At 45.0% G+C, this 66,799-nt stretch overlaps 1 protein-coding gene across 2 annotated transcripts; it reads right to left on the bottom strand.

Annotated features, from left to right (window-relative positions):
• Positions 1–6,082: 6,082 nt before the first annotated feature.
• On the bottom strand, positions 6,083–29,702 carry FRG1 (FSHD region gene 1). 2 transcript variants are annotated; one of them, XM_040420542.1, is made up of 10 exons: positions 29,599–29,702; positions 28,255–28,338; positions 27,706–27,773; positions 26,405–26,527; positions 23,822–23,879; positions 23,626–23,740; positions 21,411–21,515; positions 14,806–14,897; positions 8,432–8,542; positions 6,083–6,219 (listed from the first exon to the last, which is right to left on the bottom strand). In XM_040420542.1, exons 2-10 carry the CDS (start codon positions 28,314–28,316, stop codon positions 6,183–6,185), a joined length of 771 nt encoding a protein of 256 aa, XP_040276476.1. In that variant the 5' UTR covers positions 28,317–28,338; positions 29,599–29,702; the 3' UTR covers positions 6,083–6,182. The 2 variants fall into 2 exon arrangements, with proteins under 2 accessions (XP_040276476.1, XP_040276475.1); XM_040420541.1 differs by having other exon boundaries at positions 29,548–29,611.
• Positions 29,703–66,799: the final 37,097 nt, after the last annotated feature.

Genomic DNA, 66,799 nt, shown 5'->3' with positions numbered 1-66,799 from the left:
AGATCATTTGTCTGGGCTACAAACTGGAGTTCTCTTTTCCTCCTACAGAAAGGTTCCTGATAAACAAAAGACTGAAGGAGGAAGATCATCGGCTTCTGGAGTCTTAGATTTTCTTATTGCTGGAAAAAGAGGTAGTTATCCCGGAGGGGAAGGGGTTTTACTCCCCAGTTTTCCTGGTGAAGAAGCCAAACGGCTCTTTCAGTGCTATTATCAATCTAAAGTACCTCAACAAGCACATCAGATACAAAAAAAAGCTTCCTTCAAACCATCTATCTACGGGATGTCAAAATCTTGTCGGACAACAGAGCCGCGGTGGCATATATAAACAAACAAGGCAGAACAAGAAGCCGGAATCTATGTTAGACAGCATCCCAAATATTCTCCTGGGCTCAGGTTCATATAACTTTTATTTCAGCAGTCCAATTGAAAGGGGAAGAGAATTGTCTGACGGATTTCTTGAGCAGAAAAAAGTTTAAATCAGGAGAATGGAGCTTGAACAAATCTATATTCACTGAGATCTGCAAAAAAATGAAAATCTCTAGTCCTGGATATCTTTGCCTCCAGAGTAAACCAACAAGTGGATCAGTTTTATTCCCTCTCATACAAGGACAATCCGGTGAGAGTGGATGCCTTTTCGGGTCCCTGGCCTGCAGGGATGGTGTATGCCTTCCCACTAATCTCCCAAAGGTAGTGAAAGAAAGATGTCAGCTAATCCTAATAGCTCCATACTGGCCAAAAAGAACATGGTTTCCTCTACTGCTGAGCCTCTCAAAAGGAAGATTTTGGATACTGCCACAGATCCCGGATCTTCCTCTTCAGGGTTCTGCCTGACACCCAGAGGTTTGCCAGTTAAAGCTGACAGCCTGGAAGTTGAACGGTCAACTCAGATCCAAGAGGCTATCTGAGGCTCTGGGGAGCAGTAGGAAACGGATTACATTAAAAAATGTATATTGGAACATTGGCTGCTATAGACAATGTAGCCAGTCCTACTTTACACCAGTTTGATAAATGACCCCCCTAAGGGTTTTTCTACAATCATAAAACCTTCATAAGGGCTCATGCACATGGCCGTTGTGCGCCCATTCCGTGCATTGGGGACCGCAATTTGTGGTCCCCAATGCACGGGCTACAGCCGTGCAGCGGCCAGGACAGATCCAGACCCATTCAACTTGATGCATGCTTCCCCAACGCATCTCACGGATTGCGGACCCATTCAAGTGAATGGTCCGTGATGCGGGATGCACACAGCCGGGGCCCGTGTATTGTGGACACGCTGTATGCAGGTGTATTATGTGGCAGTGCACACATCACCGCTGAGGTGCACCAAAAACTGCAGGTGTCCAGCCTATACAGTCACCTCCAGTTATTCCACCAGACAAGAACATTTTGGGGCGTCATATCCTCTGTGCAGCAGTTGCCCATAGCAACCAGTCTGCAGCTCAGAGAACGTGAACGGGTCAGATTGGTTGCCAAGGGCAACTGCTAACAGTCATCTCCTACCTGCCGCAGTGAGCGCCCCACACGCAGCCATCTGGAGCTGTCGCCGTCTCTCCTCGTGTCCCGGTGTAAGCGCGGCGGTCACCGGCAAGACAGCGCGGAGGAGGGAGAGGAAAGCAGACACAGCACACACCGGGCCATCCTCCGTTATCGCCTCTTGGCCATTCACCTTACTGCCAGGCAGCATGACCACAGCGCCCCCTGCAGGTAGGTGCTTACGGATATCCCTCAGTATTTCCCGCAGCTGGTACTGTGATGCCAGGAGTACCAGCGATTCCAGGCGGCACAGGAAGAATACCAGTCCGGTTGTGGGGAGGCTGTGGATGGTCTGGGCCCGGTTTCTCCCCCTTGCAGTGGTTGTCATGTTTCGGGGTTCCATGCTGCAAGGCCCCCTGTTTAAAGATATCTCCTCCGTTCACCAGCTCAGCCGGGAAGAGCTCCCGCAGAAAGTTCTTCAGCAGATGCAGGCTCTCCACCCAGTCCCACAGTTCCCCGACCACCAGGACTTGCTGAGGTCCTCCGAAGTACTCCAGCACCTCCCTGAAGCGGCTCTCTGTGCAGTCTCTTGCCATGCCGGCCTTAATCATCCTAGCGGCATCCTGACCTTACAGTCCCGTACACACGATCCACTGCCCGCAGAGCAGAGCTTAAAGAGACAGAGCAGTGGAGAGTCTAGGTGCAAATGGCGACAAGACAACAAAGTCTTGTCGCCATTTTGCAATTCTAAGTCGTATTGGCGACCAATTTGGTCGCCATCTGGAGCCCTGTTATGGTCCCTTACCTGGATGACCTCCTCTTGAGGCCCCAGCAAATACATTTTCAGTGGCAGATTTTAGAACAGGGGTCAGCAACTTTGGTACTCCAGCTGTTGTGGAACTACAATTCCCAGCATTCTACATTCATTTCTATGAGAGTTCTGACAAAAGCAGAGCAAGTATGCATGCTGGGAGTTGTAGTTTCACAACACCTGGAGTGCCGGAGGTTGCCTACCCCTGTTTTAGAACATCCCCTAGAGCCAGGCAGCCATGTGAATACACACAATGATATAGTTACTGTAATAATTACAATAAAAATTATTATTCTACTACTATTCCAATTTAGTTATCCCTTGGATATGTTCTATGTGCTGACCCAGCACATGTACATTGTGTAACAATGTTGCTTACTGAACTGAATGCCATGTTTCAGTTAGGTCATGAATACATTACACAGGATTGTAAGTCTACGGTGTATATTACGGTCAACTGCCTGATAGAAGAGAGTATGTATGCAGAGTTTTAAATATATGAATATGTGTATGATTTCCTATTATATAAACATGTAAATCAAATAAAAATTTAAGATTTTCTGACATTCCTGCAGTTTTAGATTTTTTTGCAAAATACAGTGGACATGGGTCTTAGTTCCAGCACCCTTAGAGGACAGGTTTCTGGGCTGTCAATTTTTAGGATTCCAAATTGTCAGAGCATAAGCTTGTTTTTAGAAAGTTTGTTGGCATCTTTGAAACCGAGAATCACTAATCTGGTTTCCTCATGGAACCTTAGTTGGGATTTTTAAAACTCTCTCTGGTCGCCCTTTGACCCAATTGACAATATTTCTATACAATTCCCCATTTTTTAGTTGCTGTTTTTTCAGCCCATAGAATCAGTGAGATCCAAGCCATTTCTACAGTCCTGTGAAGAAGACTCCTTTTTAAGTTAGACCCCTCCTTTTTGCCAGGTCGCAGAACATTGACATTCCTTCGGTGTGTGACAATTGGTCCTAACAAGGGGAAGAGAGGAAGTAATTCACAGCTAGAACTAAAGGTTCATTCTACTAGAGCAGTGTTCCTCAACTCCAGTCCTCAGAGCCCACCAGCCGATCATGATTTGAGAATATCCCACTGAATAGACACACGTGGTAAGTCCTGATGCACTGACACTAATTATATCACCTGCTTAATACTAAGGAAACCCTGAAAACATGGACAGGAGATGGGCCCTGAGGACCAGAGTTGAGGAACACTGTACTAGAGCTTTGGCACTGGCTTGGGCCGAGAGAGCCTCAACGTCAATGAAACAAATTTGTTGTGTGGCCACCATGAAAAGAATGCATACATTTGCTAAACACCATAGATTACATGTAAGGAGCAATAAGAATTTGGCATTTTGTCACAAAGTCCTTCAGGCTGTAGTCCCACCCTAGTTGTGTCTCTGGTATATCTCAGGTGCCTTCATGGAAACCACTTGGGGAAAAGTATAATTGCACTTATTGGTAATTAACTTTCCTGGGAGTCTCCATGTTGGCACGCATAGTTTCCCTTCCCTTCATTTGCATGTGCAAATTCTCATATAAGGGTTTATATTTTGTTTTAGTGTAGTTATGAAAGTATTATCTGCCTTTAATGTCTTCTGGGATATTTCTAAAGTCATATCCTTTGATTACTTGAATGTCAATATGTTTCTGCTGAACATACAGTCTCTTACTGAAGGTGGGGAGGGGAAATGTAACCTTTCTGCGTGATTTTCTTGTCCCCGATAGGGATGCCGTCATGGAGACTTCTAGGAAACCTAATTACTGGTTAGTGTAAATTCACTTTTCCTAACCCTAATAAATAAAAGACTAAAATGATGAAATGTTAGGTTTTAGACACCAGTTCATAAACACTCTTCTCATCTCTACTATATCTTTAATAAACCTGAATATACCAATTTAGTTTAGGCTTGCTCATTTTATTCTAATACTTATTCCCAAACCCCAAGGCCTCTTTCACACGGGCGTTGCGGGAAAAGGTGCGGGTGCGTTGCGGGAACATGCGCGATTTTTCCCGCGCGAGTGCAAAACATTGTAATGCGTTTTGCACGCGCGTGAGAAAAATCGTCATGTTTGGTACCCAAACCGGAACTTCACAGAAGTTCTGGCTTGGGATCGGTGTTCTGTAGATTGTATTATTTTCCCTTATAACGTGGTTATAAGGGAAAATAATAGCATTCTGAATACAGAATGCATAGTACAATAGGGCTGGAGGGGTTAAAATAATAATAATAATAATAATTTAACTCAGCTTAATCCACTTGATCGCGCAGCCCGGCTTCTCTTCTGTCTTCTTCTTTGCTGTGTGCAGGAAAAAGACCTGTGGTGACGTCACTACGGTCATCACATGGTCCGTCACATGATCTTTTACCATGGTGATGGATCATGTGATGACCGGAGTGACGTCACCACAGGTTCTTTTCCTGCACACAGCAAAGAAGGAGACAGAAGAGATGCCGGGCTGCGCGATCAAGTGGATTAAGGTGAGTACTATTGTACTATGCATTCTGTATTCAGAATGCTATTATTTTCCCTTATAACCATGTTATAAGGGAAAATAATAATGATTGGGTCTCCATCCGCACTTGCTTGCGATTTTCACACAGCCCCATTCACTTCTATGAGGCCCGCGTTGCGTGAAAAACGCACAAAATAGAGCTTGCTGCGATTTTCACGCAACGCACAAGTGATGCGTGAAAATCACCGCTCATGTGAACAACCCCATAGAAATGAATGGGTCCGGATTCAGTGCAGGTGCAATGCGTTCAACTCACGCATTGCACCCGCGTGGAAAACTCGCCCGTGTGAAAGGGGCCTAATAGTCCTACCACTTTACAAATCGCTAGTCAGACCACACATGGAGTACTGTGTACAGTTCTGGGCTCCTGTGAACAAGGCAGACATAGCAGAGCTGGAGAAGGTCCAGAGGAGGGCAACTAATGTAATAACTGGAATGGGGCAACTACAGTACCCTGAAAGATTATCAAAATTAGGGTTATTCACTTTAGAAAAAAGACGACTGAGGGGAGATTTAGATAATATGTATAAATATATCAGGGGTCCGTACAGAGATGTCTCCCATAATCTATTTATCCCCAGGACTGTGACTGACGAGGGGACATCCTCTGCGTCTGGAGGAAAGAAGGTTTGTACACAAACATAGAAAAGGATTCTTTACGGTAAGAGCAGTGAGAATATGGAGCTCTCTGCCTGAGGAGGTGGTGATGGTGAGTACAATAAAGGAATTCAAGAGGGGCCTGGATGTATTTCTGGAGTGTAATAATATTACAGGCTATAGCTACTAGAGAGGGGTCGTTGATCCAGGGAGATATTCTGATTGCCTGATTGGAGACGGGAAGGAATTTTTTACTCCCCTTAAGTGGGGAAAATTGGCTTCTACCTCACAGGGTTTTTTTGCCTTCCTTTGGATCAACTTGCAGGATAACAGGCCGAACTGGATGGACAAATGTCTTTTTTCAGCCTTATGTACTATGTTACTAATAAATAAGAGTATAACCATCCTTGGGGGACATGCTTCTGCCGAAAATTTGCAGGCTATAAACGTAGTACCAAAGTGAATTGGATTTTAACTACAGGAATCCAGACATTACTTTACACATGGTGTGGATCTGTGGAAAATTTCATGAATTAAATCCACACCATTTGGTGCAGATTTTGCTGCTGTGGAATTTCATCAAGTAGACTATGGATATTCTGCGGTCTGCTTGTAACATGTACACATTCGGTTGTGGTAAGGTAAGACGTCTGTCCAGTACCACAAGTCATTATAAACTCATTTAAAAAAAAAATCTTTAATGCAACATATTTTTACTTTGAAACACAATACTGAAAAAATACTACTGATTCTCTCCATCCCCAGCATTGACAGGTCTTCACTTGCAGTATCTATCTGCTTTCAGTTTTGCTCTCCTGTAAAAAAAAAAAAAAAAAACACATTAATATTGGGCTGATAAAACATCAGTATTTACAGATTTCTGCATTCTATTTGTAATAATCTTTTACACAGGTAGCCCTTTTTATGGTTATGTCCCTGATATTCCCGCCATAGTGATTTCACTGCCTACCACAATCTGCTGTCACTATGGACACATGTTCACACTCCTAAATGAATCCATAAGGTTTTATTCAACTGACATATCTATCGTGTGTCTGCTTGAAGTAGTTATCCTTTGTATAAAGCTCTGTATTACATAGTATTCCACAACAATATAGCCTGGAAGTAGTACTCTGCCGGGCAACCTGTTAGGCCTCTGACTGCCGTGGTAACACATTGCCAACCCATGATCACGTTGGTGCCCCCTCCCTCTGTCAACCATGTTGATGCTACACTTGCAGTGTAATACACCTGAGCTTCCGCTGCAATCTCGAGGGGACATTAAGTGGTGCCCACAGATATATCCATCATGATGTGGAAACTAGTACCCAATCGTGACGAATATATGTGGGGTTTTCCAGGAATTTTATATTGATGACCTATCCTAAGGCACTCCTATCAATCAGCTTTCGAACATGCTGTGGTTCTGCACAAAGCCCATGTGATCAATGGACCTGACGTCACAGTCCAAGGTCAAGGCAGCAGCCCCTTTCACCAGATGATCAATGGGGTGCCTGCAGTTGGACCCCCACCAATTTTATATTAATGACCTATCCTGAGGAAAGGTCATTAAAACTTAAAAGGGGTTATCCACCCCCTATAATGCTCCCTGCCCCCATATAATGCCCCTCACACAGGATAACCCCTTTAATTGCCCCTTTTAAAAATTGTATCATCTTTCCATTCAGACATATATGGAATGGATCACAATATAACTACACTACTATTTGATATTAACATTCACATATGAAGATTTCATCCAACAGAAGACCGGATAGAAGTATTAAATAAGCTAGAAGGGAAATTGTAGAGGGGAATAGTAATGGACTACTTAAAGCTAACAAGAGATAAATCATTAGGACTTGGTAAAGTCAGACAGGCATGTAATAGAGGAGCTCTGAAGTGTGAGCCTGCCATCACCACTGTAATTATTTCTCCAATTAGATAGCTCTGGCCGACACTCTCCACAATACCGCTATAGCGTTACGGATGGCAGGTAATATCAAGTCATGTCACAATAAGTGTACCTCTGCCATCATTAATTAAAAATCATTATTCAGAGTTTTTTTTTCCTGAGCAGACAAGTGGAAAAGTTATGTAAAGGCTTTCCAGCTTTTTAACAAATTTTGGCATGGACCAGGGTTGTCAGGTGTGGTGCTGCAGCGGTAACGTGTCCTCCAAGTGTCATGCCACCTCTGGGACCCGCACCAAGAATGAAGCGGGGAAAGGTGGTGGAGGGCACACTGCGCAGTCGCCGTCCATTCATTTCTATGGGGCGGCTAAATATAGCCGAGCGGTGGCTCGGCTATTTCCATCGGTCCCAGAGAAACTAATGGGAGCAGGGGCCATGCATGTGCGGTGTGCTCCCATTCACTTGTATGGGGAAAGCGCTTGGTGGTGGCTGGGGTCACCACTCTACCCACTCTATTCTCGGCGTACGTGTGGGTCCCAGAGGTCCTAGCGCAGTGATGGTGAACCTTTTAGAGACTGAGTGCCCAAACTTCAACCCAAAGCCCACTTATTTATCGCAAAGTGCCAACACAGTAATTTAACCTGAATTCTACAGTCAAACATAGTATATCTTCCATGTACTCTATCATTTAGCTATAATATCCTGCCTACACTCAGTGCGCTGCCTGTGCTGTTCATAGCGAGCCCTGCGCTGATGAAGGGCAGGTAAAATCTAAGTCATATTAGTGTGCCATAGACTTTTTCCAGGGTGCGGGTGCCATAGGTTCGCCAACACTGTCCTAGCGGTATGCCCCCATTGTCTGTAATGGGAATACCCCTTTAAGTTCATAATAAAAAATATACAGTATTTTACTTCTGCACAGGTTAATATTTCCACTTGCTGTCAGTGAATGGGAACATTGCTTACAAGCAGTGGCTGAAAATCTGTCCTGATCGTGTCCACTTGATTAAAAAACAAAAAAGTAAGCTCAAAACATCTCCTAAAGCTAAAATACGTAATAAAAGGCTGTTTATATTTTCACAGTGGCAAAAAAATTTTGCTATCCCAAAATTCACCTGTCCAGAAGTGCTTCATGGAAAGACCCTTCGTTTCTGGCTTTTTTGAGTTCCTTGTGGTCTTCTTTGCTTACTTTAAGTTTACGGTCCTGAAAACTTTGAAATTTTTTGCTGCAAAATAATCAAAAAGAACATAAAATAAATCTAACAGCATTTACAAGTACAGCCTCCTCTCTGTCCTTCTAAGTGCATAATCAGACCAGCACCGTATTCAGGCCACTAACAACTGACTGCACATGGATGGTGTCTGTGAGCTGTGCATTATTTTTTATCGCGCGCCCACTGACTTGGGTGAAAATCAGGACCAATGGTCCATGCAGAAAGTTGGAGCTGTTAAATGGACCATTGATTATAAAGGCCCAGTGTTCAGTCCACGTGCTGTCTGTTCCACACTTGGACTGCAAATGGATGTGAACATTGCTGGTATGAGAGAGATTTTCTGTAATTTTTCAGATAATGAAGTTCTCTGAGATTTTTATATTGATGGCCTATTCTTAAGACAGGTAATCAATATCTCATCATGGGGGTCCACTATTGGTACCTGCACCGATCAGCTGTTCTGCAGTAGCTCCGTCCACCTCACAATGGTCAAGTCAGTGCTCAGCTGTTTTCAGAGCTCCCATAGTGGTGAATGGAGGGTGGCCGTGCATGCGCAGCTCCTCTCACTTCACTTCAGTGGTCATGTTCTGGAGATAGGTGCGTGTCCCACCTCTGGAAATGGCTCCTATCTGACATTGATGGCATATCCTAGCAATATGCCATCAGCGTCCTAGATGGTAACACCCCTTTAAATAGATACAAACACTCCAGTATTTTTACGCTCAGGGGTAGGGGCACTGTGGCTGACCCCCGATGGGGTAGGGGCACTGTGGCTGACCCCCGATGGGGGCCGTCATTGATGGAAGGTATGTGTCACCGAGATTCATGGCCTTGGTGAGGTAAGAGCCGGTAGTTTTAAGTGTCAGCGGCAGCTAGTGCTGATTGACACTGTTTTGTTGTTAGTGTGGCTGTAAAGCCGATCCGGGCCGGCTCTTACTGGGAGTAGCCAAAGTGCTGGGTGGGTGGCTGCTTCCCACGTTCCAGGCCGGGTTTTTTTTTTGGCCTATATAAAACCCAGCCAGCAGTCTCAGCTGGGTTTGGTTTATCCTCCATCTGACAGAGAAGCTAGGGAGTCTCTTTTTTTTTGGGACCTGTGAATTTGTGCCATGCTAAAGGACTGAGAGCCGCATGCCGGGGAAACAGGCCCCTAAAGCCTACTGTGGACTGCAGATGGAAAACTGCTAACCAGGTGAAGATTTTGTTCTATGGACATTGCATGGTGTGAACAAACACCAAGACTGTGAACGGTCATTTTGTTTTTCCTTATGTGTGAACAAACACCGAACTGTTTAACCACCTCAGCCCCCATAGCTTAAACACCCTTAATGACCAGGCCACTTTTTACACTTCTGCACTACACTACTTTCACCGTTTATTGCTCGGTCATGCAACTTACCACCCAAATGAATTTTACCTCCTTTTCTTCTCACTAATAGAGCTTTCATTTGGTGGTATTTCATTGCTGCTGACATTTTTACTTTTTTTGTTATTAATCGAAATTTAACGATTTTTTGGCAAAAAAATGACATTTTTCACTTTCAGTTGTAAAATTTTGCAAAAAAAAAACGAGATCCATATATAAATTTTTCTCTAAATTTATTGTTCTACATGTCTTTGATCAAAAAAAATGTTTGGGTAAAAAAAAAAATGGTTTGGGTAAAAGTTATAGCGTTTACAAACTATGGTACAAAAATGTGAATTTCCGCTTTTTGAAGCAGCTCTGACTTTCTGAGCACCTGTCATGTTTCCTGAGGTTCTACAATGCCCAGACAGTACAAACACCCCACAAATGACCCCATTTCGGAAAGTAGACACCCCAAGGTATTTCGTGAGGGGCATGGCGAGTTCCTAGAATTTTTTATTTTTTGTCACAAGTTAGCGGAAAATGATGATTTTTTTATTTTATTTTTTTTCTTACAAAGTCTCATATTCCACTAACTTGTGACAAAAAATAAAAACTTCCATGAACTCACTATGCCCATCACGAAATACCTGGGGGTGTCTTCTTTCCAAAATGGGGTCACTTGTGGGGTAGTTATACTGCCCTGGCATTTTAGGGGCCCAAATGCGTGAGAAGTAGTTTGAAATCAAAATCTGTAAAAAATGGCCGGTGAAATCCGAAAGGTGCTCTTTGGAATGTGGGCCCCTTTGCCCACCTAGGCTGCAAAAAAGTGTCACACATCTGGTATCCCCGTACTCAGGAGAAGTTGGGCAATGTGTTTTGGGGTGTCATTTTACATATACCTATGCTGGGTGAGATAAATATCTCGGTCAAATGCCAACTTTGTATAAAAAAAATGGGAAAAGTTGTCTTTTGCCAAGATATTTCTCTCACCCAGCATGGGTATATGTAAAAAGACACCCCAAAACACACTGCCCAACTTCTCCTGAGTACGGGGATACCAGATGTGTGACACTTTTTTGCAGCCTAGGTGGGCAAAGGGGCTCACATTCCAAAGAGCACCTTTCGGATTTCACCGGCCATTTTTTTTACAGATTTTGATTTCAAACCACTTCTCACGCATTCGGCCCCTAAAATGCCAGGGCAGTATAACTACCCCACAAGTGACCCCATTTTGGAAAGAAGACACCCCAAGGTATTTCGTGATGGGCATAGTGAGTTCATGGAAGTTTTTATTTTTTGTCACAAGTTAGTGGAATATGAGACTTTGTAAGAAAAAAAAAAAAATCATCATTTTCCGCTAACTTGTGACAAAAAATAAAAAATTCTAGGAACTCGCCATGCCCCTCACGGAATACCTTGGGGTGTCTTCTTTCCAAAATGGGGTCACTTGTGGGGTAGTTATACTGCCCTGGCATTCTAGGGGCCCTAATGTGTGGTAAGTAGGTAAATGACCTGTGAAATCCGAAATCCGAAAGGTGCTCTTTAGAATGTGGGCCCCTTTGCCCACCTAGGCTGCACAAAAGTGTCACACGTGGTATCGCCGTATTCAGGAGAAGTTAGGCAATGTGTTTTGGGGTGTCTTTTTACATATACTCATGCTGGGTGAGAGAAATATCTCGGCAAAAGACAACTTTTCCCATTTTTTATACAAAGTTGGCATTTGACCAAGATATTTATCTCACCCAGCATGGGTATATGTAAAATGACACCCCAAAACACATTCCCCAACTTCTCCTGAGTACGGCGATACCAGATGTGTGACACTTTTTTTGCAGCCTAGGTGTGCAAAGGGGCCCACATTCCTTTTATGAGGGCATTTTTAGACATTTGGATACCAGACTTCTTCTCACGCTTTAGGGCCCCTAAAAAGCCAGGGCAGTATAAATACCCCACATGTGACCCCATTTTGGAAAGAAGACACCCCAAGGTATTCAATGAGGGGCATGTCGAGTTCATAGAATTTTTTTTTTTTTGGCACAAGTTAGCGGAAATTGATTTTTTTATTTTTTTTTCTCACAAAGTCTCCCTTTCCGCTAACTTGGGACAAAAATTTCAATCTTTCATGGACTCAATATGCCCCTCAGCGAATACCTTGGGGTGTCTTCTTTCCGAAATGGGGTCACATGTGGGGTATTTATACTGCCCTGGCATTCTAGGGGCCCTAAAGCGTGAGAAGAAGTCTGGAATATAAATGTCTAAAAATTTTTACGCATTTGGATTCCGTGAGGGGTATGGTGAGTTCATGTGAGATTTTATTTTTTGACACAAGTTAGTGGAATATGAGACTTTGTAAGAAAAAAAAAAAAAAAATTCCGCTAACTTGGGCCAAAAAAATGTCTGAATGGAGCCTTACAGGGGGGTGATCAATGACAGGGGGGTGATCAGGGAGTCTATATGGGGTGATCACCCCCGTCATTGATCACCCCCCTGTAAGGCTCCATTTAGACGTCCGTATGAGTTTTGCGGATCCGATCCATGTATCAGTGGATCCGTAAAAATCATACGGACATCTGAATGGAGCCTTACAGGGGGATGATCAATGAAAGGGGGGTGATCAGGGAGTCTATATGGGGTGATCAGGGGTTCATAAGGGGTTAATAAGTGACAGGGGGGGGGGGGGGTGTAGTGTAGTGTAGTGTAGTGGTGTTTGGTGCTACTTTACTGAGCTACCTGTGTCCTCTGGTGGTCGATCCAAACAAAAGGGACCACCAGAGGACCAGGTAGCAGGTATATTAGACGCTGTTATCAAAACAGCGTCTAATATACCTGTTAGGGGTTAAAAAAAAAAAATCGCATCTCCAGCCTTTCAGCGTTCACAGGAAATCTCGCGTCTCACGAGATGACGCATATATGCGTGACTCTGCGCAGAGCTGCCGCCTCCGGAACGCGATCCTGCGTTAGGCGGTCCGGAGGCGGTTAAAGGATAACTGTCATATATATTTTTTTTTGGAGTATTGGATTGTGGCGATTAATATCACCTTGGTGGCCCTATTTAAACTTTTCACTGTGTATTCAATTACAACTTAATTTCACACCTGTGCTTAAAATAGGGTTGCTAGGCATGGTCCGTCTATCTGTTGAAGGACGGAGGAAGCAGAAGCAGGCAGCGTGCAAGGTCACATTACTGACAGCCAGGGGCTGTAAGTAAATGATTAAAGCCAGGTCCTCCCCAGCAGCTGATAACAGTGCCTGGGCTGTGTGCACTTCTCCCTGTCCCTGCGCTTGGCAGACGCTCCCTCACGCAGCAGAGCTGGAGAATGCAGAGTTGAAGCAGCGCAGACCAGGGAAGGGAGATCTGCTGTCTGCTCAGTGTATAAATGAAAGCAACATGTGGTAAGAGGACCCCTTTGTGCTCCAGGAGATTAACCCTTTAGGGGGGAGGGCTCTGGTTACTGACACTTTTGGGGGGCTATTGTTACTGGCTAGTGAGGGCAGGCGGGATTAGCCTCAGGGTGAGGGCAGTGGCGGCCATCTTAACCGAATAGTGAAATTGCAGTTTTATGCAGACTGGTTGCTAAGGGCTGAATCTTATTAAATATGGGGTAAGTCAGTCTAATAGTAACGGATTCTGGAATATCATGTTATTAGTAACTACATATATGAAAATTGAAATTAGGGTCTAAATGTGACAGTTATCCTTTAAGTTAAAGACTTTGTGATTGCCTCTATACTGCGTCCGCTAGCCTGTCTACCAGAGCAAAACCCACTATATATATATATACATACACACACACACATACACAATAGAATAATCCAAGATCAAGGATTTTGTGCAAGTCACCTGACATTCCACAAATCTTATTTATATCCTGTTTATAATCTGTAGTTTGGTGAGAAAATCATGCAAACGAGTGTCATCATTATCATTAATGTTACATATACAAGGGAATGATTTAGAAGCAGCGTTTTTATTTCCCTGCCTCACAGAGAGAAAATCAGCTATAATCCTCCATGTAATGCTGCAAGCAATGAAATAACGTACTACACAAAATAAATAGGGAGCGCGGACTCCCAAGGTGATCTACTCTGCAGGTTATCTTGGAGCCATTTGTATAAAGCTTCTGAGGGACATTACTGCACGTGACACCAGTGCTTATTCACTAGGAGTGATGGGACCGACCCACAGCATGGTTGCCAAGATAAGGAGATCTTCTAGAGCATTTCTTCTAGTTCGGTGTTCCATTTTCTTACATAAATCTCAGCATTTTCGCAATAGAGTCATTACCAGAACTGCTCCCATTTATACAACCTTTCATCAGCAGAACGAGAGATGCAACAATTCGCTAACAGAATATAGACTGCCATAAGCAGTACTTGATTTTGGCCTAGGACATTTTATTGAACTGTATTAGCGGGACTTCTCCTCTAATACTTGTGTACTGCAGTTTATTATGCCTGCCATCATAATGCCCTATCAGGGCCTAACGGGTGTACTAAGATGGCAGACAGGGGGGCCACTGCTGTCACAGCAAGCCAATGTCACCCCACAATCACATTACAGGGGGCTGATGGCGTTAAAAGGGAGCTCCCCACCTCTGTCAACCACAGCAACATCTATTGGCAAGTTACAATGTCAGCCATTGCAGCAGGATGGCAGCTTTATTTTTCAGCGGAAGCCACTCCTGATGGTGTGGGCTCAGCTCCTGAATATGTTGGGAGCAATTTATCATTCCCCCGCGCCACTTTTCTGGCATAAAAAAGTTGCAATCCTCCTGTTTGTCATTTTGTAACTGGCACATGTGATTTTGTCGCCAGTGGCATTTCTACGCCACCCTCGCCACTTTCCGAAAACTGGGAGTAGCAAGGGGGAGCCAGCTGTATTTTAAGCATTATTTGGAAAGCTTCTAAAAAGGCATGAGTTTTATCTTACACATAATTGAGTTCACACTGTTTAACATTGCCCCGATCTTCATCAGCCAAGTCGTCTTTTCGCGTCGATTCTCTTTCTGTACTGCATCGGACCTGTAATAAGGGAAGAACATAAAGAGACCTTTTATAAGAAGAAGACACTTATTTGCACCTGACTTGCTGCAAACTAGTTTTACTAAATTTCTCTCAAAGCGGCTACCGTAATCTTCTGTACAATCTTATTAGAGTGGTTTTCCGGGCTCCCATTATTTGTGACCTATCCTCAGGATCTGAAACCAGTCACCCTCACCAATCAGCTGTTCCTTGCAGGTGCCAAGGCTACCACAGGTGCTCAAACTGTAGTGGCCGTGGCAGGTTTCTACCGCTCAGCTCCCGTTCAAGTGTATGGGCTAATGGGGGATCCTATCCATCAGTGGCCTCCATTCACCTGCGCAGTGTGCAGTCCATCCCTGGTATAAGTGAATGGTGCCATTTTTGGTAACTTGAAATCTGTCATTGTATTTCAGACCATATTAACGGCAGGGAAAGTGCAGGCAACTGAAAGCCGGAATTAGTACTTACCGGTAATTTATTTTCCATGAGATCACCACGACGGCCATACAAGGAGATTGACCCCTGACCTCTGTAGGGGCAGGAAGCAGAGAAAGGTTTAAATGCTCCCCTCCCACCACCAAACACCAGTGCTTCCAAAATATCAGAGTAAAGGGTGGTGGATACACACGTGAAAAAAATAAATAAACAGGAGAAGATATTTCATCATATCAACCCCCGGGTAAACAATAGGGAGTCAAATACGGGCCGTCGTGGTGATCTCATGGAAAATGAATTACCGGTAAGTACTAATTCCGGCTTTCCATATCAATCACCACGACGGCCATACAAGGAGGTATATCAAATATGAATCTATGGGTGGGACACAGACTGACGAACCTTTTGTCCGAAGGCCATATCAGTCTTTTTAAAAAGATCCAACCTATAATGTTTGGCAAAAGTATGGATACTGGACCAAGTGGCTGCCCTACAGATCTCCTCTAGGGAGACACCCGCTCTTTCTGCCTGAGAAGAAGACATTGCCCTGGTAGAGTGGGCTCTGATATTGCCAGGGCAAGAAAGATTCTGTAAGGAATAACAGGAGGTGATGGTAGCTTTGATCCATCTGGCAATGGAGGACTTGGAAACTTTCTGATCCTTGTTTCTTCCTCCAAACTGGATAAAGAGGCAATCTGGCTTTCTAAAGTCTTTAGTGGTCTCTAAATAATCCAGTACTGCCCGTCTGACATCAAGTGAATGAAGGGTAGATTCCCAATCATTAGATGGGTTGTTAAACAAGGAAGGGAGGGTGATCTCCTGGTCCTTATGAAATTTCGAGACTACCTTCGGTAGAAAACACGGGTCTAGTTTTAGGACTATCCTGTCATCCAGGACCTGTAGGTAAAGCTCTCTAATTGAAAGGGCCTGTAGTTCACTTATTCTCCTGGCTGAGGTGATGGCAACCAGGAATGCAGTTTTGTAGGATTTGTGCTTCAAAGAGCAGTCACTCAGAGGTACAAATGGAGGATGTGATAGCCCCTTAAGGACGATGTCTAGATCCCAGGAAGGTACATGAGACTTTAGGGTCGGACGTAGCCTTGTTGTTGCCTTCATGAAGCGTTTTATCCACCTATGGCTTGCCAGCTCGGTGTCGTAAAAGCAACTAAGGGCTGATACTTGTACCCTGAGTGTGGATGGTCTTAATCCCATGTCGAAACCTCTTTGTAGAAAGTCCAGAATCATTTGGATGTTTGGGGCTGAGGTATTCGGTGAAGGCGAACCTGACCATGAGCAGAAACGCTTCCAGATCTTTAGGTAAATTGAAAAGGTCACCTTCTTTTTGGAAGCCTTTAGGGTTGAAATTACCGCATCTGATAGACCCTGACGCTTTAGGATCTGGGTCTCAGGATCCAGGCTGCTAGGTTGAGGAAGTCCGGGTCCGGGTGTAGGATCGGACCTTGGTGAAGGATGTCTCGTCTTTTTGGCAGAATCCAAGGACCTTCGCTGGCAAGGTTCCACAGGATTGGGAACCAGCTCCTCTTTGGCCAGTAGGGTGTCACCAGTATGACTGAAGTACTGTCCTGTATGATCTTCTGTACCACCCTCGGTATTAATGGAAGAGGAGGGAAAGCGTAATGGAGACCTCTGTTCCATCTGAAAGAGAAGGCGTCCAGAAAACTCGGGCTGTCTCTGGGATGTAGGGAACAGAAAACTGGTAACTTTGAGTTTGCTCGAGTGGCAAAGATCTATTGTAGGTCTCCCCCACTTGTCTACTATCATCAGGAAGACCTCCTCGTTTAAGGACCATTCCGAGTGATCTATTCTTGCCCGGCTTAGGTAGTCTGCTTCCACATTTAGAGACCCCTTCAGGTGGACTGCAGATACTGACCGGACGTTCGCTTCGGCCCAGGCGAATATTTTTGCCGACAATTCCAGCAGGCTGCACGAACCTGTGCCTCCCTGATGGTTTAAATACCTTATCACTGTCGTATTGTCTGACAGGACTCTTACATGATGGCCTTGAAGATGAACCTTTGCTTGTCTTAGAGTCTTCCAGACTGCCATCAATTCTCGAAGGTTTGATGACTGGAGGCTGAAAGATCTGGGCCAGACTCCCTGGTAATAAACTTCTCCGACCTTTGCTCCCCAACCGTACTGGCTTGCATCTGTGGTGATCTGGGCATAGGAATTTCTTGACCACTGCCCCCCCCTGGAGATTTTTAGCCTGTCCTTCCACCAAAGAAGGGAGGTCTTTATCCTCTGAGGGATGATCACCCTTTGGTCTAAGGAAGATTCTCTTCTGTCCCAAACCCTGAGGATCCACACCTGTAGGGTTTGAAAATGGATCTGACACCACTGAACGGACGGTATGCAGGATGTGAGGATCCCCAGTAGACTCATTGAGTCTCTGATGGAACAGATATTCTTTGAGTTGAAGATGGAGATCTTCCTTTGGATGTCCTGTATCTTGCTCTGAGGTAAGCAGGTTATCTGTTTCTGGGAATCCAGAATAACCCCCAGGAACTGGATCTTTGTTGTCGGATCTAACTGAGATTTTTTTATGTTGATCAACCAGCCCAGACTTTCTAGGGTTTGACGGAAGAAACTTAGATCTCTCAGCAGGAGAAGAGCGGAACTGTTTGAAATCAGAAAGTCGTCTAAGTACGGAAAAACTGTCAGACCTTTCTTTCTTAGATAAGCCACTACCTCGATCATTAGCTTTGTAAAAACTCGAGGGGCTGATGATATGCCGAAGGGGAGAGAGGTGAATTGGTAATGAAGGTCGTGATGGTCTCTGACCGCGAACCTTAAGAACCGTTGAGAGCTGGGATGTATTGGTACATGATAGTAGGCGTCGGTCAGATCGACTAAGCACATTACTGAATTGCTTTGGAGCAAAGGGACTATAGATCTTAGGGTCTCCATCCTGAATTTTTGATAAGTAATGTATCTGTTCAGGCGCTTTAAGTTTATTATTGTGCGGTAGGATCCCTCCTTCTTCTTCACTAGGAAGGGGTTGGAATAGAAACCCCCTCCCTGTTCGGATAGAGGTACTTTCACCACTACCCCTTTTGCGAGTAATTCCCGGATGCCCACGTAAATGGGATGATTGAAGTCTGGGACCGCAACCTTGGTGACTAAAAACCTCTTTGGGGGAGGGTCCGAGAATTGTATTCTGTAACCCGACCTTACAATCCTCAGAGCCCAGGAGTTTGAGGATATTTCCTCCCAGCGGGGAAAAAACATCCTCAATCTCCCCCCCACCCTGATGTCACTGGTTTCCATTTCCTTTTTGGGGGGCAGAAGCGGGAGCCCTACCTCTCCCCCCTTTGGGGTAACTGAAACGGCCCGACTTGCCCTTACCAGTGTATTGACTACCTTGGTTGGAAGGGGCATGAAAGGGATACTTCCTTTTATAGACCTTCTCCTCCGGAAAACCCTTCTTTTTATCGGAGGCCCTCTCTAGGATCTTCTCTAGTTCAGGTCCGAAGACATATTCTCCAGAGAAAGGAATGCAACATAATCTGGATTTTGACACTTTGTCCCCCGACCAGCACTTCACCCACAAGGCACGGCGAGCTGCATTGGACAGATCCGCATCCTTTGCTGAAAAGCGTACTGACTCCGCGGAAGCGTCTGCCAAAAAAGCTGTAGCGGATTTTAACAGGGGAATGGCGCTCATAATCTCATTTGTAGAGGAATCGTTGGAGGCCCTATTCTCTAACTCAGAGAGCCAGATGAACATAGATCTGGCCACTGAGGTGGCTGCTATGTTCGACTTAAGCGTGAGCATGGCCGCTTCCCAGGATCTTCTCAGCAGGCCGTCAGCCTTTCTATCCAGTGGATCTCTGAGCTGAGAAGCATCCTCAAATGGTAGGCTGTTTTTTTTATTGACCCTAGCTACCTGGGCGTCAATCTTAGGGATGGTATTAAATGTTCTAGCTTCTTCCTGATCAAAGAGAAGCCGGTTTTGGAAAGATCTGGCGACACCTAGCCGTTTTTCCGGATCTGCCCATTCATCCAAAATCATCCCCTTGATGTTATCGTTAATAGGGAAGACTCTGGATTTCTTTACCCTGAGACCTCCAAACATTTCATCTTGTACTAATGGCGTAGAATGAACCTCCTCTACTCCCATAGTAGCTCTGACGGCTTTTAAAAGCTCGGGCATATCCTCAGAGGAGAAATAAAATTTCCTTCTGTTTTCTGAAAAATCCAGTTCAGAGAGCTTATCTTCATCCGCCATATGTTTAGAGGAGGAAGCTGAACCCCCATAAACCTCAGAGTCAGATGAAACATCATCGTCCGATTTGTGGCGTTTAGCAGGGGGCTCCGAAACAACAGGTTTCTCTGTTTGAAGAGAGGAAAAAGCTGCAAAGGAGGATTTAATCTCTTCCTGCATCATGGACTTAATCTCGTCCATGAGGGACGGTTGTTCCTCCCGGACAATCTTAGCAATGCAATCCCTGCACAGTTTCTTAGGGTAGTCATCAGGAAGTCGTTTGAGGCATGAAATACACTTCAATGACTTCTTGGGTTTTCTCAGAGTATCTTTTGCAGTCTGGAAAAGCCAAGAGAGAACCCCATTAATAATGTGCCCCGGTGAGAGAGGAAGAAAAAAAACTCTCCCCTATGGGGAACTTACGGACGGTAGAGTAGAGGCCTCGGTATGTTCAGAAGCAGACATCCTGAAGTACAGCCGAAATCAGGTAAGTACTCACCGCAGGACGCTGCAGCAGGAGAATCCATTTGAATTCTCCCGCCTCCTGAAGCCGGCCCCCTCCGTCCGCGTCACTTCCGGAAACGTCTGGCTACCCGGAAGTGACGAATTTGTATAGCGCCGCACGGCGCTGGGCGCACAAGCCGGCATTCCGTGCTCCGGGAGCAGGCCCCAGATGAACCGGAGGCGAGTCTCTAACGCAGGTACGCGACTCCATTCCACTTCTGGACCTTCATCTCCACGGCGGCTGCCTGCGGAGACCTTTCTCCGCCCCTGTCCTCTGTAGGGACAGGAAACACTGGTGTTTGGTGGTGGTAGGGGAGCATTTAAACCTTTCTCTGCTTCCTGCCCCTACAGAGGTCAGGGGTCAATCTCCTTGTATGGCCGTCGTGGTGATGATATGGAAACCTCATCTACATCTAATATAATAAAGAGCTGATTACTCCTGCTATCTTGTATTCTTCATTGGTTAAGTCCTCATGTGTCACCAGTTCACAAGTGCTCCCAGACAGGAGAAAGGGTTACAGGCTCAGACAGTTACCTCTGAAATTGGGCCCATCACCTCTCCTGTTTTCAATTCTGGAATATACTTTCATATGACTACCGTATGTTGTGCCAGTCCTCTTTTATTAACGCTAGACGTTTATGAATGAATTCCCAGCAGTCTGCCATAAAGGTCCAACTGGGTGTTACCAGTTGGGGAGTTGTCCCTGCACAGTCTCACACTATCCAATCAGTGCTGCCAGTAGCAGACTGTGCAGGAACACCCCCCCAACTGGTAACACATGGTTGGACCTTTATTGCAGGCTGCTGGCAATTCATTCATAAACGTCTATTAGGAATAATAGAGGAATGGCACAACAGAGCCATATTAAAAGATGCTCCAGAATAGTTTTTCTATAGTGAAAGTGACATGTCAGGATAGGTGCCAGGTGCTCTTTGAGCACATTTAGGCTACTTTCACATCTGCGTTTTCGCTGGATACGGCAGGGATCAGCAAAAACAAATCCGTTCAATAATACAACTGTCTGCATCCGTTCAGAATGGATCTGGTTGTATTATCTCTAAAATGAACAAGACGGATCCAGCACTAAAACCATTGTAAGTCAATGGCTGCGGATCCGGCATTTAGGTGCACCCCGTTCCGGTTTGTTCAGTTTTGTCCCCTATGATAATGATGGGGGACAAATCTGAAGCGTTTTCCTCCGGTATTGAGATCCTATGATGGATCTCAAAACCGGAAAGGAAAACGCAGATGTGAAAGTAGCCGTATACACTTCATTTCACACAATACACCTGGCTAGAAAGGTGGTGCAATTCACGAGGTATAACTAAAGGGCAGGCAGCCTAAATACCTTTATCATCTCCGCTTCACCGGCCGTCTTACTGTGTGCTACTAAGTCTCCTTCTTCATTGCAGCCAACAAAACAGCTGTTCGACGCCAGCAGAGCCGTCTTCCCCTGAAAGTGATCAGAGAACCCTGTGTAAGTAGAAAATACACCAGTGCACAATTCTGGAAAGTGCAATGGACTGTGAAGAGAATATATACTGCTGATCAATAACACCGATGGAATGGATTTAAGAAAAATATAACGTCTGCCATGGAATACATTTTATTGTCTAAATTGGTTCAAAATTCTGTGCGGACTAATTTCTCAATCATAACACAGAATGTTGTGTGAAAGAAGAGTCTGCTGACAGACATGGGTCGGGGCCAGGAAGTATATAAAGTATATATTACCATCTATCTATATATTTTAATCAATGGAGTACAGTAAAAATGACCTCTGAACGCTGCAGGTGCTGCTCCCCCAGCAGAGGGGCTGGGTTCATACATTGAGCCTGCAGGCCTGACCGTAATGCACTGGCTCCCCCAGCAGAGGGGCTGAGTTCATACATTGAGCCTACAGGCCTGACCGTAATGTACTGGCTCCCCCAGCAGAGGGGCTGGGTTCATACATTGAGCCTGCAGGCCTGTCCGTAATGCACTGGCTCCCCCAGCAGAGGGGCTGAGTTCATACATTGAGCCTGCAGGCCTGACCGTAATGCACTGGCTCCCCCAGTATACAAATTTCATTTTTGATAAATAGCCCCCTGCTCCTACCCATGCCTGTCATCAGTTGGCATTGACAACACTACTGACAGACTTCCTTTAACCCATTCAGTCCCAGAAGGTTTTTTGTTTTAGTTTTTCACGCCCTGGCTTTCAGGGGCAATGACTTTTTATTTTTCCCGTTTACATAGCCGGATGAGGGATTGTTTTTTTTTTGTTGCTCTTTCTAATTCCACCATTTAATAATGCACACGATGTAGTGGGGAGCTGGAAAAAAAATGCAATTCCGCAACAGTTTTATGGGTTTACCTAGACGGTAAAACTGACCTGTTACTTTCATTCTCCAGGTCAGTATGATTACAGCGATACCAAATCTAGATCGTTTTTTTTTTTTTTTTTCATTTTAAAACTGAAAAAAAAAAAACTTTGATAAATGTTTTTTTTTCTTCTTTTCATGGCCATAGTCTGACCCCCATAACTTTTTTGTAGTTAAGTGTACGGAGATCATTTATTGTGGGACAATCTGTACTTTTAATTGACCGCATTCTTTTTGATCACTTTTCATTAAAAAAAAATTTGGGAGGTGATGCGACCAGAGTCCAAAAACAATGAATCGGCCATTTTGACTTTTTTTTCCATTTTGCCGTTTGGGAAAACAATTTTTATATTTTAATACTATGGCATTTTCGCATGCAGCAATACCCATGGATATGCATTATTATTATTTTTGACCATTTGGGGAAAGGGAGGTAATTTGAATTTTTTAATTGTTTAAAACATTGAAGTGTATGAGAGTTTCAATGTATTCCTATGGAGTCCTGCTACAGGCATGGGCTGCACAGGAACTAATGTGCGGCATCTTCAGTTGCATCCGGCTCCCCAATCTCTGCCAGGGGGAGCCAGAGCACAAAAGGGTAATATCGATCACGGACTTTGGTCGCAGGTGTCTGGTGCATGAAGCAGCAGGCACCTGGCGGTTATAGTGCCTGCTGCACGCACAAGCGGGCGCCATGTTTAAAGTCCTGGCCAGCGCCGTACTGGTACAGCACTGGTTGGGGAAGGGATTAGGTAAATACCTCTCTAAAATAATAATTCTGCAAAACCTTTACTTAAAACTCAGCGTTGTGCCATTCCTCCATTACACCTACCAGAATTTTATTGAATAAACTGACAACTAAATGCTGCCAGTAGGGGGCGCGTTCCTGAACAGTTTGCCATCGTCCAATCAGTGCTGGCATTCCTCTTTAACAAGTGAAATGATAACAACCAGTTGTCAATATATATATTCATACATGTCTAGGAGGAATAACAGAGGAATGGCACATTACTTCTTTGAAAAGATGCTCCGGAATTACTACTTCTTAGGGAATACAAGTATTTTGTAAAACAGGAAACCTGACGATCCTCTTACAGCTATGACTATACCACTATAAACATACATCAGCACAAAAGTGTGCGCCTAAAAACGATGGGAAGCTGGAGATTTTAAACGATCATAGGCATTTATTAGAGCTTACGTCTTGAAACACAGGCTCCCATTGCTCCCTAGCGCCAATTGCATCTGCACGACCCACGACCAGGCCCTCCGAGTTTATTCCCAGGTACTTCCCATATCCAGACTTCAGTGCAATCCTTCAAAAGAATGAGGTAAATAGATGAAATGTGTCATATAGCAGTTTTATGTACGTAGTAACAGGAGCCCCCTGTAATTACCTGGAGTCTGAGAGTTTAATAGCTGTGAACTGCTCTGGTGGAGCTGGACCCTCATCATCTGGAAGGAGAGGTAGAAACATTTCTTCAGGTAATGACTGGAATTGTAACAGGGATACGTCTATGTGATCCCACAAGCGGACAGGAGCCGCTTTACAATGTACATACCATAGGGAACTGCATAAACAGTAATCTCCTAATATACAATATATCCTTAGGCCCGTTTCACATCAATGTTATGCCGATCCGTCTGGCTGTGAACAGCCTGCTGGATCCGTCACTGCCGGGCGCTACCGGAATTCTGTCCGGCCCCATTAACTATAATGGGTACCAGCGGAGATCTGGCCACAACCCAGGAAATACAGTATGCAATAAATTGGCTGGATGAAAAAAGCTGCATGCAGTGGTTTTCGTCTAGCGGATTTTTGGCATGTTTGCCGGGTTGCGTCCGGATCTCCATCGGTCCCCATTATAGCCTGGGAGTGCTGGATACAGACATTTCTGGTGATGTCTAACTCAGATGGGCCAACTGAGCGGTCGATTGTCGAGAAGGAAGTGGTCTTTCCCAACAGTCGACTGCTCCTTCAGTGAATGAGAAGGAGCATTTACATGTAGTGATCTCCTTCACTCTATGAGGATGGGGCAATCACTATTGCGATCCCTCGTCCTCATACAGATCGCTGTTTAGACCCCACGATCGGCTGTCCAAAAGCCATGATCGGTGGTGCCAGCATGAGCGACAGGATCACCCGATGAAGGAGCTTTTCACTCGTTCATCAGGTAATCGACGGCACATTTAGAGGGCCAGATGATCAGGAACGGTCTAAATCCACCTTTACATAATAAAGTGTTTCAGCTCCATCTTGAAAAGGTCATGAACTGAGGGGAGTATAGATGAAAAGCTGTAGTGCTCGGGCGGCACTGCCAGGCTTTGTATGCTATGATCTGACAAGGACAGAGCCTGTAGTCATCCTGTCTATGCAGTTGTTATATCTGAACCTTATTATATGTATGATCATCATTATTAGGGATTTATATAGTGCCTTGACATTCTGTGGCCCTGTACAATGAAGCTTACAATCTATAGGGTAAAGGATAGAAATCTACAATAAGCATATTAGGGCGGATAATAGAGCGGCACTGATCGGGAACATGCAGTAATGGTTTCTGTTGTATAAGGATGAACAATCGTTACTACGATCGTTCGTCTCCATACAGTTTTACACTTTTAGGTGCCATATCATATATTCAGTCCCCCGACAAATGAGTCTTTTGTCGGCAGATTAGTGGCACTTTTACACTGGGGGACATCTATCAACCTATTTACACCACTACTTGCTTTTTAAGCAAAAAGGGACACACTTAGCAGGAGGGGACGAGGCTTTGCGTGGTTACAGCTGATGTCTGTGTCAGCCCCTAGCTGGTGTACACTTCAGTATCTGGTGCACGGACTGTCAGAGATACGACTAATGCATCTGCCTCTTAATAAATTAGGTGCAACTCTCTCTAGCGCACATGGATCAGGAATGGCGCGTAGGAACGCCAGTCCTGATAAATGTCCCTCTATGTAATGTTTTCTTATTATGAACATTCCCAATAGAAACTATTTCAACAAATTTATAATGGGTTATCCTATGAGTAATGTAAAAAATTAAAATCGGATAAGATATAGCACATGCCAATCTCTTTCTAACAAAGCTAGAACCAGCCCTGTACCTCACATGGATCCAGAGATCTCCCCATTCATTGCTCTGCTATATTTATATCAAGCTGACAGCTCAGGGGAGTGTCTTTGCTGCAGCTCAGGGGGCGTGTCCATGCTCTCCCTATCACGGCTCAGGGGGCGTGTCCATGCTCTCCCTATCACGGCTCAGGGGGCGTGTCCATGCTCTCCCTATCACGGCTCAGGGGGCGTGTCCATGCTCTCCCTATCACGGCTCAGGGGGCGTGTCCATGCTCTCCCCATCACGGCTCAGGGGGCAGTGGAAGGATGAAAGTGAGCATGTGCGGCCTTCTCAGTGAGCAGGTCAAAGAAACAAGAAAGAAAACAGCAGGTGGCGCTATACAGATACATTTTATTGAATAACTCAGTGGCTATGCTAAATTTTTAATTACATGCAATTACAAAAGCATTCAGATCCATGTGCTGGTTTGAAAAACTGTTAAATATTTTTCATGGGACAACCCCTTTAACTTGTCCACCATCGCTTATACCCCTGGCAAACTGCTGAAATTGTTGAAGGAGGTTATTGAAGACCATACAGAAAACACATGCCACCCATTAACTTGAATGGGTGAACATGTCATAAGTGGCCAAGCTGAGTCCACCCGAGCAAAAGCCACTCTTTCTTAGCAACTTTCAACTCTGGCGGTGGAGAGACCCCTTGCACGATGCCCATTTGCCCCAGTAGAGCCCATGGAATATGATGGTCTAACCAAGACAACTGCCTTAACCTTGTTTGACTTTGTTTAAAATATGACGAGTACAACAGGTTCACAGACCTCGAGATGGACACTAACCTATTCACTGAGAGCCATGTGGACCGCCATGTTTGTGGGGGAATGCCAACTATTCGACAAACTCACCCTTGTGTGGGGCTCCAATAGTAAACAGGCCAGTGTCCAGGGCATGGATGTAAGTTCCTTTGTCCATTTCAACAGCCACCGTCCCTGAAATGTCACCAAGGCATCTGACCACCCACCAGTTTCCTGAAATAAGCAGATGTTTAATTATAATGTAAAACATTACTGAAAAAAAAGCATAGTTTTAGGCTATAGACTGCCATAGATAAGCGGGTATTCCCCAAAGGAATAAATGGGAGCTGTAGGGCACCTTCACACACGGCAGATTTTGTGGCAGAAAGTTCCCCAACTGAAAATCAGTTTCATTCATTTGAATAAGCGGCTAGCACACGGATTTCTGCAGGCTCCATTAAGGCGAATGGAAAGCTCCCATAGAAACAGCAGATCATCTCGCTAAAAGTCTCACTGCACTTCTATCTACAGGCGCCTAAACCTGACCCATCATACCACTCAGATGTTCTCAGAGACTGGTGACAATGTGGAAAAGTATATACAATGTCTGTCACAGCAGCAGAGGATGTGATGGGGGCTGTCAATGTTCTCATGTGTCTCTTGGGGCTCATGGACCTCAGTGTGATATCGGTTTATACCCCAGATAGCACACTGAGCCATACACGTCAATGGGGCCATGCACACACCTGCTTTTATCATGTATCTGTGCCCAATCTGAGAACCTCACCAAAGCCCTCTCTAATGGAGCGAGGAAATGATGGCACGCACGTGGACGCCACGAGTTTCTCACTGATCTCTTTTTTGGTTTTGTACGGCCTTAGGACTTATGCACACGAACATTGTTTGGCTCCGCACTTCTCGAGACCCAGATGTTGACCCTTCACTTCGATGCGGACAGCACATGGAGTGCTCTGTTTCGTGGATCCACAAAAAAAATGAAAAAAATAGAACATGTCCAATTCTTGTCCGTTTTGCTATGGGCGACCCTTTCCTTTCCGCAAATTGCTGAATGCACACGGGCGTCATCGGTGTTTTGTCGTGTGCATGAGCTCTAAGGGTCCATTCACACGTCCGCAACTGTTTTGCCATCCGCAAATTGTGGATCCGCACTTGGCCGGCACTATAATAGAAATGTTTTTTCTTGTCCGTGTTCTATTTTTATGTGGGGCCGCGGAATGGAAACGCGGATGCGGACAGCACACAGTGTGCTGTCGGCATCTTTTGCGGCCCCCGTTGAAAATGAATGGGTCCGCAATCGTTCTGCAAAATTGTGGATCGGATGCGGACGTGTGACTGGACCCTTATGCAGAGATTCCATTGATCTGATTACGCAGGACGGTCACCACACTCACCCACAATATCCAAGCTATCTTCTTTCGATTCCTCTCTCTTCCTCTTACTGCTTTTATGTTTTTTCTTGCTGGAAGGAAAGGAGTAGTTTAGCGGTAGGTATAGTGCAGGGTTCAGGTCCGCAGGTACTGTGGGGTCCCTTCAGCCCTGATGAGAAGTTTTACAAAACACAAGGAGACCCGCCACTTCTACAATGGGGAATGTAAAGGGATTTCAGCTCCTGAAGATGCTTTGTAAAGCAGCAGCCGTATATGAGCCACCTTACAGCACAGAAAGAAGAATTAGCGGCTGCGTTACCTGTCCCTGCGGCAGGACTGTCCTAGGGGGCGCCCTAGTAGCAGAGGCATTTATTAGGGGCTCTCCTGCAGCAGTAAGACTGGGAATTGCTGGCTTAGAGCTGATTACAGATACTCCCCCTGACCTGCTGACACCTGTAGTGCCACATGGCCTTGGCTACTATAGAATAGATGACGTTTATTTGTTTCCTAAACTCCATTTTCTCTGTAAAACCAGAGTTTTTCCTCCTGTGCTGGACTCGCTCAGCTTCTCACCTTTTATCCTTCACTCCCTTCAGCACCAGCTTGGTGGATTTCACACGAGAATATTCAGCCATGGTGCCAGGAACGATGTCCTAACTGGTGGAGAAAAGAGGGACAATATAATAGATATGTCTGTGTATAATACAGTCTGGATAGTTTGTGGGCTGATTCTGCTGACTGCCCCATACACATGCATCCTCAGCCTGTGCCGATAGAGGAGAACGCCCCTACACACCTGACTATGAGAAATCACTATGCTGCAGGAGATGCGGTCGTGTGCATCAGGCCTTGGACATGACCTATGTCTGATACAAACTGTCCAGTCACTTATGGGTTTGCCATAAACCTGCCATTACGGTGCACTGGAGAAGTGATTCACCAGCCATTACTGTGCACTGGAGAAGTGATTCACCAGCCATTACTGTGCACTGGAGAAGTGATTCACCAGCCATTACTGTGCACTGGAGAAGTGATTCACCAGCCATTACTGTGCACTGGAGAAGTGATTCACCAGCCATTACTGTGCACTGGAGAAGTGATTCACCAGCCATTACTGTGCACTGGAGAAGTGATTCACCAGCCATTACTGTGCACTGGAGAAGTGATTCACCAGCCATTACTGTGCACTGGAGAAGTGATTCACCAGCCATTACTGTGCACTGGAGAAGTGATTCACCAGCCATTACTGTGCACTGGAGAAGTGATTCACCAGCCATTACTGTGCACTGGATTAGTGATTCACCAGCCATTACGGTGCACTGGATTAGTGATTCACCAGCCATTACGGTGCACAGGATTAGTGATTCACCAGCCATTACGGTGCACTGGATTAGTGATTCACCAGCCATTACGGTGCACAGGATTAGTGATTCACCAGCCATTACGGTGCACAGGATTAGTGATTCACCAGCCATTACGGTGCACTGGAAAACTGATTCACCAGCCATTACGGTGCACTAGAGAAGTGATTCACCAGCCATTACGGTGCACTAGAGAAGTGAGTCACCAGCCATTACAGTGCACTAGAGAAGTGAGTCACCAGCCATTACGGTGCACTAGAGAAGTGATTCACCAGCTATTACTGTGAACTGGAGAAGTGATTCACGTTTGTTATATATAAAGAAACAATCCATCTGTAATACCACTATAATAATAGGTGACACGTCGATTACCCCATTGTAACTGATGGAGCTTTCACTACCACAATAATGGCTCTGATGAGCACCGCACAGGGACACCATAGGGCAGGTATCATTGCTTCCGGCCCTGCTGTGTATAGGTCCCGTATCAATCATCAGTACGTACATAACACAACGACAGACCCCGCTCTGCTACACCGCACACAGCACCACTCACTTTTTTCCGGAACTGCTGCTGCTGCTACCTCATCACAACACGACGCAGCGGAAGTTTCCCCTGGAAAACAGCTCTCAACAGGGCCAACCATGATACAACCCTGGAACTAACAAGACGGTGCATGGTAATACTGCAGTTTAGGAGCGCCCTCTAGTGGCACTCATAGTAACCTGCTGGCTGGAAAGACCTAATGGTTCATCATTCACTACTCACTCCGCCTGGAGCAACAAGAAGTGATATCTGTATATATATTATTTATAGAACTCATTCTGCTGTACTATGCATGGTATATATGGAATTTCGAGCTCAGGCACAAGACCCTATTTTTCATCTGTGTGCTATCCAGTATCCACTTTTTTCTGCAGATGGGAGTAGTTGTACTCATTATGGCATTTCTCTCCATGTCGCGCCCTGGGCCGTGCAGTCATAGGAAGGATGCGCCTTTTCTTCATTCTTTTTGGTCCACACCCTGGTTTTGGGGCCCCTGCCTGACCTTAGGTGGGGTGCACTTGGTGCAGATGAGTTTTGAGGTGCAAAGCATGGTCACTAAATGATGTTACAGCAATGCAGGTGTAGGTGCACACAATGATAAGAGTTTACTGATAAAATAAAAATAATTATTACTTTATTATAAATATATTCCCAAATACCTTTCATTAGTTATAATGGCTTGCTTGGTCTAGGGAGCAATCATTAGGAGAAATAAAATGGCCGCCATCCTATTAGTACACACAACACCTGTCCTATTCACATAGCAGGACAAGTTACTTCAGATCACTGAGGTAAAGATCTGCCTCATCCTCCTCTCTGCTCTGCTTGTCAGGGATTAAGATCCTGAATACAGTTTAATATGATCTTCAGCTGAATTTCTGTAGGAATGGAGTTCATGAGGAGACATGAAGGGCAGAGATGAGGTGGGGATTTGGCTAATGAGCAGCAGCACTTGTATGCAGTCTCCATTACCACAGTCTGTCTTGTCCATCCTCTATGTACTTAAAGGGTTTCTGTCAGCAGGAAAATGGTTATTAACCTGGCTGACATTAGTGATGTACTAATGTCAGCTGAACATAACTATATTAGTGCCATCTTACTACGTGCCGCCATTATTGAGATTTTTTTTTTTTTTATAATATGCAAATTACCCTCTTGGTGCAGGGGGGGCGTTGCGCTGAATACTAAACGGGACGGCGCAGGCGCAAGATTTCCATGGCAGACAGGGCCAGTAAGAGGAGATCAGCGCTGCCTGGTCCTGTCAATCATGTGTAGCAGGGGCGTGGCCAGAGGTGGGAGAACGGAGCCTCTAGAACAGTGATGGTGAACCTTTTAGAGACCGAGTGCCCAAACTGCAACCCAAAACCCACTTATTTATCGCAAAGTGCCAGCACGACAATTTAACCTGAATAGCAATATAATATATCTTCCATGTACTTTATCATTTAGCTATGTCTGCCTACATTCAGTGCGCTGCCTGTGCTCGTGCTGTTCATAGTGTTCCCTGTGCTGATGAATGGCAGTCTAAGGTGTATTGGTACACCATAGACTTTTTACAGGGCGCGGGTGCCCACAGAGAGGGCTCTGAGTGCCCCCTCTGGCACCTGTGCCATAGGTTCGCCACCACTGCTCTAGGTGCAGGAGCAACGTCCCCACCCCCGCTCCTTGAGGCTCATTTGCATATTACAAAAGTTATTTTTTTCTCAATAACGGTGGCACACATTGAGATGGCACTAATATACTTATGTTCAGCTGACATTAGTACATCACTAATGTCAGCCTGGTTAATAACCATTTTCCTGCTGACAGAAACCCTCTAATGTTTCCTCACAAACTCCGTTCATACAGAGATGTAGCTAAAGATCATCTGTATTCATGATCATAATCCCTGACGAGCAGAGAGGAGGATGAGGCAGCTTTTTTCCTCAGTGTTCTGAAATAACTTGTCCTCCTGTGTGATTAGGACAGGTTTTGTGTGTACTAATTAGGCAGCAGCCATTTTTTCTTTCTTCTGATGATTGCTCCCTAGATAAAACAAGCCATTATAACTAATGAAAGGTATTTGTGAATATATTTATAAAAAGATAACATTTAGGTCTTTTAATTTTCTTAATTCCTGGCGAACCCCTTAGTCTTGTGCATGTGCAGTCCCTTAGGCTGTGTATGGGAGGCAAATGTCACCACCAGTTCTGTTAGAAGGTCTGACAGACGTCCTTCTCTACCTCTTGCATGACGTTCTTTGTTTTGGTTTCACTTTGTCATCTCCTTTCCTTCTCCCAGGTGTCACCTATTTAGACTAATCGTCTCCCTTTATATTCCCTCCCATACTGCCTCACTTTGCGGTTTATACTACTTCCTGAATGAAGTGTTCACTGCTGGAGGCTGCTGCTGCTGTTTTCTCAGATAAGTCTTTTCATGTATTGTGTTTCCTTGCTGGCTTGATTCTAAGTGACCCTGACTCCGTCCGTATTAAGTGCAGGGAGCCGGTGGTCGTGTCCCCTCACTATTATAGGGTTTTCAGGTGTCACACAGTCTTAGGTACGTGGACATGCAATCGTCTACCATTGAGACCCTTGCATGGGCATAGCAGTCAGGGAGAGCTCTTAGGGTTTTATAGGGCTCACCTATATGCTCCTTAGTTTGGGATCAAGCCAGTCGGACGTTTATTCATAAGTTCCAGCTATTTGCAACATCATCCGTGACCTTATAAACCGCCGTAACCGTCTTAAGCATGGATCCGGTTTCAGCCTTGATTGACCGCATGCAAGGTCTTTCGCTGGAGGTAGCAGATCTCTGTAAAACTGTGTCTCAGTTTCAGGTGACCGGTTCTGCTGGCGTTCATAGAGTTTGTTCCAAGCCTAAGATCTCGCTTCCGGATACGTTCTCCGGGGGTAGTGAGAATTTTGTTCGCTTTAGAGAGGGTTGCAAACTCCATTTTCGCCTACTTCCCCATTCCTCTGGTGATGAGGAGCAGAGGGTGGGGATCATCATCTCGCTGCTCAGGAATAACGCTCAGTCTTGGGCCTTTTTGCTGCCGGTGGGGGCACGGCCCCTTCGATTGGTAGATTAATTTTTTGTAGCCCTGGGGCAGATATATGATGACCCGGATCGTATTGCTCTGTCTGAATCTAAACTGCGTCTTTTATGCCAGGGTAAAAAGTCCGCAGAGATATATTGTTCTGAATTTCAGAGATGGGCAGCTGATACTGGTTGGAATGATGCTGCACTCCGAAGTCAATTTTGCCATGTCTTTCGGAAAGATTGAAAGATGAATTTGCTTTTCATGAGAGACCAGCCTCGTTAGAATCTGCCATGTCTCTAGCTGTTCGTATTGACAGGCATCTTAGAGAGAGAGAGAGGAGACTACTCCTTCCTGTCATATTCAGCCCAAGGACAGTGGGGCTGTCTCATTCACTGCGCAGGGGTCTCAGTCTCTCTCAATCCCCTCTGAGCAGGAGGCCATGCAGCTGGGTTTGCTTGCCTCTGATAGTAGAGGATTCAGCTCTCAGAGGAGGGTTTGTTTCTGTTGTGGGGGTATAAATCATTTGGCTAATGTTTGCTCCTCTAGGAGATTCATGGAGTTTTCTGAGGGTAATAAAAAAAAAAAAAGAAAGAAAAAACCCTCTAAAAACTTTCCATTTGCTACTATTGGCAAGGTTGATGTGGAAATTGAAGGTTTGGCGTTTGCTTGTAGTTCCCATTTTCTCCTATCTGCCAGGGTGGCGCTAGACAGCAAGAACATTGTTTGTGAGATTTTTGTAGATAGTGGAGCAGCTGTCAATCTCATTGATAATCAATTTGCAATAACGCATGGTTTCCAGGTATGCACTTTGGAAAAGGATATACCTGTTTTTGCTATCGATTCCGCTCCACTTTCTCAAAGATCGTTAAAGGGCTTAGTTCACAATATCCGTTTGACTGTGGGTGACGCTCATGTTGAGGATATGTCATGTTTCGTCCTAAGCGGATTACCTACTCCTCTAGTGTTGGGGCTACCCTGGCTCACTAAACATAACCCCACCATTGATTGGCAAGCAAGGCAAATAAATGGTTGGGGTGAGTTTTGCAGAGAGAATTGCCTCACGGCGTCTCTTTCAGAGGTTTCTACCAAGACTGTACCATCTTTTCTCTCTGAATTTTCGGATGTGTTTTCCGAGAGTGGTGTCCAGGAGTTGCCCCCTCACCGGGAGTACGACTGCCCTATTAATCTCATCCCAGGCGCCAAACTGCCAAAATCACGTTTATACAATCTCTCCCAACCTGAAAGAGTCGCTATGCGTACTTATATCTCTGAGAGTCTGAGAAAGAGACACATCCGACCCTCGAAGTCACCTGTTGCCGCTGGGTATTTTTTTGTTAAGAAAAAAGATGGTTCTTTAAGACCTTGTCTGGATTTCAGGGAGCTTAAAGGGATTCTCTCACCAGTTTTCAACCCTGTCAGCTAAACATATGCTGATGTTCAGGGCCTCATCACGATTCCTATTGTGTGCTTATAAATGTCATCTGTGGGCTTATTTAGCTAAAAAACAGCTTTTACTAACCTGTCAGTCAAACAAATAAGGTGCCCAAGGGGATGTGAAGCGATGCCAGGCGCACCCACCGCCGTTCGCGCCCAAAGCCACCTTTCTGGACTTCTGCGCCGCCTCCTAATCCTCTGTGCCGCCTCTCGCTCTCCCTCCCTCCCCCCTCCTCCTGCTGTAAGATCTCGCGCATACAGGGGTAGAGCGAAGTGCCGGCGCATGCGCACTTCGCTGGAAGAAGCCAAATGGAGAAGTCCGCACGGGCGCATCAGACAGAGGCCTGTGCGCACGCGCGAGATCTTACAGCAGGAGGAGGGGGGAGGGAGGGAGAGCGAGAGGCGATTCATGAATCAAATCTTCGGTTCATTCGCTGAGCTGACAATAAGCAAGTGACCCGAAGCTTAGGTTGCGCAATGCGCATGCGCGGATGCTTCGATTCACTTGCTGACTCGCTGAGTTGGCTCTTGGTCTGAGTCAGGAAGTTTATTCTTTAAAACCCTGTGTGTAATTATATACCCCACTGTAGGAAAAAACAAGCATCCAGGGAGGGAGGGGGGGGGGGGAATTTAACACTGGGGTAAATAATATAATTAACCACTTCCCATCTGGGCCCTTTGCCCCCTTCCTGACCAGGCCAAATTTTGCAAAACTGACATATCTCACTTTATGTGGTAATAACTTTGGAACACCTTTATTTATCCAAGTCATTCAGAGATTGTTTTCTCGTGACACATTGTACTTCATGATAGTCATAAATTTGAGTCAAAATATTTCACCTTTATTTATGAAAAAATCACAAATTTACCCAAAAATTTGAAAAATTCGCAATTTTCTAAATTTCAATTTCTCTGCTTTTAAAACAGAAAGTGATACCTCATAAAATATTTATTATTTAACATTCCCCATATGTCTACTTTATGTTGGCATCATTTTGGAAATGTCATTTTATTTTTTTAGGACGTTAGAAGGCTTAGAAGTTTAGAAGCAATCCTTCAAATTTTTAAGAAAATTGCCAAAACCCACTTTATAAGGACCAGTTCAGGTCTGAAGTCACTTTGTGGGGCCTACATAGTGGATACCCCCATAAATGACCCCATTGTAGAAACTACACCCCTCAAGGTATTCAAAACCGATTTTACAAACTTTGTTAACCCTTTAGGCGTTCCACAAGAATTAAAGGAAAATGGAGTTCAAATTTTTAAATTTCACTTTTTTGGCAGATTTTCCATTTTAATCAATTTTTTTCTTTAACACATCGATGGTTAACAGCCAAACAAAACTCAATATTTATTACCCAGATTCTGCAGTTTACAGAAACACCCCACATGTGGTCGTAAACTGCTGTATGGGCACACGGCAGGGCACAGAAGAAAAGGAACTCCACATGGTTTTTAGATGCCATGTTCCATTTGAAGCCCCCTGATGCACCCTTACAGTAGAAACTCCCAAGAAGTGACCCCATTTTGGAAACTAGAGGATAAGGTGCCAGTTTTATTAGTACTATTTTTGGGTACATATGATTTTTTGATCATTCATTATAACACTTTATGGGGCAAGGTGACCAAAAAATTGGTTGTTTTAGCACAGTTTCTATTTATTTATTTTTACAGCGTTCACCTGAGGGGTTCAGTCAAGTGACATTTTTATAGAGCAGATTGTTACGGACGTGGCGATACCTAATATGTATACTTTTTCTCATTTATTAAAGTTTTACACAATAATAGCATTTTTGAAACCAAAAAATTATGTTTTAATGTGTCCATGTTCTGAGAGCTATAGTTTTTTTATTTTTTGAGAGATTTTCTTATGTAGGGGCTCATTTTTTGCGGGATGAGGTGACGGTTTTATTGGTACTATTTTGTGGGACATACGCGTTTTTGATCACTTGGTGTTGCACCTTTTGTGATGCAAGGTGACAAAAATTGCTTGTTTTGACACAGTTTTTTTTATTTATTTTTTACGGTGTTCACCCGAGGGGTTAGGTCATGTGATATTTTTATAGAGCTGGTTTTTACGGACGCGGCAATACTAAATATGTCTATTTTATTTTATTTTTTCTATTTTTTTTTTTTTTTTTTTTTATTCCTTACTTGGGTTTTTTTTTTTTTTTACATGTGAAACTTTTTTTTATTTTATTTTTTCAACCCTTTATTTTATTTTTATTTTATTTTACACTTTTCGTCCCCCATAAGGTCATACAAGACCTCTGGGGGACATTTACTTCACTTTTTATTTTTTTTTACACTGTTGATTTCTCCTGTAACTGGGGCTGACATAGTAGCCCCAGTTACAGGAGAAATACACCCCTATAGAGGCTGTACAGCAGCAATCCTGCGCTGTACAGCCTCATAGCAGGGCTGATCGAGGTCTGTGAGAGACCTCACACAGCCCCTGCACAGTCCGGTCACGGCGGTCACATGACCGCCGGGCCGGAACAGGAAGCGCACAGCGCTTCCTGCTCTGCAGACACAGCGCTCGGTGAGCGCTGTGTCTGCAGCGATTGTGAAGGCAGGGACACCTGGGCACTGTCCCTGCCTTGTCTTAGGGTTGCCCTGCTGTCACTGACAGCGGGCAACCCGATCAGCAGCTGCACGATAAGCGTGCAGCTGCTATTTCTGACAGGACGTTTTAAAACGTGCTGTCAGAAATAGACGTCCACCCATAGGACGTTTATATCCTATGGGCGGACGTGAGGCGGTTAAAATGGAGGGTTAAATGTGTAAATGTATTTAAAAAAAATACATCTCTCTCAATAGTTCTATAGCTACTGAATGAGACAGAAGAAGATGCCTTTAACATATATATCTCCTTGAGAAGCCAATTTCACCCTAAAGGGTTAATTCAACCTGTAATCTAAACTCTGTCCTGTCACTTCTCTTATCTCTCTGCTCTGCTGTCAGTAAACCTTTCCGGGATATATTGTCTCACATGCGGGTGTCAGGGAGCCGCTATCTAATAGCGGGAGACTCCCTGAACCTCCGGGAGACTTGAGATCCCTGTTAAGTGCAGTCGAGACTTTATAACAGAGAAGAATATTTTTCAGACAGTCTCTTATAACTTTCATAGGTCTTATTCAATTTTGTACACCTGGCCTTTAATTGATCTTCATTATAGCCTGATCCATGTGCTGCATCCATACATTGTTTAGGCCTCTTTCACACTTGCGTTGTTGGGATCCGGCATGCACTTCCGTTGCCGGAGGTGCCTGCCGGATCCGTAACAACGCAAGTGTACTGAAAGCATTTGAAGACGGAACCGTCTTCCAAATGCGTTCAGTGTTACTATGGCACCCAGGACGCTATTAAAGTCCTGGTTGCCATAGTAGGAGCGGGGAGCGGGGGAGCGGTATACTTACAGTCCGTGCGGCTCCCCGGGCGCTCCAGAATGACGTCAGAGCGCCCCATGCGCATGGATGACGTGATCCATGTGATCACATGATCCATGCGCTTGGGGCGCCCTGACGTCACTCTGGAGCGCCCGGGGAGCCGCACGGACGGTAAGTATGCTGCTCCCCTGCTCCCCGCTACACTTACCATGGCTGTCAGGACTTTAGCGTCCCGGCAGCCATGGTAACTATTCAGAAAAAGCTAAACGTCGGGTCCGGCAATGCGCCGAAACGACGTTTAGCTTAAGGCCGGATCCGGATCAATGCCTTTCAATGGGCATTGATCCCGGATCCGGCCTTGCGGCAAGTCTTCAGGATTTTTGGCCGGAGCAAAAAGCGCAGCATGCTGCGGTATTTTCTCCGGCCAAAAAACGTTCCGTACCGGAACTGAAGACATCCTGATGCATCCTGAACGGATTACTCTCCATTCAGAATGCATTAGGATAATCCTGATCAGTATTCTTCCGGCATAGAGCCCCGACGACGGAACTCTATGCCGGAAGACAATAACGCAAGTGTGAAAGAGCCCTTAGTCTTTTCCCACAAACTAGATAAGTTATTACATATCTCAATTTTGTTACTTAGGAGGGCCTCTTTCATTTTTAATGAGGGCTTGGGCCTTTTAGGGTATTTTCACACTTGCGGCAGGACGGATCCGACAGGCTGTTCACCATGTCGGATCCGTCCTGCGGCTGTTTCGCCGTGCCCCCGGGCCGCCGCTCCGTCCCCATTGACTATAATGGGGATGGGGGCGGAGCTCCGGCGCAGCACGGCGGTGCACGGCTTAAGGCCGCCGGACTAAAATTACTGCATGTCAGGTTTTTTAGTCCGGCGGCTTTCTCCGTGCACCGCCGTGCTGCGCCGGAGCTCCGCCCCCATCCCCATTATAGTCAATGGGGACGGAGCGGGGGCACGGCGAACAGCCACAGGACGGATCCGACATGCTAAACAGCATGTCGGATCCGTCCTGCCGCAAGTGTGAAACTAGCCTTAGCTGTGTCTGCCATTTCCATTTGTAACACAGCAGATACCTCTAGTGGTAGTTCAGTCTTTTATTAGCTTACAATGTTGGCCGGGGGCCAGAAAGGCAGTCACATGACCTCCTACTGCAGGTGGTGTTTTGAGTTAAGCCTTGCAATGTATCAATATGATGGGCTCTGCCCAGTAACTTGATAGCAGGCAGATATTTGCCTCAGAAAAACAGGGCTGAATGCAGTTTCTTGCCTGTATGAAAACTACAATTGCTAGAAGCTTCTGCGATCCTCAGTGAATGCAGTGCGGAGCAGGATATGATGAAAAAGTCTTACACAAGCGGTGCAATTACCCTTCACTGCAGCAAGCAGGAGACTAATGATGATGTCTTATTACTTGGAGGGGGGGGGGGGGATATTCTATCCTTAGCAAGAGAAGGAGAGTATTAAGGTAATTCTTTTACTGTCGTATTTCGAAAGTCAGCTATATACAATCACACACCTGTGTAGAGCAACCTCTATGCGCACGGAAGTGACTTGTTGAATTTGACTTTCTCCACTAACCGCTTACGCATCAGACACCCAGGCGTTATTCAAGTAGCCTTTTAACCACCTCAGCCCCCAGTGCTTAAACACCCAAGCAAGTTATAAGAACTTCTAAAGCGCAGGCAGAAGAAAAACTAGCTCAGTCTATGAAAAAAGGGGATAAGACATTCTTCAGATATATAAATGAAAAAAGGAAATTAAAACAAGGAATAACTAAATTAAAAACAAAGGACGGAAGGTATGTAGAAGAGAATAAAGGGCTAGCCGACTGCCTTAATGAATACTTCTGTTCAGTTTTTACAAAAGAAAAAGGAGAAGGACCTCCACTAGAAAGAATGACTATTAAATCGTTTGATGCATGTATCTTTACAGAGGAAGATGTTCTAAGTTTGCTGTCTAAGGTGAAGACAGATAAGTCACAGGGGCCTGATGAGATACACCCAAAATTATTAAAAGAGCTTAGTGGTGAGCTGGCAAAACCGTTAACAGATTTATTTAACCAATCATTAGTAACAGGAGTCGTCCCGGAAGATTGGAAATTGGCAAATGTCGTGCCCATTCACAAGAAAGGTAGTAGGGAGGAATCGAGCAACTATAGACCAGTGAGTCTGACATCAATAGTAGGCAAATTAATGGAAACCCTATTAAAGGATAGGATTGTGGAACATCTAAAATCCCATGGATTGCAAGAGGAAAAACAACATGGGTTTACTTCAGGGAGATCATGTCAAACAAATCTTATAGATTTTTTTGACTGGGTGAATAAAATAATAGACGGTGGAGGTGCAGTAGACATCGCATATCTAGATTTTAGTAAGGCTTTTGACACTGTCCCACATAGAAGACTTATCAATAAACTGCAGTCATTGAGCATGGACTCCCATATTGTTGAGTGGATTAGGCAGTGGCTGAGTGACAGACAACAGAGGGTTGTAGTCAATGGAGAACATTCAAAACAAGGTAATGTTACCAGTGGGGTTCCACAGGGATCTGTACTGGGACCGATTTTGTTTAATATCTTCATAAGTGATATTGCAAAAGGCCTCGCTGGTAAGGTTTGTCTTTTTGCTGATGACACAAAGATATGTAACAGGGTTGATGTTCCTGGAGGGAAACGCCAAATGGAAAAGGATTTAGGAAAACTAGAAGAATGGTCAGAACTCTGGAAACTGAAATTTAATGTGGATAAGTGCAAGATAATGCACCTGGGGCGTAAAAACCCAAGGGCAGAATATAGAATATTTGACACAGTCCTGACCTCAGTATCTGAGGAAAGGGATTTAGGAGTAATTATTTCAGAAGACTTAAAGGTGGGAAGACAATGTAATAGAGCAGCACGAAATGCCAGCAGAATGCTTGGATGTATAGGGAGAGGTATAAGCAGTAGAAAGAGTGAAGTGCTTATGCCGCTGTACAGAACACTGGTGAGACCTCACTTGGAGTATTGTGCGCAGTACTGGAGGCCATATCTCCAGAAGGATATAGATACTCTAGAGAGAGTTCAGAGAAGAGCTACTAAACTAGTACATGGATTGCAGGATAAAACTTACCAGGAAAGGTTAAAGGACCTTAATATGTATAGCTTGGAAGAAAGAAGAGACAGAGGGGATATGATAGAAACTTTTAAATACATAAAGGGAATCAACTCGGTAAAGGAAGAGAGCATATTTAAAAGAAGAAAAACTACCACAAGAGGACACAGTTTTAAATTAGAGGGGCAAAGGTTTAAAAGTAATATAAGGAAGTATTACTTTACTGAGAGAGTAGTGGATGCATGGAATAGCCTTCCTGCAGAAGTGGTAGCTGCAAATACAGTGAAGGGGTTTAAGCATGCATGGGATAGGCATAAGGCCATCCTTCATATAAGATAGGGCCGGGGGCTATCCATAGTATTCAGTATATTGGGCAGACTAGATGGGCCAAATGGTTCTTATCTGCCGACACATTCTATGTTTCTATGTTTCTATAAGACCAGGCCACTTTTTACACTTCTGACCTACACTACTTTTACCGTTTATTGCTCGGTCATGCAACTTACCACCCAAATGAATTTTACCTCCTTTTCTTCTCACTAATAGAGCTTTCATTTGGTGGTATTTCATTGCTGCTGACATTTTTACTTTTTTTGTTATTAATCGAAATTTAACGATTTATTTGCAAAAAAATGACATTTTTCACTTTCAGTTGTAAAATTTTGCAAAAAAAACGAGATCCATATATAAATTTTGCTCTAAATTTATTGTTCTACATGTCTTTGATAAAAAAAAATGTTTGGGTAAAAAAAAAATGGTTTGGGTAAAAGTTATAGCGTTTACAAACTATGGTACAAAAATTTGAATTTCCGCTTTTTGAAGCAGCTCTGACTTTCTGAGCACCTGTCATGTTTCCTGAGGTTCTACAATGGCCAGACAGTACAAACACCCCACAAATGACCCCATTTCGGAAAGTAGACACCCTAAGGTATTCACTGATGGGCATAGTGAGTTCATAGAACTTTTTATTTTTTGTTACAAGTTAGCGGAAAATGATGATTTTTATTTTATTTATTTTCTTTCTTACAAAGTCTCATATTCCACTAACTTGTGACAAAAAATAAAAACTTCCATGAACTCACTATGCCCATAAGCGAATACCTTGGGGTGTCTTCTTTCCAAAATGGGGTCACTTGTGGGGTAGTTATACTGCCCTGGCATTCTAGGGGCCCAAATGTGTGGTAAGTAGTTTGAAATCAAATTCTGTAAAAAATGGCTGCTGAAATCCGAAAGGTGCTCTTTGGAATGTGGGCCCCTTTGCCCACCTAGGCTGCAAAAAAGTGTCACACATCTGGTATCTCCGTACTCAGGAGAAGTTGGGGAATGTGTTTTGGGGTGTCTTTTTACATATACCCATGCTGGGTGTGATAAATATCTTGGTCAAATGCCAACTTTGTATAAAAAAATGGGAAAAGTTGTCTTTTGCCAAGATATTTCTCTCACCCAGCATGGGTATATGTAAAATGACACCCCAAAACACATTCCCCAACTTCTCCTGAATACGGAGATACCAGATGTGTGACACTTTTTTGCAGCCTAGGTGGGCAAAGGGGCCCATATTCCAAAGAGCACCTTTCGGATTTCACTGGTCATTTTTTACAGAATTTGATTTCAAACTCCTTACCACACATTTGGGCCCCTAGAATGCCAGGGCAGTATAACTACCCCACAAGTGACCCCATTTTGGAAAGAAGACACCCCAAGGTATTCGCTGATGGGCATAGTGAGTTCATGGAAGTTTTTATTTTTTGTCACAAGTTAGTGGAATATGAGACTTTGTAAGGAAAAAAAATAAAATAAAAAATCATCATTTTCCACTAACTTGTGACAAAAAATAAAAAATTCTAGGAACTTGCCATGCCCCTCACGGAGTACCTTGGGGTGTCTTCTTTCCAAAATGGGGTCACTTGTGGGGTAGTTATACTGCCCTGGCATTTTCCAGGGGCCCTAATGTGTTGTAAGTAGGTAAATAACCTGTGAAATCCGAAAGGTGCTCTTTGGAATGTGGGCCCCTTTGCCCACCTTGGCAGCAAAAAAGTGTCACACATGTGGTATCGCCGTATTCAGGAGAAGTTGGGGAATGTGTTTTGTGGTGTCATTTTACATATACCCATGCTGGGTGAGATAAATATCTTGGTCAAATGCCAACTTTGTATAAAAAAATGGGAAAAGTTGTCTTTTGCCAAGATATTTCTCTCACCCAGCATGGGTATATGTAAAATGACACCCCAAAACACATTGCCCAACTTCTCCTGAGTACGGCGATACCAGATGTGTGACACTTTTTTGCAGCCTAGATGCGCAAAGGGGCCCACATTCCTTTTATGAGGGCATTTTTAGACATTTGGATCCCAGACTTCTTCTCACGCTTTAGGGCCCCTAGAATGCCAGGGCAGTATAAATACCCCACATGTGACCCCATTTTGGAAAGAAGACACCCCAAGGTATTCAATGAGGGGCATGGCGAGTTCATAGAAATTTTATTTTTTTGGCACAAGTTAGCGGAAATTGATTTTATTTATTTTTTTCTCACAAAGTCTCCCTTTCCGCTAACTTGGGACAAAAATTTCAATCTTTCATGGACTCAATAAGCCCCTCAGCGAATACCTTGGGGTGTCTTCTTTCCAAAATGGTGTTATTTGTGGGGTGTTTGTACTGCCCTGGCATTTGAGGGTCTCCGCAATCATTACATGTATGCCCAGCATTAGGAGTTTCTGCTATTCTCCTTATATTGAGCATACGGGTAATGAGATTTTTTTTTTCCGTTCAGCCTCTGGGCTGAAAGAAAAAAATGAACGGCACAGATTTCTTCATTCGCATCGATCAATGTGGATGAAAAAATCTCTGCCAAAAAAAGAAAAAGGAGGGGAAAGGCGTCTGCCAGGACATAGGAGCTCCGCCCAACATCCATACCCACTTCAGCTCGTATGCCCTGGCAAACCAGATTTCTCCATTCACATCAATCGATGTGGATGAATAAATCATTACCGGGATTTTTTTTTTTATATATACAAAGTGTTTGCCAAAGTATATGAACACCGCCACCTCCTCAGCTCATATGCCTCGACAAACGTATCTTTTACTGCAGAGGAGAAATCTCGTCTTGCAGCGCCGCATACACCGACTTGCGTGTAATCTGACAGCAGCGCAATGCTTCTGTCCGAATGCACATCAGTGCTGCAGCTGGTCGATCGGTTGGTCCACCTGAAAGGTAAAAAAAACAAAACAAAAAAGAAAAAAACAGGCCGCAAAGCAATAACTTTATTAACTGTTGAACAGAACATAGAAACTTTTTTTAAACTTTTTTAACTGAACGTTTAACTTTTTTACTTACCGGTAAATACTCACGGAATACCTTGGGGTGTCTTCTTTCCGAAATGGGGTCACATGTGGGGTATTTATACTGCCCTGGCATTCTAGGGGCCCTAAAGCGTGAGAAGAAGTCTGGAATATAAATGTCTAAAAATTTTTACGCATTTGGATTCCGTGAGGGGTATGGTGAGTTCATGTGAGATTTTATTTTTTGACACAAGTTAGTGGAATATGAGACTTTGTAAGAAAAAAAAAATAATTTTCACTAACTTGGGCCAAAAAAAGTCTGAAAGGAGCCTTACAGGGGGGTGATCAATGACAGGGGGGTGATCAATGACAGGGGGGTGATCAGGGAGTCTATATGGGGTGATCACCACAGTCATTGATCACGCCCCTGTAAGGCTCCATTCAGATGTCCGTATGCGTTTTGCGGATCCGATCCATCTATCAGTGGATCCGTAAAAATCATGCGGACATCTGAATGGAGCTTTACAGGGGTGTGATCAATGACAGGGGGGTAATCAATGACAGGGGGGTGATCAGGGAGTCTATATGGGGTGATCACCACAGTCATTGATCACGCCCCTGTAAGGCTTTATTCAGACGTCCGTATGCGTTTTGCGGATCCGATCCATCTATCAGTGGATCCGTAAAAATCATGCGGACATCTGAATGGATCTTACAGGGGGGTAATCAATGACAGGGGGGTGATCAGGGAGTCTATATGGGGTGATCACCACAGTCATTGATCACGCCCCTGTAAGGCTTTATTCAGACGTCCGTATGCGTTTTGCGGATCCGATCCATCTATCAGTGGATCCGTAAAAATCATGCGGACATCTGAATGGAGATTGACAGGGGGGTAATCAATGACAGGGGGGTGATCAGGGAGTCTATATGGGGTGATCAGGGGTGATCAAGGGTGATCAAGGGTGAATAAGGGGTTAATAAGTGACAGGGGGGGGGGGTGTAGTGTAGTGGTGCTTGGTGCAACATATTACTGAGCTGCCTGTGTCCTCTGGTGGTCGATCCAAACAAAGGGGACCACCAGAGGACCAGGTAGCAGGTATATTAGACGCTGTTATCAAAACAGCGTCTAATATACCTGTTAAGGATTAAAAAAATCACATCTCCAGCCTGCCAGCGAACGATCGCCGCTGGCAGGCTGGAGATCAACTCTCTTACCTTCCGATCCTGTGAACGCGCGCGCCTGTGTGCGCACGTTCACAGGAAATCTCGCGTCTCGCGAGAGGACGCGCCGGCGCGTCCACCCAGAAGAGCAGGGCCGCCGCAAAGACGCAATCCTGCGTACGGCGGTCCTGAGGAGGTTAATACGGAGATTGTATTACAAGATGTTGCAGGGTAATCCAGATGGTAAAAGAATTATGCCAACAATAAACTCCTAGCTCAGAAAATGGATGCTGCTACTTAGAAGCTGAGCACACTATGAGCAAGGCATCACTGGCAAAACAGGGAGTGGCTAGGCTAAACTAACTAGAACCTTAAAACGGGGGGGGGGGGGGGGAGAGGAGCATACCAATACACAATGCAAGATACTGGAACAGAACAGCAGTGGTGGCTGCGGCAGGCTGGACCACCACATCAGAGCCACGATTGTCCCAGACCACTTTATGGTGTCGCTGCATATGTTGTAGCAGGGCAGTGATGCCAACATTGGCCCCCTGGCAAAGCCTCACCTTCAGCCCACAGATTTGACATATGGCCATGTTCACGAGTCTTGACAAAAAACTGCCACACCGCCGAGCAGCTGATTTCCCCCTCAACACTCCGCACTGACTGCTAGTGCCGCTGCTTGCGTTAACCCATGCACCACTTCTTTCCGGGCAGCTAGGCTGCTGCCAAGCGGGTGGTCTACCCCAGGCCCATTTCGCTGCCGACCTCCCACTGCTGCCACCCTGTTGACTTCCAGCCATGCTACCACGTTGCTGGTTCAGCCGCTGCCTCGTGGGCAAGCTGCCACCCTCTTCTCTCCCGATGATGATGAAACCCCTTCTTCACCCTGCTCCCAAGTGCGATCAGCTTCATAATCATCGAGTAATGTCTGCAAGTCACTGGTGTCCTTCTCAACGCTCTCTGGGTCAGGAGCCTGACCGCTCGCAACACCACCTCCCACACCACTCTCCTCATTACTACATGCCCGCCTAGTGGAGGAAGCCGCGGATGTCTCCTTCAAATATTGACCAGGCATTAGCTGCTGACTGTCCTCGAGTAGCTTGTCCTCGCTGAATAGTAGAGCTGAGCCCACAGCAGATAATAATTCTGTGGCTGAGGGAACAGAAAAGGACAGAGGCAGTTTGAGGACAGGTGAGGGCACAGGGCCTGATCCCGGGCCATGACAACTAAAGGTTGTGTCTGACGATCCCACCGACTGTTGGCTGGGGGTGTCCAATGTCACTTGGGATGAATTGGATGACCGAGTTAATCAATCAATAACCGCTGGGTTGCTGGTCAAGACATGACCAGTAGATGACACTGGGAGCTCAGGCCTCTCGCTGCGACTCCTGCTGCCAAGGCCCCTTAATCTGTTGCAACCTCTGCCTGTGCCAGAAACAGTTATGCCTCTGCCACTCCTTGTGCATGTCCTGGCACTTCTCTGTCTGACATACTTTTAGCTGAACTAAAATAATTAAAAGCAAATAAAAACAACCCTAAAAGCTCAGAATATATTTCTCTTTTTGGACAGAAATATGCAATGAGTAGGAAAGGGGTACGCTGACGCCAAATTATGCAATGGGTCAGGATATGGATATAATAGTCTATAGCAGGGGTACTCAACTAGTTTTATTAAAGGTCCACATACCTGGGTCTGCAGTCAGGTGAAGGTCCGAGCTGAACGCCAACAGTAAAGATGCCATGCGATCATGTGATCCATGCGCGTGGGGCGCTCTGAAGTTATAGTGGAGCGCCCTGGGTAAGTCCCAGAATTAGTAATGGCCACATTAGTGGCCAGTAAGAATAGTGTCCCCATTAGTGCCCCCAGTAAGAGTAATGCCCCCATTAGTGCCCCCTTCTCTGCTTTTACAAAAAAAAAAAAAATTAGCATTCACCTGGCTGCGGTTAACATTCGCTGCTGACTGCAAGCTCAGGACCGGTGCTCCAACGTGATGACGTCTTGTAGGTCCTGTCCTGAGCTTCTAGTCAGCAGGGAGTGTTCTCCAAAGCGTAAGCAAATGGAGGTGGAGGTACCGTAATTTTATTTATTTTTTTACTAGCACAAGTAGCGGTGGAGGTAAAGGCTGTACTAATGGGCGTTCCATGATGGAAGCGCTCATTAGTAAGGGTACTTTCACACTTGCAGCAGGACGGATCCGACAGGCTGCTCACTCTGTCAGATCCATCTTGCCACTACTTCGCCGTGCCGCTGCTCTCTGCCCATCGACTATAATGGGGATGGGGGCAGAGCTACGGCGCAGCACGGTGAGAGGGCGCCAGACTAAAAGTACTACATGTCCGACTTTTCGTCTGGCGGCCTCACGCCGTGCACTGCCATGCTGCGCTGTAGCTCCACTCCCGCTATAGTCAATGGGGAGTGGCAGTCCGGTGAAATAGCGGCAGGACGGATCTGACAGGGAGAACAGCCTGTCGGATCCGTCCTGCCGCAAGTGTGAAAGTACCTTAACAGTCCTTACAGGAAAATTCTGGCACCGGCAAGGGAACTAAAATACCAGCCTTGCTGGTGAACTACTGGCCGGGTGGCAACCCAAGCCACAGAACAGACATATGATAGTTTTGTTCCGCATCCAATTACCATTATTGGGGGATTGGATGCGGACCCCCTTTATAACAATGGGGCCACAAGAGATGCAGACAGCACACTGTGTGCTGTCTGCATCTTTTTCCGCTCCATTAAAACTAAGGGGTCCGCATCCAATGCCCCAGGTTACCTTTAATTTTAAAGAAGATGGCCCAGGAGAGATGGGAACACGACACTGACTGGAGTCCTTTCCTGCAGTCAGTGACGTGTCCCCGCCTCTCTGTAGCCCTCTCCACGCGCCCCTTCCTTCCCAAATGTGACATTTATTTCATTGGTGGCAGTGGTGATGTCCCTCCCCTCTCCAGCAGCACGTAAGTGTCCTTTGGAGCTTGAAGCTCCCTTACGTGCTGCCGCTGCTGCAGGGGAGGAGGGACCTGTGAGTGCACTGAGGGAGAAAGCTCCCTCCACGTGCAGGTGCCGGATGAAAGCGCTGGTGCCTGCATGTGGAGGGAGCCGTCTCTCACTCCGCCCCTGGGGCAGGAAGAAGTGCGCCGGTACCAGAGTGTGCAGGAGAGGAGGAGCGCTACATGTGGAGGGAGCCCTGTCTCACTGCGCTCTGGGACAGGAGAAAGTGCGCCGGTAAGCTCCTCCTCCTGCACGGTACAGTGTGCAGGAGAGGAGGAGCGCTCTGAAGGATGGCCGGGGTCCGGACAACTTGCGGCCACGGTCCGTATTTGGACCGCGGTCCGCCAGTTGAGTACCCCTGTTCTATAGTTTTGTTTGTGACGCCAATTGCAGCATGCACAGGTTACTATCACAGGGCCCTTTAAAGGTGTTATAACTCACGCCCTAGGTTAGGAATGCCAGAGTGGTGTAATGTCTCTATATGGTGGTAATAATGGTGTCAACGGTGTCTCCTACCTGCGTACGGCTGGACTCCTGGCTCACTAGCAATAAATTGAGTATAGTGCTAGTAGGAGTAATAGAGGGATTTTGCAGCAGAAATTGAGATCCAGACCTTTGGTAAAGTTCAAACTTGTCTTTACTGATTGTAACTTTCATCCAAGCAAGATACAGCTTTTTGTCTTTGGTCCCAGCAGGTATTGGCAATGGTTGGCAGGAATTTATCTTCTGCTCTATCAACCTGGAGCTTGCAGGGAAGGACGTCTGCTTTATAGCTCTATACTGTGGCAGGAATTTGGCTTCTGCACTCTCTATCTTCTGCTGTATGGGGACTGACTAGCTGAGGAGGAATATGGCTTCTCCTGGGTCTCTGGACTTTACTCACAGTTATCTTCTCAGGGTATGCTTTCTTCCTGGACCTGGAGTTTGTCTGCTTGCTTCATCCAGCTGAGGCTGCAGGGCTCAGGCTGGGGATTTGATCAATGTCTCAGCCGAGACAAGATCCTGGCTTTCTTCTCTATCTCGGGGAGCTCCTAACACGCACACCCTACCCCTAGCAGGGGGTGGGCTACACTCAACCAAACTTCCTTTTCCACCCAAGGTGTAGGATGTGGGAACAGTCCACACCTCCACAGAGGGGGAGCTAAGCTAGAATGAACCATTCCAGCCTAGATGTACTAAACTGTAACTAATTCCTTACCAATCCATGGAATATTACAAGGAAATTTACATTTAATAAAGTTTTAGATGCACATTTGTGGAGACATGAGCAAAATCATATCAGATGACAATGTAAAGGCTCTTAACAGATGGTTGCAGGGTAGAGGCGTATAGTAGCACAACTCTGGGGTGTTATAAATAGGCTACTAACCACTTTTAGCACAAATACAAGTAAACATGAACTGCCTATATATTTCTAGTTTTGGACTGAAATAGGCCACTAAATTATTATAGCAGAAATAAAAACAAATGTGACCTGCGTATATATTTCTCGTATTCGACTGAAAAAGGCCAATAAACGCTTTTAGCGTAAATAACTTGAAAAGTTAACTGCGTATATTTTTCTCTTATTGTACTGAACTGGCAATAAATGGTTTGAACGCAAATAACACCAAATGTCAACTGTGTGTATGAAATAACTGCAGAAGTGACCTGTTGAACTGAAATAGGCCACTATACGCTTTCAACAGAAATTACTGCAACAGTGCAGTGGGTATATATTTTTCATGCATTACTGAAATATGGCCTTATACTCTTTCACCAGAAATAACTGCAACAGTGCAGTGGGTATATACTTTTCTTGTATTACTGAAATAAGGCCATTATACGCTTTCACCAAAAATAACTGCAACAGTGCAGTGGGTATATATTTCTCTTTTTTTACTGAAATACTGCCCTATACGCCTTCACCAGAAATTACTGCAACAGTGCAGTGGGTATATATTTTTCTTGTATTACTGAAATACGGCCTTATACTCTTTCACCAGAAACTACTGCAAGAGTGCAGTGGGTATATATATTTCTTGTATTACTGAAATACGGCCTTATACTCTTTCACCATAAATTACTGCAACAGTGCAGTGGGTATATATTTTTCTTGTATTACTGAAATAATGAAAATTTATTCACCGAAATGTTTGTTTCCTGGAGTCCGTAGGCAGCACATAACGAAAGGGTTAAGTCCCCTAGGTACAACCAGGATAGAGACACATTAGAAAGCAATAAACTTAATGAATCCTTCAATTAGCTGGCTAATTGGTAACACACGACACCAGAACCCTGTACTTGTATGCAGCAATAAATTTAATAAGGGGGCGGGGGGAAGCTGCAGGAAACAAAAATTTTGGTGAGTAAATTTTCATTTTCCTGATCGTCCTTGGCAGCACATAACGAAAGGCACTTGATAAGCAGTACTCATTGGGGGGGGGGGGGGGCGCAGCTGCTAATATGTCTAGCCTGTAGTGCCTCATGAATGTAGAAACAGAAGACCACGTAGCCGCCTTACAGATTTAGTCAAGAGAAACCTGTGCCAATTCTGCCCAGGATGAAGCTGTAGTTCTTGTAGAGTGCGATTTTAATCCAATGGGGCAATCTAGGTCAGCAGCCATATAAGATTCTTCAATTGAGCGTTTGATCCACCTTGCTAGTGTTGCTTTGCTATCTCTCTTTCCTTTGTTTGGCCCTTGAATCTGAAAAATAATCCTTCTGATTTTCTGAAGGAGGCAGTAGCTTAAAGATATGCCAGAAAAGCTCTTTTAACATCCAATAGATGCCAATCAACTTGTTCTTGAGGATCTGAGTTAAGAACTGGAAGGGAAATTTCTTGGTTAATGTTCACCACTGATGCTACTTTCGGGAGAAAACCTAGCATAGTTTGGAGAACAATACAGTCACCAACATTTCTAAAATATCATTTCTTTACATGAAAGAGCTTGCAGTTCACTAACACGTCTGGCCGAAGTGATATCGACCAGAAAAAGGGCCTTCATAAAAACATGCTTCAGAGAAGAGGATTTAATTGGTTCAAAGGGTTCTTTTAACATAGCTGACAGCACCACAGATAAGTCCCAGGAAGGAACAGGCAGACTAACCGGTAGTCTTAGATTTTTCAAGTCTTTAAAAAAGGTACGTATTATTTGATTACTTGAAAACTTCCCTTGTAACTGTGCATTGATCGCAGTGAACTGTACTTTCAAGGTGTTTGTTTTTAAACCTTTACTAAAGCCTTCCTGAAAGAATTGCAGAACAGAATTCAAATCTTCAGGGAGTGAAGAAGTTTTTTGGCACCAACTCTTAAATGTTTTTCAAACTCTATTGTATATTTTTATAGTTGTGGGTTTACGGGCTGCTAGCATGGTATTGACCAGCTCTAAGGAAAAGCCAAGTGATGTCAAAGACTGCCGCTCAGCCTCCAGGCCGCAAGTTGTAGGCTGTTGGGATTGTGGTGAAGAAAACCTCTCTGGATAAGCAAGTCTGGTCGAGGAGGAATCTTCCAAACTCTCCCCTTGGAGAGGGATAGAGCTAGAGAGAACCATGTCCTTCGAGGCCAGAAAGGAAGAACTGCTATCACCTCTGCATGATCTTCTCGTATCTTCTTGAGGACTTTTGGTATAGGGGGAATCGGAGGAAATTCATAAATCAGGCTCTTCTTACAACTGATTGACAGACCGTCTATCGATAATGCTTGACTAGACCGATGAATGGAGCAGAATTGGTTGAGTTTCTTGTTCTCCTCCGTTGCCATGGCATCGAGAGAAGGTTTCCCCCAGCGAGATACAATGCTGTTGAAGACTGCAGGATTTAAACTCCATTCCCCTGGATGTAGAGGGGTATGGCTAAGTAGATCTGCAGACTGATTCAGAATTCCCCTTATGTGAATAGCTGAGATGTATTTCGTGAACTTCTCTGCCCAATTCATCAGGATAGCACACTCCCTGGAGAGACTGACTCCTTGTGCCTCCCTGCTTGTTGATATAATAAACAGTCGGTAGATTGTCTGACTGAATCATTATCTTGAACCCTGAAAGATATGTTTGAAAATGAAGAAGGGCTAGCCTCCCTGCTCTCAATTCCCTCCAATTGGAGGACATTATTGCTTCTTCTTTTGCACCCATATATTGTCTACATGAGTACCCCAGCCCCAGGAGGAGGCATCTGATATGAGAATTTTTGGGCAGTGGGGACTCAGATCCCTGCCTTGTTTTAGGTGATGTGATGAAATCCACCACTTTAGATCCTGTCGAGTTGAGGATGATATCACCATCTTTTTGTTCAAGGAGCTATAATTTTTGTTCCAGCTGGTCAGTATATTGTACTGCAAACTTCTGATGTGAGCTTTGGCCCAAGGAACCCCTTCTATAGATGAAGTCAGGAGACCTAACACCCTCATTGCGTGACGGATAGAGACCTTGTAATTGGACAGAAGTTGATGCACTCCTCTGTGAACAGAAGATATTCTTTGCAGAGATAGTCTGATTGTCATCTGATGAGAATTCAAAACGTAACCTAGAAACTTTATCTGTTGTGACGATACTAGAGAAGATTTTTCTTTGTTTATCACAAATCCATGAGACTGGAGCACTTGTATAGCGGACTGTAGATAGAGGCTCAGTTGTTGGCTGGAACTTGCTATTAAAAGTCAATCGTCCAGATATGGAATACACATTATTCCTTTCAACCTCAGCGCTGCTGTTAGGACTATTGACACTTTCGTGAAAACCCTTGGAGCGGAAGTTATGCCAAAGGGAAGGCATGTAAACTGGAGATGTGCAATGCCAGTTACAGTCTGAACTGCCACCCTCAAGAATTTCCTGTGGCTGGGGTGAATTGGAATATGTAGATAGGCATCTGCCAGGTCTATCGACACCATGTAATCCTCCTTCTTCAAAACCATTAAAACTGATTTTTATGGACTCCATTTTGAATTTCTTCTTCACTAAGAACTTGTTCAAAAATGTTCAATCGATAATTAGCCTCCATTTTTTTCCTGGTTTGGGTACAGGGAATACTTTGGAATATACCCCCTTGAATTGTTCTTCTGGGGGCACTGGTTCTAGCGCTCCCTCCTGGATAAACTCCTGAAGAAGATGGAAGAGAACATGATCTTTGTAATGATTTAGCTAAAACCGATCTGGAGGAAAGTGTGCAAACTCTAGAACGTAGCCGTTTTTACCATGGTGAGAATAGCTTCAATCCTGCGCCAATTTTTGGCTTTATGCTGGCGTCATAGTTCTGAGGATTTTTGGTTAGGCTTCTTTTTATATTCAGACCTCTCTTGCTTGCCCCGAAATCTCCTTTGTCTAGAAAAGTGCTGTCTATTTCTGAACCTAGGAGATTTTCTCCTTTGACAACGAAAAGGCCTAAAAGACAATCTCTTTTTTGACTCTGGAAAAACTGAACCTTTCCCTTCATTCAAGGACTCAGGAAATTGTTCAAGCTGAGGTCCAAACAGTGATGTTGGCTGAAAAGGGAGATTGTAAAAATGATATTTGGACAACACATCTCCTGACCACTGTTTAATCCAGAGCTCTCTTCTTGCAGCATTAGTGAGGCTCATGGAATTTGCTGAGGATTTTATAATATCAAGAGGGGCATCACACAAGAAATCTGAAGCCGCTTTCATTACCGGTAAACTTTTTAAAATCTCCTCTCTAGCCACTCCATCTTCTAGGTCATGGTACAGCTGAGACAACCAGATTCTTAATGCCCTGCTACGGGTACAGAAGATAGGCCAGCTACACAGGCTGCTGAAGTAGAAGCACAATCTCTTTTTAGTAAGGTTTACATTTTCCTGTCCATGGGATCTTTAATAAGGGATGCTTCATCCGCAGGAAATATCGCCTTTTTGGACAGACGGGCGACTGCTAAATCAAATTTAGGAACTGAAACCCATTGTGCCGAAAATTTTTCATCTAATTTATAAATGGATTTTAGCCTAGACCCTGGGTTAGATTTTTTTGTCAGGTCTATCCCAGTCCTGTTTGATCCATTCGTTAAGGACCGGATGCCCTGAAAACACATTCCCTTTAGTTTTGGGAAAATAAAAAAGTTTATCTGACTTAGATTTCCCTGAAGTGACCTTATCAGACTCTAATGTCTGTTTTACTGCTTTTAGTAGGTCATGTAATTTGTCTTTACGAAAAATAAAATATTCATCAGAATCGTAAGCAGACTTATCAGAATTGATTTCACCCTCAGACAGGAATTCGTCCTCAGATCTGTAGAGGCAGAGATTTGTTTGCATGCCTAGGCCTTTTGTTTACTGACTTGATTTCATCAAACACAGAAGTAAGTTGTTCCTTAAACCACACAAGAAAGTTCATATTTCCAGACTGGATAGACTTAGTAGGAGACAAGCAATCAGTTCAGGCATTAGTGGATAAGGCTGTTCACACTTTTGACATAAACGATGCCTAAATTTTCTTTTCTTTTTGCTGGATTTCTCTTGTGAGGCAGACATCTGTTAGTTAAAAACACAACAGAGTCAATTAGGAAAAAATACACAGCCACATCCCTGATATATGCAAGGATACATATTACAGTAAATAACATGAATGGGCCCAGGCCACAGGCTGAACCGCAATACCCCAAGTCAGTATTGGGATTTTTTTTATATTTTTTTTAGTAAAACAGCCCAAACCATAACCTCTGAATGGTTAAACCAAACATAGGAGCTTTGCCCTCAGCAGAGGCAGTATGCAATCAAATCCAGCAAAAAGAGGCTTTTAAATACAGCATAAATCTACACTCACCTAAAGAATTATTAGGAACACCTGTCACGGATGGTGTACAGGGAAACAAGACAATACAATGTAATCTATGAGTCACTGGATCCACAACTAAGGAACAAAAGGGAGACCCCTGCATGAGACCTGCCACTCTCCCTGACTGCTCAGCCTATGCGAACACCCCAAAGGTGGATGGGCGCATATCCACGTACCTCGACTATCTTACAGCTGAAGACCCTACAATAGTGAGGGGACAAGACCACCGGCCCCCTACACAGACACGGAGGGAGCCAGGGTCACCTGGATCCAGCAAACAGAAAATCACAAATACATAAACAGTACTTATCTTGCAGACGACTGGGAACTAGGAAAGGCATGCACACACACTCCAGGAAGTTGTATAAGCCGCAACCTAATGCATCATGGGGAGGAACTTAAAGGGAAGCAATCAGTCCAACTGCATGACAGCTGAGATAGGCTAACGAGATGAGGAACTGAAATCAAAACAAAGAAACTCAAGGAGGAGGTTCTGGACAGCTCCTGTCAGAGCTTCTCAGCTGTCTGGTTGTGACAGTACCCCTCCCTCTACGAGTGGACTCCGGACACTCAGAGCCCACCTTCTCAGGATGGGACCTATGGAAAGCCCTGATGAGACGAGTGGCCTTAATGTCCGTCACTGGGACCCACATCCTCTCCTCAGGACCATAACCCTCCCAATGAACGAGGTACTGGAGGGAACCGCGGACAAGACGAGAATCCACAATCCTAGAGACCTGACATTCAAGATTTCCATCAACCATAATCGGAGGAGGAGGCAAAGGCGAGGGTACAATAGGTTGAACATAAGGTTTCAATAAGGACTTATGAAAAACATTATGGATCTTCCAAGTCTGAGGAAGATCAAGACGGTAGGCAACAGGATTGATGACATACAGGATCTTGTAAGGCCCAATAAACCTAGGACCCAACTTCCAGGAGGGAACCTTCAATTTGATATTCTTGGTAGACAACCACACCAGATCACCAACATTCAGGTCCGGACCAGGCACACGTCTCTTATCCGCCACACGCTTATATCTCTCACTCATGCTCTTTAGATTATCCTGAATCTTTTGCCAAATAGATGACAAAGACGAGGAGAATCTGTCCTCATCAGGTAAACCAGAAGACCCCTCTCCCGAGAGTCCCAAACTGCGGATGAAACCCATATGCACCAAAAAATGGTGACTCCTGACGACGGTTATTTAAAGCAAACTCAGCAACGGACAAAAATGAACACCAATCCTCCTGATTCTCCGCTACAAAACAGCGCAGATATGTCTCCAGATTCTGATTGACGCGCTCCATCTGGCCATTCGACTGTGGGTGGAAAGCAGAAGAGAATGACAACCGAACCCCCAAGCGAGAACAGAAAGCCTTCCAGAATCTGGAAACAAACTGCGTACCCCTATCAGAGACTATGTCTGAAGGGATACCATGCAATTTGACAATGTGGTCAATAAATGCCTGCGCCAGCGTCTTAGCATTGGGCAAACCAGGAAAAGGGATGAAATGCACCATCTTGCTAAAACGGTCCACCACCACCAGAATCACAGTCTTCCCCGAGGAACGAGGCAGGTCCGTTATGAAGTCCATGGACAGATGTGTCCAAGGACGGGAAGGAATGGGTAAGGGAAGGAGAGGACCTGATGGCCGTGAATGGCACGAGCGCAAGTCTCGCAGGCTGCCACAAAATCCTCAACCGACTTACGAAGCGCAGGCCACCAGAATCTCCGAGCGATGAGATCCAGTGTGGCTCTTGCCCCCGGGTGCCCAGCAAGGACCATATCGTGGTGTTCCTTAAAAATCTTGTGTCTTAAAGTGAGAGGCACAAACAACCTCCCAGGAGGACAAAGATAAGGAGCCTCCGACTGGGCTGCCTGCACCTCTGCCTCCAATTCAGGAAAAAGAGCAGAGACCACCACACCTTCAGCCAAAATGGGACCCGGGTCTTCAAAATTCCCACCTCCCGGAAAACAACGTGACAGGGCATCTGCCTTCACATTCTTAACCCCAGGGCGGAACATGACAACAAAATTAAACCTTGAAAAGAACAAAGACCATCTGGCCTGTCTCGGGTTTAGACGCTTGGCTGACTCCAAGTAGGCCAGATTCTTATGGTTAGTAAACACGGTAATAGGGTGTCTGGCTCCCTCTAGCCAATGGCGCCATTCCTCAAAAGCTAACTTGATGGCCAACAGCTCCCTATCTCCCACATCGTAATTTCTCTCTGCGGAGGAGAGTTTCTTCGAGAAAAAGGCACACGGTCGCCATTTGGCAGGAGAGGAACCCTGAGACAAGACCGCACCCACACCCACCTCAGAAGCATCAACCTCAACTATGAAGGGTAAAGAAATATCAGGTTGTACCAGGATGGGAGCGGAAGCGAAACTCTCCTTGATATTAGAAAAGGCCTTACGCGCCTCTACCGACCAGGAAGAAAAATCTACCCCCTTTCTGGTCATATCAGTGAGCGGTTTAACAACAGAGGAATAATTCAAAATAAATTTCCTGTAATAATTGGCAAAGCCCAAAAAACGCATCAGCGCCTTCTGATTCTCAGGAAGCTCCCACTCAAGCACAGCGCGGACCTTCTCGGGGTCCATGCGAAAACCAGAAGCGGAGAGAAGAAACCCCAGAAATTGAATTTCTGGAACCGCAAACACACATTTTTCCAGTTTCGCGTATAATTTATTCTCCCGCAGGATGAGCAAGACTTGACGTAAGTGTTCCTTATGAGTCTTGAAATCAGGAGAAAAAATCTAAATGTCATCCAAATACACTAATACAAATTTTCCCATTAAATGATAACAAATGCTGTTCACGAAATGCTGAAAAACGGCTGGGGCATTCATCAAACCAAAAGGCATAACCAAATTCTCAAAATGGCCCTCAGGGGTATTGAAAGCCGTCTTCCATTCGTCTCCTTCTCTGACCCTGACCAGGTTGTATGCCCCTCTTAGGTCTAATTTGGAAAAGACTTTAGCCCCAACAACCTGGTTAAACAGGTCCGGAATCAGAGGAAGCGGATAAGGGTCACGAATAGTGATACTGTTCAGCTCCCTGAAATCCAGACAAGGTCTTAAAGAACCATCTTTTTTCTTAACAAAGAAAAAACCAGCGGCAACAGGTGACTTCGAGGGTCGTATGTGTCCTTTTCTCAGACTCTCAGAGATATAAGCACGCATAGCGACCCTCTCAGGTTGGGAAAGATTGTATAAACGAGATTTAGGCAGCTTGACGCCTGGGATGAGATTAATAGGGCAATCGTACTCCCTGTGCGGAGGCAAATCCTGAACTCCACTCTCAGAGAAGACATCCGAAAATTCAGAGAGGAAAGGTGGAACAGTCTTAGTAGAAACCTCAGAAACAGATGTCATGAGGCAATTCTCTCTGCAAAAGTCACTCCAACCATTTATTTGCCTCGCTTGCCAATCAATGGTGGGGTTATGTTTAGTGAGCCAGGGTAGCCCCAACACTAGAGGAGTAGGCAAACCGCTAAGGACAAAACATGACACATCCTCAACATGAGCATCACTCACAATTAAACGGATATTGTGAACTATGCCCTTTAATGATTTCTGAGAAAGTGGAGCGGAATCAATAGCAAAAACAGGAATATCCTTTCCCAAAGTGCATACCTGGAAACCATAAGTTATTGCAAATTGATGATCAATGAGATTGACAGCTGCTCCAATATCCACAAAAATCTCACAAAAAATGCTCTTGCTCTCTAGCGCCACCCTAGCAGGCAGGACAAAACGGGAACTACAAGCAAACGGAAAACCTTCAATTTCCGCCTCAACCCTGCCAATAGTAACAGACGGAACATTTTTAAAAGATTTTTTCCTTTTTGGTTCTTTATTACTCTCAGAAAACTGCTTGAATCTCCTAGAGGGACACACATTTGCCAAATGATTTATACCTCCACAACAAAAACAAACCCTCCCATGCGGGCTGAATCTTCTATTGTCTGAGGCAATCAACCCCAGCTGCATGGGCTCCTGCTCAGAAGGGGCTGACAGCGACTGAGACCCCTGCGCACAGAATAGGACCGCTGCACTGTCCCGGGACTGAGCATGACAGGAAGGAGAGATCTCTCCTCTCTCTCTAAGACGCCTGTCAATACGAACGGCCTGAGACATAGCAGAATCCAAGGAGGTAGGTCTCTCATGAAAGGCAAATGCATCTTTCAATCCCTCTGAAAGACCATGGCAAAATTGACTTCGGAGTGCAGCATCATTCCAACCAGTATCAGCTGCCCATCTCCGAAATTCTGAGCAGTATATCTCTGCGGATTGTTTACCCTGGCATAACAGACGTAGTCTAGACTCAGCCAGAGCAATACGATCCGGATCATCATATATCTGACCCAGGGCTAAAAAGAATTCATCCACTGAACGGAGGGGCCGTGCCCCCTCCGGCAGCGAAAAGGCCCAGGACTGAGCGTTACCCCTGAGCAGCGATATAATGATCCCCACCCTCCGTTCCTCATCACCAGAGGAATGGGGAAGAAGGCGAAAATGGAGTTTGCAAGCCTCTCTAAAACGCACAAAATTCTCACTACCCCCGGAGAACGTATCCGGGAGCGAGATCTTAGGCTCAGAACAAACTCCATGAACGCAAGCTGAACCGGTCACTTGAAACTGAGAAAAAGTCTTACGGAGATCAGCTACCTCCAATGAAAGACCCTGGAAGCGTTCAGCCAAAAGTGAAACCGGATCCATGCTTGAGACGGTTTTGGCGGCTTATAATGTCACAGATGGTGTACAGGGAAACAAGACAATACAATATAATCTATGAGTCACTGGATCCACAACTAAGGAACAAAAAGGAGACCCCTGCATGAGACCTGCCACTCTCCCTGACTGCTCAGCCTATGCGAACACCCCAAAGGTGGATGGGCGCATATCCACGTACCTCGACTATCTTACAGCTGAAGACCCTACAATAGTGAGGGGACAAGACCACCGGCCCCCTACACAGACACGGAGGGAGCCAGGGTCACCTGGATCCAGCAAACAGAAAATCACAAATACATAAACAGTACTTATCTTGCAGACGACTGGGAACTAGGAAAGGCATGCACACACACTCCAGGAAGTTGTATAAGCCGCAACCTATTGCATCATGGGGAGGAACTTAAAGGGAAGCAATCAGTCCAACTGCATGACAGCTGAGATAGGCTAACGAGATGAGGAACTGAAATCAAAACAAAGAAACTCAAGGAGGAGGTTCTGGACAGCTCCTGTCAGAGCTTCTCAGCTGTCTGGTTGTGACAACACCATACTAATACGGTGTTGGACCCCCTTTTGCCTTCAGAACTGCCTTAATTCTAAGTGGCATTGATTCAACAAGGTGCTGATAGCATTCTTTAGAAATGTTGGCCCATATTGATAGCATCTTGCAGTTGATGGAGATTTGAGGGATGCACATCCAGTGCACGAAGCTCCCGTTCCACCACATCCCAAAGATGCTCTATTGGGTTGAGATCTGGTGACTGTGGGGGCCATTTTAGTACAGTGAACTCATTATCATTTTCAAGAAACCAATTTGAAATGATTTGAGCTTTGTGACATGGTGCATTATCCTGCTGGAAGTAGCCATCAGAGGATGGATACATGTTCTCATTCTGTTTACGTCAAATTCGGACTCTACCATTTGAATGTCTCAACAGAAATCAAGACTCATCAGACCAGGCAAGTCTTCAACAGTCCAATTTTGGTGAGCTTGTGCAAATTGTAGCCTCTTTTTCCTATTTGTAGTGGAGATGAGTGGTACCCGGTGGGTTCTTCTGCTGTTGTAGCCCATCCGCCTCAAGGTTGTGCGTGTTGTGGCTTCACAAATGCTTTGCTGCATAGCTCGGTTGTAACGAGTGGTTATTTCAGTCAACGTTGCTCTTCTATCAGCTTGAATCAGTCGGCCCATTCTCCTCTGACCTCTAGCATCCACAAGGCATTTTTGCCCACAGGACTGCCGCATACTGGATGTTTTTCCCTTTTCACACCATTCTTTGTAAACCTTAGAAATGGTTGTGCGTGAAAATCCCAGTAACTGAGCAGATTGTGAAATACTCAGACTGGCCCGTCTGGCACCAACAACCATGCCACGCTCAAAATTGCTTAAATCACCTTTCTTTCCCATTCTGACATTCAGTTTGGAGTTCAGGAGATTGTCTTGACCAGGACCACCCCCCTAAATGCATTGAAGCAACTGCCATGTGATTGGTTGACTAGATAATTGCATTAATGAGAAATAGAACACGTGTTCCTAATAATTCTTTAGGTGAGTGTATATATCATCCTGCAATTGCAAAAGCTTCCAAGCAGTCAAACTCCAGATCCCACATGAGCCACCATACTTACCGCAGTAAGCAGCGGGTGAAGTGTTCTGACCGAGCGCGCCGGCATCCCGCTGGTACCAGCTTAAAAAGCCGGACTTCCGGGATGCGCTCGCCAGTGGCACGTGCACGGCCCTAGCTCCCCCCAGACACACGTGCACGCCGCCTGACACCAAAGCCGGAATAAGCACATCGGCTTGTGGAACGAGGCACTGTATGAGCTACACTGGGGAGGTGCGCTTGTTCCACCTTCAGGCCGAGGGACAGGCAAGCCTGTATACCACCTGGAAGGGATCGGGTCTTCTTTTGCAGGATGATTACACATGTCTGATCACCTAGACAAAAAAAAAATACAGGGCTCTGGTGTGTGTGTTACCTTATATTGCCTGCTAATTGATGGATTAACTAAGTTTATTGCTAATGTGTCTCTATCCTGGTAGTACCTAGGGGACTTAACCCTTTCGTTATGTGCTGCCAAGGACAATCAGGAAAAGGCCACTATTCGCTTTCACCAGAAATAACTGCAACAGTGCAGTGGGTATATATTTTTCTTTTTTAACTGAAATACGTCCCTATACGCTTTCAACAGTAATTACTGCAACAGTGCAGTGGCTATATATTTTTCTTGTGTTACTGAAATAAGACCACTATACGCTTTCTCCAGAAATAACTGCAGAAGTGACCTGAGAAAATATATTTCTTGTTGGACTGAAATAGGCCACTATACGCTTTCAACAGAAATAACTGCAACAGTGCAGTGGGTATATATTTTTCTATGTTTACTGAAATACGTCCCTATACGCTTTCAACAGAAATAACTGCAGAAGTGACCTGAAAATGTATTTTTGGTGTTGGACTGAAATAGGCCACTATACCAGCAGTGCGTATATATTCTTATTTTTTTTTATGAAATAAGCCCCTATACTCTTTCACCAGAAATGAATGCAACTGTGAAGTGCGTTTAAATGTTTTGTGTATTACTGAAATACCACCCTATACTCCTTCACCAGAAATGACTTTAGCATAAATAACAACAAAAGTGACCTGTGTAAATATTTCTCGTATTGTATTGAAATAGGCCACTAAATTATATCAGCGCAGTTAACAGCAAACGTGACCTGCGTATATATTTATCTTTGTCCACAGATAAAAGCCACTAAAGGCTTTTCAACATAGCACTTGCACCCCGATAACTAATTACTGGAATAACAGAGAGGTATTATGAGATTATCTGGATCCCCATGTAATGTTTCCCTGCACTTGTAAATTGATTGTTTTCACAATTAGGATTTTACTATAACTCTCCCTAGCATCAGAACATGTCTCTCCCCGACTGTAAAATGATTTCTCTCACTGTCCTTTCCCTGCACTAGTAAATCGCTGGTTTTCACAATGAGGATTTTCCTATGACTCTCCCTAGCATCTGCACATGTCTCTCCCTACCTATGAAATGATTCCTCTCACTATCTTTTCACTGCACTAGTAAATTGCTTCTTTCCTTTTTGTTTTTTTTTACAATTAGTTTTTCTTTCACTCTCCCTAGCGCCTGCATACACGTCTGTCCCTGACCAATGTATGATGGTGAATGGCAGCATCTAAGATAGCTGCCATATTTATAGGGCTGTGACATCACCGGGCTGACTGGCTGCATGCATAGCATTATGGGTCATCCCGCCTTCCCAGAGTTCCTTGACCCATGTCCTCACACGTGTAGCCGCCCGTCATTGTAGGAAATAATGCGTTTCCTTATCACGAAGCATGAGGAAATTTGCATTCGTTCAGAATCAAATTTTTCCTGAAATTCGGAACGAATTAGACTTCGTCAGCTTCGATTCTCTCATCTCTATTTGTGATCATCGCAAGGTCACTAGCATGCTTTTGGGGTTGCAAGTATGTCACTATTTTCAGTCACCATGTAGACAGAGGTGTAACCACATTCACCTGGGGCAAAGATTTGGTTTGGCACCTATTGCCAGCTGTTTGATTCAAATTTCTAACAGGTTCCCTGCTCCTCCGACAGGTATGCTTGAGGTGTGCAAAGTCAACCATTGCAATTTATTTTAACTCTCACTGTAATCTGCTGGATACTGTTCACAGCATGTCCCCCAAAACCTGTAGGCTGTAAGCTCCTTTGTCCGGTGTTGTCTTTTCCTGTATCATCTTTGCTTGGATGAATGCTCCCTTACACATTTACATCTCTATGTCCTCACCATGTACAGAAATTACCAACCACACTACTTATGGCACAGGGTGGTGCCTCTCATTTGTGCTGTCCTTTCATCCCTACATCCTCTGGTGCCTATGGACACACTCAACTGAAGCAGGCAGACCATAGTTATGTGACAACTTCTATCCCATCCATGAGCAATCATCAGTTGGTACTGCTGCATATGGCAGGCTGTCCATTCTTTGTCTGTGTAGGTTCTGGATTCAGAGCTGGTCATCTTTCTGCCCAGTATCGGACCATGACATGGGGGAAGAAGTTTATGTTGTGAGAATATTACAGTTAGCGGGCAATTGGCAGCCAGGTAAATAATTGAGGTTAGAGGGGAAGACTGAGTGCATCTTAATCCTCTCCTTCCTGCAGCTACCCCTTCAGCTGGTTGAGTTTTCTTCTGAGTGTCCTTATCTCCTTTCCCTGGTGCCTTCTGGCTTTACACCTAATGGCAAACAGGGCACTTGCCCCGCTTGCCCCCCAAGCTATGTCCCTGTGGGTAGGCTCAGCGTAAGGGCTCATGCACATGAACGTATTTTTTTCCAGCCCATATGTAGAACTATTTACTTCAATGGGGCCGCAAAAAACAAACAAACAATGGAATGTGTACATTCCGTATGTCCCCATGGTCGTTCCACAAAAAAATAGAACATGTCCTATTATTGTCCGCATTAAGGACAGGGATAGGACTGTTCTATTATGGGCCAGATGTTCAGTTCCTCGAAATGCAGAATGCACACGGTCGGTGTTCGTGTTTTGCGGACCGCAAAACATTTATTGGTCATGTGCATGAGCCTTAAAAATTAGGTTTTATGTTGAAAATTTAATAATGACCTTTACAATGGTGCAGCCTTATACTCAGTATAGCTTTATATAGGTATGATATATCTACAATGCATTCAGAAAGTGAGTACCTTGAAGCAACTTTTGATTAAGCTGTCCTTTCCTCATTTTTCCTGTGCAGCTCTATCTTCTTGCTCAGAGCGGAGTGAGCACCTTAGCCAGCAGACACCGAGGCCAACGTCTGCAATCAGCGATAACGCTGATCATGTTTATTTTGAGGCACTGGTATATTCCAATAAAGGCTTGCTGGTGGCAGTATTGCATTGGAACATTCTGAAGTGCATATTCTGTAATGGATAAAATACCATTTATGAATACAAAAGGTGACTTAAAAAAGGTTAAAAAAAAAGGTTAAAAAAACAATAAAAAAAACCCATCATAAGCCTCGCTGCTTCCAAAAATACCTGTACTTCTAGAATAAAAAATATTTATCCCAAATGGCATGAATGGGGTAATGGAAAAAAAATCTAAATGGCCGATTCACCATGTTTTCATCACTAGTGCTGGGGGAACTGGGGCTGCAGGGTGGCCTCCGCTGACATTGGAAGCCCGAGCCAATAAGGTGCCTTTTTCCTGTATAAAAGGCTGGCAGGTGCCGGTGAATTTCTTGACCTCTGGATGCGTTATTGAAGACTCTCCTGGCTTTGGGTTTCTGGATTGTGAATACAGTTTTGCTTTCTGGCATTTTGGTATTGTATTGATCTCCTGGTTCTGACTTCTTGGCATATTTGGCTTTCTCGTTTGCGTCTGGCATTATTTGTCCTGCATTGTCCATCTAGCACTCGACCCTTCTATATGACGACTGTCTTTGTGTTTGTCCCTGTTTGTGTGCTGTTCCTTCACGTATTGCTGTACAGGGACTGTCGTCCAGTTGTGGGGTCACCGCAGGGTCATTGTGGAAGTGGGTAGGGATAGTGTGTCTGGACAGTTTTAGGGCTGCATTTTCACTGTTTGTGTGTGATAGTAGTCGTTATCCTGACATATTCACGGGTTGAACCTAACGCTGCCTGTTGTTTCACATTATGAATCCAGTCCGTGATTTAGTGGAACAAATGCTGAGTTTATCCTTGACGGTCCAGGATTTAGCCCAGAAGGTCCATCATCAGAGACTATTCAGGGGTCGCCGGGCAGTACCTCGGCTTCCCCATCTATGGAAACGAAAATTAAACTTCCTGGCAAATTTGTGGGCGACAGTAAAAAAAATTTTGCCTTTAAGGAGGGCTGTAAACTTTATTTTAGATTCAGGTCTTTTTCTTCCATTTGTGAATAGTAGGGAGTGGGGATTGTCATTTCACTGTTACAGGGAGACCCCAAGGAGTGGGCATTCTCTCTTTTCTTTTCTGCCTTGGGTCTGTTGCATGAAGAACCAGACAAAGCAGCCTACGCCAAAAGTTAACTGGTCAGTTTAAAACAAGGTATGTAGTCGGCCTGTAGAGGAGTTTTGTGCGGAGTATAAGAAATGGTGTGTTGCCTGTGGTTGGAATGACAATGCATCAAGGTGTCAGTTTCACCGGGGTCTTTCCGAGGCCTTAAAGGATTTAATGGTCAGCTATTCTACGCCCAATACCTAAGGCTACTTTCACACTAGCAGCACGGATCTCCGGCAGGCTGTTCCGTCGGGTGAACAGCCTGTCAGATCCGTCCTGCCGCTAGTGAACGTGTGCCCCCGGACTGCCGCTCCGGGGTTCCGGCGGAGGCATGGCAGCGCACGGCGAGAGGCTGCCGGAATAAATGTCGGACATGTCATAGTTTTATTCCGGCAGCCTCTCGCCGTGCCTCCGCCGGAACTCTGCCCCCGCTCCCATTATAGTCAATGGGGACGGAGCGGCAGTCTGGGGGCACACGTTCACTAGCGGCAGGATGGATCCGACATGCTGTTCACCCGACGGAACAGCCTGCCAGAGGTCCGTGCCGCTAGTGTGAAAGTAGCCTTAGATGAGACAATGAGGCTTATTGTATGTTTGGATCATTGACTCAGAGAACATAATAGGGAACAATTGGTTTTGCTAGGTTTCAGGTACCCTCCATAATTGGTCCCTACTCTCCCTGTACAGCGTCCTGACCCAGAAGAACTCATGTAACTTGGTGCCACCCCCTCTCCTTGGAGCAAAGAAATCACAGAAGACGCCAGGCACTTTTGGGGTAATTTATCAAACTAGTGTAAAGTAGAACTGGCTTAGTTGCTCATTGCAACCAGATTCCAACATTTTTGACAACTCCTTCAGAAAATGAAAGGTGGAATCTGATTGGTTGCTATGGGCAACTAAGCCAGTTTTACTTTACACCAGTTTGATGAATTACCCCATTTGTTTATATGTTGGTGCTACAGATCACTGGGTCAGGTCGTGTCCCAAATGCCCTCCGCAGAGGTACTTAGTGATGTTTCCAAGATAATTATGTTACCTATTTGCATTCAGTTTGGGGCTTTTGTAGACTGTGGGGCTGCAGCGAATTTAACTAGTGAGAAATTTGCATTGTCCCTAGAAAATATCTTCCTATGTCTCGATTTATTTTTCCTGTTAAGGTGACGGCTAGTGTTGGGCGAGCATGCTCGTCCGAACACCATTTTGACTGGAGCATAGCGATGCTCGGCACATCGCGGTGTTTGGCCAAACACCGCGTGTGCTCGAGCGCGATGCTTGCCTCCCCTCACGTTTGATGG

The sequence above is a fragment of the Bufo bufo genome, chromosome 2 (genome assembly GCF_905171765.1).
Source record: "Bufo bufo chromosome 2, aBufBuf1.1, whole genome shotgun sequence".
Taxonomy (NCBI): Eukaryota; Metazoa; Chordata; class Amphibia; order Anura; family Bufonidae; genus Bufo; species Bufo bufo.
Note: the sequence above shows the minus strand (reverse complement) of the source record. Positions and strands in the feature narration are given on the sequence as shown.

Bases quoted from the DNA above. Each gene is read 5' to 3' on its own strand.
- FRG1 (XM_040420542.1), bottom strand. From the start codon at position 28,316: ATGGCTGAATATTCTCGTGTGAAATCCACCAAGCTGGTGCTGAAGGGA. The intron at 26,528-27,705 runs GTGAGTGTGGTG...TGCTTATTTCAG, and splicing joins AGATAGCTTGGATATTGTGG to GAAACTGGTGGGTGGTCAGA. The intron at 14,898-21,410 runs GTATTTAGGCTG...CCCTTATTACAG, and splicing joins GTGAAGCGGAGATGATAAAG to GTCCGATGCAGTACAGAAAG.